Source organism: Symsagittifera roscoffensis, chromosome 5 (genome assembly GCF_963678635.1).
Source record: "Symsagittifera roscoffensis chromosome 5, txSymRosc1.1, whole genome shotgun sequence".
In the NCBI taxonomy this organism is placed as follows: Eukaryota; Metazoa; Xenacoelomorpha; order Acoela; family Convolutidae; genus Symsagittifera; species Symsagittifera roscoffensis.
In genome coordinates, this window is record NC_087066.1 from 15,457,687 (window position 1) to 15,529,775 (window position 72,089).

At 34.6% G+C, this 72,089-nt stretch overlaps 2 protein-coding genes across 2 annotated transcripts; one reads left to right on the plus strand and one right to left on the minus strand.

Annotated features, from left to right (window-relative positions):
- Positions 1-3,972: 3,972 nt before the first annotated feature.
- Positions 3,973-51,459, minus strand: LOC134846372 (laminin subunit beta-1-like). The gene is made up of 27 exons (XM_063863692.1): positions 50,757-51,459; positions 50,069-50,337; positions 49,558-49,726; positions 48,946-49,161; positions 48,624-48,815; positions 48,064-48,302; positions 47,496-47,744; positions 46,806-46,978; positions 42,768-42,882; positions 42,304-42,499; positions 41,853-42,005; positions 41,212-41,446; positions 40,741-40,913; positions 40,323-40,547; positions 39,273-39,487; positions 38,845-38,990; positions 38,316-38,461; positions 37,732-37,912; positions 37,010-37,194; positions 17,528-17,766; positions 16,985-17,200; positions 11,230-11,464; positions 6,958-7,078; positions 5,904-6,045; positions 5,354-5,530; positions 4,690-4,849; positions 3,973-4,285 (listed from the first exon to the last, which is right to left on the minus strand). Exons 1-27 carry the CDS (start codon positions 51,064-51,066, stop codon positions 4,122-4,124), a joined length of 5,241 nt encoding a protein of 1,746 aa, XP_063719762.1. The 5' UTR covers positions 51,067-51,459; the 3' UTR covers positions 3,973-4,121.
- A 5,642-nt stretch (positions 51,460-57,101) lies between these two features.
- On the plus strand, positions 57,102-60,629 carry LOC134846373 (rho GTPase-activating protein 32-like). Its single transcript, XM_063863693.1, has 2 exons — positions 57,102-58,437; positions 59,066-60,629. The coding sequence occupies exons 1-2, from the start codon at positions 57,724-57,726 to the stop codon at positions 60,464-60,466; spliced, it is 2,115 nt and encodes a 704-aa protein (XP_063719763.1). The 5' UTR covers positions 57,102-57,723; the 3' UTR covers positions 60,467-60,629.
- Positions 60,630-72,089: the final 11,460 nt, after the last annotated feature.

Below are 72,089 nucleotides of genomic sequence, written 5' to 3' on the forward strand. Positions count from 1 at the left end.
GTTTTAAAAAAATTTACATAATTTGGCAAAGGAATCTGGGCGATGTACCGCCTTGAAATTGTTTTTTTTTTCAACGGGTGTTTTAGATGGATGCTTGATACATCCACATACAAACACGTCTTTTTTCCTTCTGGGAAGTTCAAAATCTCGCACAAACCTAATATATTGACTCACAATTTCACAAATGATGTTTCGGTAAACTTCTAGAAGGAAGATCGACCTAAAACATTCTGAGCCTGAAAGCTCACGTGATTTTGTTTTACGTCTGAAAACAAGGACTGTCGGTCCGTTCTGTTGATTTTTTCGAATAGTTGGTCACCATTAGACGCGCAATGATAGCGTGCATTGTACCGCGCATTGTAGGAGTTGCCACCCATACAAACGATTCTTGTACTTTTCCCTCTATGAATTCACCAATGGAGCAGTTTCTACCATCATGCGCTTTTCTTAAGCTTCCAGAGTTCACATCCAGCACTGGATTAAATTTTTAACCCTTTTGAATTTAAACCTCGCAGCCATTTTTCTTCAAACAACGCATGGATCGGAATCTTCTTTCATGCCATTATTATGACAACCTGGATTTTTGATCCAAGCTTGATAATCTTTGTCATTGATTTCGTAGAAAGTTGATTGATTTATTTCACAGCTTTTCCCAGAACAAAAATTGGATGTTTATTATCGACATTTCCGAGTACAATCAAGCAATCACGATTGCTGCGAGCATTTTCCCATATGTCCGTACAATAATCAAACAGCGTTTGTTTTAACAGTTACATGGAAGAATTGCTGTAAAATGTGCAGATGGTTGTATTGTTTTTCATCGTCTTTTTGTTCTGGTCATCCTGTGAATTGATTTTAATTTTACCAAGCTTAGAATTGATATAGTTTTGTTAAAATTGAAGAACAGAGTATAAAGAAAAAACAAGACTGCTCGTATCAGGGCGAAGCCCTGAATGTTCCGACTGCCTTTTAAGGTTTATTGAGCAGCAGTAATACGTAGAAAAAAATAAATGAAATAAAATGAAATGAATTTTTTTTTCTAAAATTTGAAATTTTTAAATGAAAATCATCCCCCCACACGCCATATAAAGTACAAAAAGATAGATTTCGTTCCTTGTAACAAATCAATTATGGCAAATAAGTTTCGTTCAACCAATTTGGAACGATTTATGAGACGGATTAAATCTCGGCTCACGCGTTAATAGCGCAAAATATATCGCGCGTTAATTGTCCCAAATTGGCCAAAATGGCAATCTTTAAACCCTCATAACTTTACGAAAAATGATCACAAGTGAAATATTTTTCAAATTTAGGCTCAGGACAACAATACCTTTTGAATGATATAAAAAAATTCCATCAAAAATGGCTAGTTAAAAGTCGAAATTTGTCTGAAGAAAAAAAAACCTACCCCGAGCACAAATATTCCGTTACTTCCGTATCGAAAGTCGGAACAATAAAAAGATATAAAAAACAATTGGGCAAAGTTATGCAAAGAATTAGGTTGTTCACTCCCGTACCCAGTGAATGTTCTAATTCAGATGTGAAATAAGCTGTTTCCTATCTAAATTTTAGATCTGAAATAGGTTTCAAATAATAAAATAACGCTTGGATACCTTAAGAAATTTTGTTTTTCTTGGTTATTACAGATCTGAACAAAAATCTATTTCGGGTTTTTTTTAGATCTGATGCTTTTTTTTGCGTATTTCATACATTAAAAAACCAATGATTCCGACGAAAAGTTTGCTATTCTACTGAATATTTAGCTTGTGCTAGCTGATAGCAGGGGTATTCAGCAAATTCCTCAATCGGAGACTGCTGAAAAATGTTTCCCAACGCATGAAATGAACATCGGCAACGCATAAGTAGCGCATTTGAATAAAAAAATTGATAGATCTTTCAGCAGATTTTTCTAAAACGTCTCAACACGAAAATTGGTTCAGAAAAAAATGGTTTGTGTAATTATTCGGAAGTTTTTCTCTACTGCTAGTTAATTTATTTATAATTATGTAATGTAGAAACAACAAAAAGAATGAAAACTTAATTGTTTGCTCGAAATGCATATTTTGTAACTTAACAATTGGTTTCGAGGATCCAATTTCAGATCTTCGGTTTTGTTTTTCAAGGTCATTTCAGACCTAGAAGTTTTTATTTTGATCCAAATTTGAAAACTGAAATTTAAAATTCTTGTAACTGAAGAAACGAATTTCAGATCTGAGAATCACTTTATGTAAGAAATCAAAAGTTTCAGATCTTGTATAGAAAACCCACTAGGTACGAGCTTCTATTTCTTTTTTAATTATGCAGCAATGTTTGTAGGGCAAAATAAAACAGTTTAATTGGGCTTTGATATTGTTTTCTAAATAGTTTTCTGAAAAACCACTGCTCTTTTTCTTTTAAATGAATATGTAGCCAGTTTCAGTTTGTATCACCAGGGCTTACCTTTCATAAAGAATTTGTGCTGTATAATTATCAAGCTGAAATTCGAATTCATAAATATTTTGCATAGGGCAATTTCGTACCTCGATTGGAAGTTTTTATTTACTTTTTGCACGTTTCAAGAAAATATTTTGGTCGTTTCAGATTTTGGTCGTTTCAAAAATTCAGATTCGACTCTGGTTTCTATTATTTTGGTATATCAACTATTTCTAGGACAATGTTTATTGATTATCAACCTCTTTAGATTGCTTTTTGCAGACTTTTTTTATACCTTGTAAGCCTTTAATTGTTTAAGACAGACACCAACTCTGGATGAAACTAAAATCAAGAAGGCTGAAACTGATCGACCAAAAGGCTGCAAAAACTACAGCAAAATACTAATATGGACGCCCATAGTTAGTGCCGATGAGAAACTTCAAATTTTTATGATATTTTTTGCTTCCAAACCTCCTTGAAATTTTCTATAGATTCGATGTCGTTTTGCACAAACGCACAAAACTTTTGCTCTAAGCTTGAAATTAGTTCTTTTGGCGCTGAAATTTGTAAAGTAAATAGGAGTTACATCAATTTAATTCATTTTTTTCCTTACAAAAGCCAATTGAAAGAAATATTGAAAGTTGTGATATCGTAAGAATGTAATTACGTACTATTTTAGAAAAAAAACCGTGTCTCAATTCAATTTGGAACAATGTCTGAACCGGATTAAACTGTAGCTTACACTCTAATAGCAGGCAATGTATCTCAAATTTATCAAACAGGTAACTTTGAAATCCTCATAACTTTTCAATAATACTGCTCGTATATCAGGGCGAAGCTCTGAATGTTCCTTCGACTGTCCCTTAATTGGTACCAAATAGTTTAAATAATATTTTAAAACCATAAAAATTGGAATGTATCCTGAGTGTAATTATTTGATGCGACTGATTAGCTTGTCTTATTTTTCAGACCCACAGGTTTTACAGAAAGTTATCGGAGGCAAATTACCTGTTTAAATTTGATCTCAAGGAGGTGATCTCTTCATTGGTGTATAGTTTTTTGAATTTTGATTTCGATAGGCGAAAATTGACTGAAAAAAGTAACCTTCCCAGGCAAAATTGTTCTGTTTTTCTTCGATCCCATGAAGAAAAGTATATTTGAAAAATTGAGCTGACAAGAAAAAATTTTTTTTAGATGATAAATAAAAAATGGCTAATTAAAAAATCAAAACTTATTTGGTGAAAGAAAATGGTCCGAAGCCAAATACTTCTAAATTTTTAACTTATATTTTTACGGAAAAAAGGATACATAATATATATGTTTTATGCAAAAACTTACAGAAGGAAGTTTAGTAATGCCTGATATGAAACATCAGACAAAATATTGACTCATTGGAATCAGACAATCAAAAGAAAGAAAATCTTGAAAAAAACATGTTGAAAAAACGAAGTACGAAAAATACTAGTCAACAATGCTTCGAGGGTTGAATTTTACAACGGAATGCTAAAAACTGTGGTTTTTCTTAAAAACTCACCAACGGGAATCAAGAGCAAAAAATTTTAAACGCAAATTGTTCTGAGCCTATAATTCAACTTTTTATAAACTGTTTTTTAAAACTGTTGGGATGAGTAAATTATTGCTCGTTTGAAAGTTTACAGAGCGAAAAAGCTTATACAGCTGATGAGTTTTATATCGTCATAATGTTTATTTTAAACTGACGGGGGGAAGTTTATACTCTCGCATTTGGGGTCGTACTTCAGCTGGTACTGATATCGAATCTTTTCCCACGCATCGTCCAGTCGGGTATTGAGAGCGTCTATCTTAGTCTCGTAGTCCTTAAATTTCCTTATTTGGTCATAGAGTCGTTTGTTCACTGAAATAATTTAGTTTAAATGCGCGCCAATAAAAGGTCAAGCAAGCATGCTCAAAAGTATCAACTTTTAATGTAAAAAAACGTTAATGGATTTGTTACAGAACCGCGGTTTTGATACAGAACAGAAACTTATTAAAAGATCAGTAAAATTGGGGTAAAACAGCTCAACAACTTTCAACTGAAACTATTTACTGAAAAAAAATTTTATCAGGGGGGGGGGGGGGGGGGGTTGGGCTTATGCGTGAAAGAGTCCAAAAAACATCCGACCATGTTGCGAGAATAAAAATTGAAATTAGCCTACTGATGAATTAAATACAAAAACTTTAAGTTTTAAAAAATAACACATCGTCAGAAGGGACACCAAACTTCTTATGATCAACCGGTATCACCGATGGTGGCCTTACAGTTTTGGAACCTGTCGAACACCCTCTGGGCGCCTGTGCTCAACTCGGTGGCCCTGTCCACTGCCTCCGCAGCCTCGTCCGAGATCTCTTTTGTTTCGGCTATTTTCTCGTCCAGGAATTCATCCAGTCCGTCAAACTCCTCTCGAAGATCATCAGCTTCCTTAAATGGTCAATTCATGGTCAAGAACACACAAAAAAAATCGGCACCTTCTTCATGACATGACTTTGATAACCCTTGCGGCTAAATACATACTGGTATTTAAAAAAAGTTCTTTGAAGAAAACCTTTGGATTGGCAAAGTCCGCAGTTCGATCGAAACTCAGAACTACCCTGACTTTTTTAAGAAATGGGAAATAACGACCTTTTTTGGGCTCCTGAAACTGAACTTTCATTTTGCCCATTTAACTTTATTGATACTTTGTGTCTTTCTAGATAGTATCTCAAGAAGTATTTAAAATTCGTTGATATGTTTGATTTTCTTTAAACCCATTTCAAAAATTTTTGAGTATTTCTGTTAGTTTTTTTTTTAATTTTGCACATTTAATTTTTAAAACTTCCATAAGAAATGTTTCTAATTTCAATATGAGTTTTGTCTCTTTTAACTTCAAGAAAAAGTTTTGTGAATTTGATGAGATTTTTAATGGCTTCGATTGAATTGAGCAACCTTCCTGGTGTTGTTGACTGTGGCGTTTGCCTGTATGACCACTGCTTCTGCATCTGTCAGTTCCACAGTCAGACTGGACATGAGGGAGGCCACAGTGTCCCTGCACTGGAGCACCGACTTGAGAGAGTCTGCCGTGTCATTTACCAGTTTGTCCAAACCAGACATGTCTGTGCGAAGCTAAGGAAAAAAAGTTGTCAAGGATTATATTGTCAGTACAAAAAATGCAGTGGCTTGGAGTCAAGTTTGGGCAAAGCTATTGCGAGAAAAAACCGCACGCATGTTTTAGTTTTTAGACAAAAAGCAATCAAATCTTTTTTTGAAAAAGACAGCAACGAACGTAATTTTTCTTTTTCTGATAGCTTGGGTAAGTTGGGGTTTTTGGTGATTTTTGTCTTTCGACTTATTGGAAATTTTCCGCCAGTTCCGAACAGTTTTCAAGACCATTTTCGAGCAACATCATCAGAAATTTCAGGCGGAAATTAATGTCGAAGATGGGAAAGCAGGAAAAAAATGATAAATAAAACAGATCGGAGTGTAAAGAAATGCTGACCCCGGCCTCTTTGTCGCCCATCTGAGCCAGTTTTCGTTTGATGTCCTCTATGGCATCCTCTGTGAGGTTGTTGGACTTCTCCGCGTCATCCAGGAGGTCAACTAGTTTCCTCACATCAGCCAGCACACTCTCCGCAAGCTCCCTTTAAATGTATTATATCGTTTTGCTAATGCATATTTTAGATTTTTTTGAGTTATCAGAAGTTGAAATTTGACATATGTGACAATTTTTTATAATCTGCTGCTTTGTTGCTCCCCGGACTGACTTGAAAAAAAGTGCTTATGATGCAGTTCACGCATGGATTCTATAAAAACTGCTTCTCATACATTTTTCACACAATTGATGAACAATTTTTTTAAAAAAAAATAGCACAAATTTTTGTCTTTTTCACTACCCTGATGCTTCCTGATCAGATTTTAATACCAAAAAAAAAGATTTTATTAATTGAATTAAAAATACTTATCATACAATGTCCGCGCATAAAAAGTTTCACATACATCATTTCCAAACCTAATTAAGACAATTTCAAAAGAAATAAATTTTATTTTGAAATCATTTTCGTTTCGTGGAAAAACAGTTTTCATATTTCTTTTAATTGTATTGTAACTTTATGTTCAAAAATGACAAAAAAATTCCTGGAAAAAATTGCAATATTGAGAAACAATATTTATATTCTCTTTTTAGTTGCAAAAAATTGCAAAAAGATGCATTTTAAGATTGTTTCTATGCCTGAACAAAATGGAAAATTTTTAGTGAAACGAAGTCCAGACGCAAACCTTCTCAGAACATAATCAAAAATCATCATGAGTGTTTTGCGTTAAGTCGCAATTTTTTTATAGAATTAATTTAAATTGGTCAGAGAACCGGGTCACATTTTTCATACACTGATTTTTTCAAATTAGAAGCTTTTTAGCCACAAACAAAAAGTTACAGATTTTGTATTAAAATTGTATAAAACTTTTCACTAAATTTGTTATTTTTTTTTTATAAGAAAAATTATTAGGTGACTGTGTTTGCGTGAAAACAAAGGATTGTGGAGGGTAAATAAGCACACCTTGCACTGAGTGCGTCCTGGAGCAGCTGTCTGACTAGAGACGCATTGGCCTGCATCTGTTCAGTGGCCCTCTCCATCTGCCCCACCTGCGCCTCCACACTCCGCATCTCACGTTCAAGATCTACAAAAAAAAACACATTTTTTTTTTCATTTTTTCCAATAAAACAGAAAAAGCAACTTTTATAGCATTTAGTAAATTATTGCTTGGCTTTTTTTGACCATGTTTGACCTATTAATTCGTCTGAGGGTTTCATTCGACTGGGTGGGCCGGCACATCGTTGGATCATTTGAGTCGGATTATAATTCTAGCTCGTTAACCCAGGCAGTGAACACTTACATGAAAGAACGTTTACAACATAAACAATAAGAAATAAATTCTTTCTTTCTTTTCTTACAGAATACGAGCCCAGAAATTAAACCAATAATCAAAAGAAATATGCTGTCTTTGAATGAGACGTTATTGACAAAGCTGCAAGTTGAATGGTGTTGAGATAATTTTTTTTTCCAATACTTTCAAAAAAGGATGTCCATTGAAAAAGAAAACAAAATGCGTAAATGGCAAGAGGACGAGAGGTTTTCATAAGTACAACATAGATAGCCGGTTGCTGTGCAATTAGTACAGAATGTTCCGACCATATTCTTAAAAAACTATGAAAAAAAAAAACAGAATATTTATTAATTCATTCATTTTTTCATTTTTTGCAGAAAATTTTTTTAATTTTTGAAATTACTTATACCCAAGATGGCGCTAAAAAAATTTTGAAAACTAATTTTCACTAGAATTTTCAGGGCCTGAAAAAAAATTGTGGCTTATTTACTACTAGACTGCGAATTACTTGATCAAAATTAGACAATAAAACAAATTTTCAAACCGGTTTTTCCCAATACCAGGAAAAGTTTTTTGAAAAAATTTGAAACCCCGATGGAATCACGACAGAATTTTGTCATCTTGGGGAATTTGACTGTTTAGACCCAATATATCCCTTCTATATTGTCCGCTAAGTCCCTTCCCTAAATACCAGAACCAGCAAGGGGTGAGCTGTGATTCGGTATTTGGTGACAATCCCTTCGGTTGAAAGGTTGAATTTGATGGTCGATCAATGTACTACACTGGGTTGCGCCCCCTTTGCTCAAAAAACTGGATAGTAATTGAATTCAGAAATAAATATATAAATTGTCGAGTATAAGGACCGCTAAGTGGCCTGAATACAATTTATTAAGTATCAATGAATTTAATCTGCGATAAGTTCCGGAAAGCTGCCTCTTGCAGTTCACTTTACAAATAATTCTAAAAAAACTCTTCAACTTTGCTTCACAAAGCTTCACTAAAAATCTCGCGTCGAGAACTCACTTTAAAAATTTCACGAGTCACTCTCAGGACCCGTCTGAATTCTATAAGTCTCTACCCTGTTCTCTCTAACTAACGGAGAACTAACTATACTCTCTCTCAGTATCAATTGCTCTCTTCTCTGATTGAGAACCAACTACTCTTAATAGTAGTTAACACTGTTCTGTCCAGTTCGGTGGTTGTGCCTTAATCGCGTATCGTTATCTTTATTTACTTTCGGTTCGGTCAGAGGCGTACCGTTCCCTATCCCCACTAACATTCACTTAACTAGCTGCCACTCAGGACTTATCAGCTGTATCAACCATTAGGTCAGCTTTAATTAAACATCGGGGTGGCACTTAGTTAATCAGGACATACTGAGCAAACATTGGGTTCAACTACAAAATCAGCTCCCAATCGTATTTGACAAATGACCCCTAGCGTGATTTTATTTTAGTTCTTCCTAACTTCTTTTTCCCTTTCCCATGAAATGTTTATTTCTCACCTAACCGGGAATTTAACTTCCATGATACTTGAAAAATTTCCATTTTTGGTCATTTTAAATTTTATTCCCCTAAGTCCAAGGGCTGGGTAATTCCCTTCCCCGTGTCCGTTTTGATCCGAAAAAACACCACAAGAATTTATTTAATATGCTAGGGCTGTTCATAAAATCTTCATCCCGAAAATCCCATTTCCCCCCATAGATGTTCCCAATTTTTGTCCGGGGCTGTATTTTTACTCGTTTGTCGTTCTTATCGAAAGTCCAAGTGGAGTGGGTTAAGCTGACCCCAATGTTTGCTAATTACAGAAAATCACTTCCGCTCGGGTACAAAGGTCAAAACTAAAAATTCTCAATTTAGGGGCCTCCCTTTACCTCCCCAGGTGGGTAGGTACCCCTTACGGGTCCTTACAATGCTAATTTATCGCTTTTCAGGGGGTTCCGGGGGTCTTGGGGTCAAAATGCCAAATGACCTATTAAAGGTCATCCGAGGTCAAATGAGGTCAAACGTGTCCAAACGTCCTATTTTTGATGGGAGATCATTCCCACTAAGTTTCATTCATATCGGACAATCCTTTCCCATATTTTCGAAAAATATTGGTCAATTAACACTTTTCCCTAAAATTGCCATTTTCACCCCATAGGAAGTTCCGGAGAGGATTGGGTCACCAGGAGTCCCCCTACTGGGTTGGGCCCCCCTTCACATTGGAGCATTAATATCAGAAGTCAATTATCACTATCAGGTATTAATAGCCTAATTCAATTTTCAAGTGCTAATAGCTTCCGATGTAGCCGCCGGATTGGGTCCAAACAATAATACATTATAGGTCTTTCCCCAACCTACCATCCCCCCAAGTTTTAGCCTCCTAGCTTTTTCAGGGGTCGAGAAATAGCAAAAAGTGGGTTTTGTTTACATAGGGTGTAAAACCGGGAGTAATAACCGGATGCGTTCAAAATCCCGATGGTGAACTTCCCTCGCCTAGGGCTACAACATATTGCAATATGAAGTCATTGTGACCATTAGTTACCGGTTTACAAAAATTGCTAATTGCATTTTCGGAAACCATTATCACTCGCCTCCCAGGGGTCCCAGGGGTCTGGAAATTGGCATGCCCAGCTAAAATCATCTCTATTAGTCACCCACCAATTTTCATAAGGATCGGACCAGTGGTTCCCAATCCATGGGGGGGGGGTTTCCAGATTTTGCGCGCTTTTTTAATTGTTCGCACTAGAGGTCAAATTCAAGGTGCAAAGTCCGATTGTTTGCTCTCTAACTAAGCTTATCTATCACTTAATTTCATTGCTACAAGGTTATACAGTCAGTTTACGTTAAAATCAAATTGCGCAATTTTCGACCGTTTTCATCATGAATTACCAATCTTACACTGATATCGTCGATTACCTAAGGGCTAAGGCTGAGGGTGGGGAAGTTTTCCCCCCTACGTTTACCTCAAGGCAAAAGAGAGACTTTCGCAGGAAAGTTAGGTCTTAATCACTCAACGGTTCTAAGCTTACTGGCGCCGGCCAAGAGGTGTTACACGAAAATAATATAGAAGATACCCTTCGTCGTATTCATGAGGCAGATTTAAAACATACTGGCGACTGCAAGGTCTTACAGCAAAAGTGTCTCGCGCAATACCGCGCAGAAAACTTACGAGGTTACTGCCAAGATGTCACCGTAACCTGCACCAAATGTAAGGAAGAGCGAATGGTCATCCTAGACATCGTTCCGATGTATCATCTATCGCTAAAAACGCGGGCGAACATATGCCAGACTCTAATGATGCCCGTCGAAAACTCGGGAAATAGAAAAAGAACACGAAAGTCGGTTGTCCCCATATTCACCGCCGGGGATCGCCCGGTCCACACCCAGGACTACGCGAATATCGACCCTGATATTCATGAACCAATTCGGATCGATTGCGTACAGGATAAATCATCGTGTTTCTTAGATTGCGTTCATTTGTTAAAATTGGTGACTTTTGATCTTATTTTATCAAATTGGTTACATTCAAAATAACATGGGGATAAAATTAGCTATCTGAATTGGTAAGTATCACTTTTTTTGAACTATCTTTCAACTCCCCCGCCAATAGTTTTGCGCCAACGCCTAATTTCCGTCGACGCACGAGGTTGGTCCGATTATCACGTGTGAAAATCGCGATCTTACAAATTTTATAAGGGCTTTAATTTGATATACCACTCAACCCAGACCGATAATTATTTGTGGCACCTAAATTTGCGCGGAAAACAAAAAAAAAACATAAAAAAAATTAAAACACACCCGAATACAAAATTCCTTCTGATTTTCAATGGTCGGAACAAAAAGAATCAAAAATTAAAAGCTGGTGGTACATTTTTCATAATTTCTACGGGATGTTTTTTTAAAACTGACAGACTATTAAATAAATAACCATACCAATATTTATAATTCCTCTGCACTTACTTGCAATATCCTCCTTGGTAATATTTGGCATCTTGAAGTTGTTAATGGCCTTCAACAATTGGGACACATCATCTAGGTATCTGTAACTCAGTGCCTTCTGTCCAGCTATAGCGGCCAGTTGATCAGAGAATGTCTTGTTCAGATTAGAGGCAGTCTCTTCCGCCAGTTCCGCTCTTCGTCTGAGCTCCTCGGCTGAGAGGGAAGTGATTTCGACCAATGAGAGGGCTTCGTTTACCTAAAAAGCAACATCTAACTTAAATCAAGATCTGAGAAAACACAATTTTAACTCCAATCGATGCAATTTTGATGATTTATTTTGATAGTTTTGCCTTAAAAAGTAATCAAGATTCAATTCATTCGATACTGTGTAGAAAGTACATTACAGCATAATGATTCACTGCATCAGGATAGCTAGAACAGGCTATTCAGACTAACAAGAAGGTACCTATGTAATTACTATCACAACTAAGTAACGACAAAAAATGATCTAAGAAAATCAGAAAAACATGTCGATCGGCTGAACATTATCTATAATATAAATGTTTTTGAGCAGACGAAAAAATCTTGAAAATTGGTCATTTGAAAACGTTTCAATTTCATCGGGTAATAGTTGGCATCAAGAAATTGAAGCATTTCAAAGAATTTTCTATAAGTTTTGTCTTACAACGATAAAAAGGATTCAAATAAAAAGGATTCAGCAACGAAATGAGCAGCGCTGAATAGTCGCTTTTTCTTGCCGCGTTTAAACAAATTGTTTTGCTTCGAATTTCTCAATTCGTTCTTTACGTGTGAAGTTTCTTTACTACTAATTCCAAACTTATGTATTTAACTGAGAGTTCCTTTAACATGGGATCACGTTTTGAGAAAGATATGTATTCCTCGATGCTGGAAAAGATTTCCGACACCAATGTGAGACAGATTTTCGATAAATTATTGACGGATCTGGGCAAAAAAGATGAGATTATTCTAGATCTTGAGAACAAAGTGGATGATTTGGAGCAAAGAGTATCTGCACAGGAAAGGTATTCTTCTAAGGATTGCCTAATTTTGGAGAACCTGCCAATAGTAAACAATCAGGTACCGTTGTCACATCATTTATGCGATTTTTTGGCCCGATTTCTTCAGTATAAAACTAGCCCGAGTAATTTTAAAGCCTGTCACTTGCTTGGAACGTGGAAAAATATCAATTATCCCCCAGCTGTGATAGTTAAATTTTTATATTTTGGGGAAAAAAGTGAAATCTACAACAGAAAATCTTGGTTGGCTAACATTCGAAACCCGAATAACAACAAACAAATTTTTATCAAGGAAAGGCTTCCAACGGCAGACCGTCTACTCAAACAGTACGCTGATGATTTGGGTCTTGTAAATACCAGTCAGTATTGTCAGGTTAAAATGTTTAAAATGGACGACAGAGGAATTTACAAATCTTTTCCCGTTAGTTCGAAAAAGGCGATTGATGATATGAAACACTTAGCGACTAAGAAATCTGACAAATTTCAGTCGAAAACTGGAAAATCTACGGAAAATTATAGTGTATCTGATTATGAAAGAAATACGACACCAATCAGAGCAAATAATATTCAACGGGCGGAGAATATTAAATCTATTCTCTCCCCAGAGCAAGAAGGGGAACAATTATTGGAGCAATTATGCAAAAACAGAAAAACTCTTTCAGAATATGTTGTAAATCCCTACGAGGAAGGTTCATAGTTGTTCATACATTCTTGCATGCTCTATGGGGTTGGGATTGATGAAGCATACAAGAATGTTTGAGCGTGGCTTGCAATTCAGCGCCTAATTTTTTCTGTTTCTTATTTTTGTTGATAAATGAGTAAATTATATTATCGAGAACTCCTAGAGGGGAGACAAGTGGGCGTATTAAATAGCAGTTTTCTTTTTTCTTGAATATTAGATCTTTGCGATGTCATTATGATGAGTTAAAAATTCTTATTGACGACTTTGAGGTTAAGCCACCAATAATAGCCCTTTGCGAGACATGGCTAACGGACAAGGATCCCTTATCAATTTATTCAGTTGAAGGCTACCAACCTATATTAACTACTAACAGAAAAAGTACTCGCGGAGGTGGTTGTGCATTTTTCGTTAGATCGGATTTAAAGGTGTCAAAATTGCAATTGGAATCAGATCTTGAGTTTCTAGCTATATCTGTTAAAAATGAAAAACAATCGAAAAATTTTATTGTTTTGTATAGAAAACCATCTTCTGCACTAAACGACTTTTATGAAAAGCTAGAATCTTTCCTGGATACGGTGGCTACTTGGAAAAACCAAACAACAATATGTGGTGATTTTAACATAGATTCACTTGATGCTTCAATCACTAGTGAGAATCTTTTGACATTAATGAATTCATATGGGTTTCTCCAACGCAATTTTGAACCCACACGTGTTACATCTTCAAATCAGTCTTGTATTGACTATATTTTTACCAAGTCTTGTTTGAACAAAACAAATACTTTAAAAACTGTAATCAGTGACCATTACTCAATTTTACTTGAAATTGATGACTTTAAAAGTAAAAATGACATTAAAACACAGAGCGTTTTCCGAAACATAAATCCATTGAAAAATGACAAAAACCTGGTGGATTTCCTTTTCTTACTACATGAAAAACTCAATAAAATGCAAAGTTCACTAAACGCTGATGAGCAGATAACTTACATTGTAAACAGCTTAACACGTATTTTAGATAAATTTTGCCCATTATCTCAGGTGAATAATAAAGCAAAACCAACTTGGATTACCCAGGATATTAAAAAGCAAATGCAAAAGAGAAACATGTTCTACAAAAAATGGATAATTGATCCAACTCCGACAAATTTAGAGAAATAAAAAATTGTCCCAAAATTTAACCACATCGCTAATAAGAAATTCGAAACTAAAATTTTACCAACAAAAAATCGAAAAATCGAAAAACAATAAAAGTATTTTTCAGGCATATAACGATCATACAAAGCAAAACATCTGCCAAAATAGAAGTTAAAGCTGATGTCTTCAATCAGTTTTTCGCACAAATTGGTAATAAATTAAGTGGTAAAAAAGTCAATCATAAAATTGCCTTAAGGCATGTTAAATCTGTACCTAATTCAATGGTTTTTCAGGAAATAACAACAAAAGAAGTTTTTGATACAATTATTCTTATTAAAAATAAGGGGTCTTCAGGTCCGGATGGTATAAGTAATCAAATTTTGAAACTCTCGTCGACGGTTATTAGCGAACCTTTGTCAAAGTTATTTAATCAATGTATAAAGCAAGGAACGTACCCGAATGCATTAAAAATTGCAAAGGTGCTTCCGTTTTTTAAAGATGGTAATTGTCAACTACCAGAAAGCTATAGACCAATAAGTTTACTCAATTCGATAAGCAAGGTTTTTGAAAAGATCATTTTTGGCAAAATGTATAAGTTTCTAAGAAAATATCGAATTCTCACACCAGAGCAATACGGATTTCAACCTAAAAAATGTTGCGCTGATGCTTTATTAGAATTTACCGAGTTCATTCGAGAAGTTATTGATAAACGCCGTTACGGTGAAACATTTTTCATCGATTTCCAAAAAGCTTTTGATACAATAAACCATGAGCTACTTATTCTTAAGTTAGATAAGTATGGAATAAGGGGTAAACTGAACAAACTTATCCGGAGTTATTTAACTGATCGCAAACAATATGTTGCTTTTGACCAAAAAGAATCTCGAATAGAACATTTAACATGTGGCGTTCCGCAGGGTTCTCTTTTAGGACCTCTGTTGTTTCTAATCTTTATTAATGATCTTCCGATTGTTTTTAATACAATTAAACCAGTTTTATATGCAGATGATACAACTTTATGTTATTCAAGTACAATAAGGACAAACACATTTGAAAACGAAATGAAAAATATTGAAAAATGGATTGATTGTAATGGCCTGACAATCAACTGTAAAAAGAGCGTTTTTATGAGTTTCGGTAAAAATGTTGAAATGATCAATGTATTTGGAGATAATTTTCAATCGAACTACCAATTGCCTGTTAAATATTTGGGATTAAAAATTGACAATAAACTGAGTTTTAAGCAACATATATGTGGCATTGTTAAAAAGTTATCAACTTTCTGTGGAATAGTTTACAAATGTCGTGACGTTTTTCCGAAAGCAAGTCTTCTGTTGTTCTACAGAGCATATGCTCAATCCGTAATTCAATATGGTATTCTTATTTATGGCAATACATATAAAACTCATCTCGATTCAATTTTAAAACTACAAAAACGCATAACGCGGGCTATATTCTTCAAACGCAAATTTGAACCAATAACCCAATATATGAGTGAAAACAAAATTTCTTCAGTCTTTATTATGTTTCTGAAGTCTCTCTTCAAAGAATTATTTGAATTTTTAAGATGCCCCGATATGAATAGTTTTTTGAGTTTATCGAGCCTAGAAAGACTTCCTCACACCCGCAGCAAGATTAAAAAACAAATTACAAATATAGCTTTTAAATCAAACGCCATGAAATTCTCTCTTAAACGTAGGCTAGCAATAGCATATAATTTTGTTTTTCAGAATAATTTACTTCCAAAAGATTTTTTCGAATTAAATAAATCAGAACTGAACCGTTTTCAGGAATTTTTTTTCCATAATTATATTTTTGATAATGAATTCTTACACAAACTGCTCTTTAATTGATGCCCACTCTGGAGACTTTATGTCTCTGCTCTTTAAGTTTTCGAGGTGTCCCACTCGATGAGATGAAATTCTCTTTGGGTCACCCTCCATGCCTTATAATAGTATTCATTACTGTTGTAATGTAGATGGTAAATTAAAAAAAAAATTAAACAATTTGAGCTTAATCGCGTATTTCTCCGACTGCTAAAACTACCGCCATTGAAATAATTAATTGATGAATATTTTTTTATAATGAACAATGGTTTCTTGAAAAAATTGGGACAAGTACATTTCATGAACTGTTTCGAATCCGAACTCAGACATTTTTTCTCAAATTACATGTTCAAATTTACATTTGAATGAAATCGTATTGAATTATTTAATTATTCATAAAAACATTTTCTGAAGATTTTTGGGTTCTCCATTTCTTAAGTGCAAATTTTTAGTAGCTATTAAAGAAAAGACAGAAGAGAAACATAAAGAAACACGAAGCGTCAGCCCGAATCTTCAGCCAACCGAAAATGAGCAGAGTATTCGAATCAGCAAAAAACTTAATTGTATTTTGTAAATGCTACTTCTTCCAGCAGATTTAGAGAGGGCGGGTTATCCCTCCCCCCTTTGTACTATTTTGAAGTATCCATTTTTGGCTGATTGACCCTAAAATTTTCCTAAAGGCACCTTCTGCGACAAAATATACTATTTTTGAGGGGGAAGCGCGGTCCAAAAAACCGCGATTTTTTTGGCCTGTTTTTTCAAAAATCAGCCTGCGGCGCAAAATATTTGATCAAATTGGGGTTTTTCCAAGTGATTTAGAAGAGCTCAGAAAATCAATTTGGTCGACCTAAAAAAAGGTCGTCAAAATTTTCAAATGTTTTCAATGTCGTCAATGTTTTTAAGAGGTTGCATGCGGCGAAAATATTTATAGCAGAAAAGGCTCTGATATTGTTTACGGAGAGTTTAAAAATTAAAAATTAATTTGACAAAATTTTCAAAACTTCTTAAGACTTCACCCCCTCAAAAGAATCGTAAACCCACTCCAGCGAACATATGTATGAATTTGGAAATCAAAAATTAGCCCCTCCCCAATCTTACCTCTTGCAACACCTCCCTGGCCCTCATGAGTTTCCGGTCCAGCAGAGCAATGATCTCCTGCAGTTTGGAGTCTGCCTTCCGGGCATACGTGGCTGCTCCTTTGCATGTGGCCAGCACTATGCCCTCCTCAGTGGGCATGTTGCCACAGAAGGCACATCTGGGACCCCCACAGGACTCACAGCTGCCCACTTCAGAAAAGTCCCCACCGCCACACATCTGGGGAAAAACATTGAAATGTGTAATTAAACTCAATCAGAATAAAACGTAATGCTAAATGTGCTTTTGTCGCTTTTTTCGAAAAGGTTTTTTGTATCTGACTTCCTTTACTGCAGCTACAAACAAAACAAACTCTATAGTGCCCGAGTTATGATTGTCTTGTTAGTTTTTATAAAATTTACCTTCTTTCTGCTTATTACTCCCGGATTGTTCGCTATTCATATTGACAAACATTAAAATTTCAATTTGGCGCAGATATGCTTAATTTCTAAGCTATACATGGAGTTGTCATATTTATTTTTTTGAACTCCGGCTCCTTAAACTAACCAGTTTGGTCATTTCGGCGATGAATTTCTGCGTGTCATTCACTTGACCCTCCAGCTCTTTGAAAGTACGCGAGAACTTATCCACCGTCTCCTGGTACTGAGCCGGGTTGATCAACTTCAGCTGCTGTTCTATGTAGTCCAGCTGTCTCTCAATTGAGACGAGGGTTTGGTTCTCGGCTTGTGAGTCGGCCAGTGCTTGCTGGGTCATCTCAGTCGCACGCGAGATGCGTTCTTTGATGCCTAGAAAAAATTGCTGCCGTGGCGTTGAGCTAGAAATAGGGGCTTGAATTTACATATTCAATACAGCAGAGTAGCCAAGATTGCTGGGTTTGACGATCGTATTTCATCCCTCAAATGTGTCTGCCGAATTTTTTCGCAAAAGTTTCGTTTTGGAACCTGATCTAAACTATATTTTATGATTGGATAAATTAAATGTTTTACCAATGTAAAGTATTTAATATTAACCAATCATGATCCATCTAACTAACAACCCACTTATTTGTAAGTGCTGAAGTTACTTGTATTTTCAGCACCAGAGAGATTTGAATTTAACTTAGAAATTAGTTGGACTCTCCCGAGCACTTCAGCAGCCGCAATAAACCAGTATACCCTAGATCTATTGAGCCTAGCAGAGACTAGTTAAACAACCTGAGACTAGATAGTATAAGAGTAAGATTAGGATCGGTATTAGACTAAGAAGTTGCACGAATCTATCCGGCCGAAAATAAGATAGCGTGACGAGCAGACGGTGTACCCTATCCGAAATTACTCTATGAGTTACACTTCGGTCCTAACTCATCTGGTGCGACCATAAGTCTCGAACAAGACCTTACTAGATTAGAATTAACCAAAAATAGATTAGAAATTAGACAAAAACATTTACAAAATGTTATACGACAATAATTTAATTGAAATGTCTCTCCGACTCAATAGATCAGAGCCAATATTCCGAACCATAATAGAACTACCCGGAATTGGAAGAAGACCTCGAACCAAAGACGACATACGACAAAGTAGAAACTTGCCGTATAGTTATATGATAGTTCGGCAAAAGCCAGAACAAACTTTTATATTTCGAATACTACTTGCAATGAATTTAGATTTCCATTTGCAAACATAAAACCTTGAAGTTACTCTTCAAAATCATTTAAGGCGCTAAACAAAATTAATATTATACAATAACGATTGATAAAAAGATCTAAGATCGTTTTCCTAAAACTCTGCAGTATTATACAAAACATGTTTGAAAAATATTTATTGGAAAATAAAAATAAAAATTAGTAGCATGACAATAAATGGTTAGTAATCATAAATCATCTTGTTGTTCCAGCTTCATCATCTAAAACATAACAGCAATCATAAACCCACTAATATCATCAAAACACTAAATCTTTCCTTTACACACATTTAAAACTTTATTAAAACTTAAATTCACTTAATTTTAAAACCAGATCATCAAGGCTTATCCTTGGATCTTAAATCATTTTCTACTTAATTAAATTTCAAATTTGATCATCAAGGCTTATCCTTGGATCAAACAGAACAACTTTGTTCTCCCCCACCCACCTAATTAGTGTCTAACGACCTCAAACGTCGATTCACTACCCAACCCTTTCTAAAAACCCAGGACTAATAGAAATTTTTAAACAAAACTAATCATTCAAATTAGGATAAACAGTGAAGAACTTCGGTTATTCATCCTTCACTTGACCCCCCTCTTACCAGACCCAGGATAAATCTTAGACTTAGTAAGTTTAAAATAGTATCTAACGAACTACTCGCGTTCTAATTATACCTGAACCTTGTGGATCGATTTACTATTCTCCAACCCTTGAACACAATCACTACCCCTAAGTAAGATTAAGTAAGTTAACACCTTAGCTTATACTAGTCACGAGAAAGTAAAAATCATTCTTCGGAATCGATATACTTTTCTCTCCAACCCTGAACAAATAGACCCAGGTTAAGCTAACCAAAAAATCGTAAGAACTAACAGTTTAAGAAAATAGAAATCATTTAACAACTTTTTGCATCCGTCATTCTAAACCTTATGTCATTTAAAAACCTAGGAAATAAACAAACAATCATTTTACACAATTGTGAAATAGATAACAAAAAATACGACCTTGTAATCACACCTCATACACAAACAGTTGGATACATTCGCACAAAACGACAAACACTAAAGAGGAAAATAATAACTAAACAAAGACAAATAACACGAAAAAGATTTTCAAAAAACCGAAACGCATTTTCAGAATCAGAAACCAACAGTTTAGACGAACTTTACAAACTAAAAGAATCAATAGATAAAAATTACCCACTTCACGATCAATTATATTTTTCTGACTCAGAAACAACTTCAAATTCATCACAAAGAGGAAAAAGAAGAATAAAAAAGCAGTACAAACACAAACCAGTACATCTATACAATTGGAATCAACCAATTCGACACATTAATAATTACATATTAACAGTCATCGAACGAAAAAATGAGCTCAACGCACACTCCAGGTGACGAAACTCCAGATGATGATGAAATCTTTCCTTTTATAGTAGACGCAGATACTGATAGAGGACAACACATATTTTGTCAAAATTTACTCGTAAATTTATTTGAACCCGGAATCAGTCCATGTAAAACAGAGTTCCCCGATGTAAAAATCAAAAGACAAATCATAGATCACTATCTAAAAGATATATGCAACATAACACAACAGTATGGAATCTACTCCATAGAATTCACTTCCCCAAACCATAATAATAGAACATATACTATACAAACAGACGATCTTGATTTAGAATTTTCAAAAGTTTTTTCAGAATATATAAAAAGCATCCAATATCATAACTCACAAAGAGCAAACTCCATATTCACCAATGAAGTTTTCGCAATAATATATAGTTATATTTCGATATTAGAAAACGAAATCCCACTAACAAATGTCTCACCGACAGAAACATCTAAACATTTGAAAGTACGACATGAAATTACACTACTCTCTAGTTATTTAAACATCATTAAAGAAAATTTCACGAAAGACGACGTTTCACAACATACCAAACACGATCTACAAAAAATTTTGGCATGGTTCATAATAGATTATTTCACACACAATATTGATTTAATTGCACAAGCAAGAAAAAATTTTAGACCCCAAAATTCGAACGATGATACCGCTATCACAGAACAATCAGATTATGTTTGGGACCCCGAATGGTCTCATCCCGCATTTATAAGCTTTCCACAATCAATCTCAAGTCAAGCAATAGGTACAATATCTTACATAAGAGATTACGTAAGAGTAATACCATTAACAATTGATGCAACACCATTAAACTATAATACATTTTTACCCGATACACAAAATAATAGTTTAAACTCTACAGTTATACACAATGAAAACCTTAATGGAACTAGGAATCTTACTCAACAAGATATCCAGACACCATCACACTTCATAAATGAAGAAATTGTACACACAACAACTACACAACAAAGTATTTCACCAATACGCCCAAATTTAACAACACCAAGAAATACAAACCCTTCACAAACACAGGTAACCTTACAATCAACCGTTAAACCTTCGGTTGCCCCTAAATACTCACATATGGATTACCAAACATACAGACCCATGACAATACCATCAAAAACACGCAAAACATTCACTAGAAACAACTTTGCAGACCATAATTACAATTATACACATCCGTCAAAAACAAATTATCAACCACAAAGGAATTTTAATCAATATACAAAATCTCGAAATTGGGATAACCCAATGACCCAACCTAATTCAATAAATTTCCAAACAAATCCTCCACAGGATCGCAGTGAAAATTACCCATTTTTTCAACAAAATAAAAATAAAAAACAAACATCTTATCAAATGGATTATTTATCCTCAGATGACGATTTCTTACAACCAGATATATTTGCACCAAATACTCAAGAATATCGTAGACAAGGAATACAGAGAACACGTACAAATCATAGAAATTTTTCTCCACAACCAATAGATGCACAACATCAACAACCAATTCAACAACAAAATCTAATTAATACACAATCTTTTCAACCAATTCAACAACAAAATCCAATGACTGCACACTCGTATCAAGCATCACAAATGCAAAATGAAATACCACTCCCATATTATCTCCAACAACATGAAATAACAAGAAACCAACTTTCAAATTTTTCTCAAATGCCAAATGCAGCAGAATCATTACAAATGACAATGAATCCATACCTTATGGGTGGATCATCTATAACATCAAATAAACCTTTAATGGTCTTCACAGGAACAGACCCTGAATACTCTGTAGAAGATTATTTAAATGCAGTAACAGCAAATTTGATTTTAAATATAGGACCTGAACCAATTAATACGCCACTACATCAAAACTGGATACATCGACGCACAGCGTTGATACAAACAACCTTAGATGGCGCAGCCCAAAAATGGTTTTCAGTACTACCTCTAGAAATAAAATCAAACTGGAAAAGATTTACACAAGAATTTTCAAAAATGTTTGACTCCGAAAGAAACAAACAACAACAAAGAGTTTTATGTAATGAAATTCGCAGATTACCAAACGAAACCATCAAGCAAATAGCAGTACGAATCGAAACACTAGTTCGAAAAGCATACTCACTAAATACACATGACTATAAAAACACAAAGATGACAGAAATCTTAATGATGACCTTAACACCACAATTAAGGAAAATAGCAATAAAAAAGAGAGCATCCCATCCTTCTTCAATTCGAGAACCCGATTTAGATTTTCGAAAACTAGTAGACAAATTAGAACAAGCAGAAATCACGATGAAACTAGAAGAAACGGAAAATCTGAAATTACAATACGTTAACAAAATTGAAACGACTCCCACTAATATTAATAATATACAGGAATCAGAAACAGACCTCGTTGAAAAAATCACTGAAATACTCAATATTTACGAAAAGAACCCGAACTTTAAAGGCAAACCATCTTTCAAAAAATGGTGTAATTATTGCCGCCGATACGGACATAGTATTTCCGAATGTAGACAAAAACAGCAAGATAGTCAAAATAAACCTCAAAAATACAAAGAACCAAATAAATCATTCTATCAATATATGAAAAAAGATCAAAATCTACCAAACAAAAATGTATACAGCAACAACAGTTCAGGAAAACCACTTCCGAACAATACAAGTTATACAAGAAATCAATCCCCATATAACTCAAGTTATAGAGGAAGATCACCAGAACGAAGAAATACACAAAACTCATCACAAAATCACTACAATAGACCAAATAGTAGAAATAACTACTCCAGATCAAATTCAAATACACAACGATTTGTTTCTAGATCTAATTCCCAATCAAGAAATAACTACTATCCAAACAACCAATCACGAAATTCATCATACAATAGGAATAGAAACTACTCCTATAATAGAAATAGAAGTTATTCAAACAACCGAAACCAGAATTACCCGAACAATCGATCAAGGAATAACTCATATAATAGATCGAACTATAACAGACCAAACAATAATTACCAAAATAGATCGCGAAATAATTCACAAAATCGACACCCAAGTTATAATAATCGTTATAGAAATTATTCCCAATCACCACACCGGAATAATAATCACTATAATAACTCTAATAATCGTCATAGAAGCAGTACACCTAAACATCAAAGACAAATCAATCAAGTACAAGCTAACCCAGAAACAACATCAGACCCCCCAGGTATTGATGACACAGTAACTAATACGTTACAACTCAATCAAGTAAACTGTACATCATCAGATTCAGAAAGTGATACTGAAAACACTCTTGCTATCAATATGATAAAAGTCGAAAATGACTATGAATCTGTCATATATGAACAACCCTTTCCATCACATATATATGAAAATCAATCAGAATTTCTTCAAAATTATTACACTACACCCATAAATTCCACACCAACGACACAAGAAACAAATGAGATTAACACTACAAATCAAACCAATAAAAATACCAAAACAAAATGCTTGAATACAAACCACATTTATCAAAATATACAAAAAGAACAACCCAAAGAAAAAATTTGGACAATACCATTTCTCTTAGAAAGCCCAAGAAATAAAGAATTTCAACCACCAGACCTTGAAATAGATTTTTTAATTGATTCAGGAGCAGAATCAAACATAATAAACATCCCCACATGGAATGAAATAAAATCCTTACACCCAAAGCTAACACCTCTTGAAACCTCCAGCAAACTAGCAACAGCACAAGGATCAACATTGATAAACTACGGAAAAATCCAATTATTTCTCCTCCCTACCAGAACAATAGAGCAAAGTAAAATTCTAAACAAGCCATTTAAACAAATATTCCATATCACTGATATTAAATATAATATCATTGGAATACCATTTATTTCGAAGTATATACCAACAATTAACATCCTAAATAGTAAAATATTAATCAAAGATAAATATACAAAAACAAAAGAAACATCCCTAACATTTTTTCAAAGATTAAACAAACAACCACCATTCTTTTCAAAATTTTATCCAATATATAACCAACAAAGAAAACACCTGAAACCACTATCAGGAAACATATATAATTTTTCAATCAAACAAGTTCACCAATATGATAAAGAACAAAACAAACAAAAATTTTATATGTCAGATTTTGAATTCAAACCTATTCACAAATTTTTCAAAATCACAATCTCATCAATAAAATATTTGAAAAATTCGAATTCAGATATTATTTCCTTACATGTTTATAACAACACACCTTACCAAGTAACATTACCTTTAGGACTTTTAGGATATTGTGAAACCAACGCTACAATATCACCAATACACGAAAAAGCCTATCGCGTAAATAATATACTCCAATTACTAGATATTTGCCAATCTACAATTCTTAATGAAGAATTATCTATAAATAATATAATAAGTAACGAAAACAGAAATACGGATTATTTCACAAAAACTCCATATTTCAAACCTACATTCAACATCAGTAACTACACAGAGGACCAACAAAAATTTTTAACAATGTTTAATTTCCAACATTCACAAATAACACAAGACGAATTCGAAAAGTTAGCCAAACAGCTAATTAAATATTCATCAGTCTATGCAACATCAAAATTCGATGTTGGCAAAATCAGTTCATCACTACATCTCCCATTAAAACCAGACGCAGTTTTCAAAAAACAGAGAGCAAGTAAAGTACCAATTCACTTACATGATAAAGTAAACAGATTACTCGATATTTTAGAACAGTACAATATTATATCACCAGTTAATAAAGAAGAACAACCAAAAGGCAACACATTCATCAACCCCGTTATCATTCTAGCTAAAGGAGAATCATTAAAAATCGTTCTCGATGCTAGATACCTCAATTCACTCATAGATGAATCAAAATGTAATTGGCCCATTGAACCAATACAAGTTATTTTAACAAAAATAAACGGCAAATACTTTACAACCGCCGATATGAATAGTTCATACAATCAAATGCCACTAGATGAACAATCACGACGTTTAACACAATTTGTTATCGGAAACCAACAATATGAATTTAACCGCTTATTCTATGGAATATCAATAGGACCAGCAGCATTTTCAGCTTTTATGAGCAAAATTTTTAGACCACTAATACTCAAGAAAAACGCAATCACCTATCTAGACGATGTTTTTATGCAATCACAAACAAAAGACGAAATGTTCAATGTTTTAGAAAAATATCACCAAATACTTCAGAACGAAAATCTGAAGGCCGCCCCCGATAAATCACACTTCTTTCTGACAAGAGTTAAATTCTTAGGACATAACATAGAAAGAAAAACAATCACTCCACTGAAATCACGCATTGACGCTATTCAAAAACTCCAACCACCAACAAATAAAAAGAAAATCCAAGAATTCCTTGGAATGTTAAACTTTTTAAGTAAATATGTTTATAAAATGCAATTATATCTACGACCATTTTACAACATCCTTAGACAACAAAATAATTTTGAATGGAATACAGAACATCAAGCACGATTCGAAGAAATAAAGAAACTTTTAACTGAACAAATTTCAAACACAATTCCAGATCCTGATCAACCATTTTGTGCAATGTGCGATGCTTCGAACTTTGGCATCGGCGCAGCACTATTACAATCACATAATGGTACAAATAAAATGAACCTGATATCAGCAAATTCCCGATTATTCACTCAAGCAGAGCTACGACTCTCAACTCTAATGAGAGAATGTACAGCCATAATATATACACTGACAGAATATGAATTTCTGATACTTGGATCAAAACATCCAACAGTTTTATTCACAGACCACAAACCAATCATTTTTCTTTTCACACAGAAATCTAACCCAAACCACCGAGTTTACAGATTTCAACTAATTCTAATGAAGTTTCCAAACTTACATATAGTTTGGACTGCAGGAAAAAATCTTGCATTACCAGACACCTTAAGTCGAAATACACCACCTGAATTACTTACACGAAAAACAACAGTTGAAATACCCAAAAATATAAAATTCTACCTTGCAGAAAACGAAACATCACCTCGATTAGAATGCAAATATGCAGTTAAAACTGATATTGAACAATCACAAATAAATAATTTACAACATTTTCCACTTTACTTAGATTGTCAAAATAATCATTATGAAGTTGATTTACTTGGAACATCAACCTTCAAACCAATCCCATATTCCCAATGGATAAAAAGTAACACCCAACAAAAACGAACAAAACAACACCCGCCTAAAAAAGACCATTTTCCACTAATTGAAAAAGAAGATTTAACTGATAAAATAAATTTATCAGGACCACAAACAAATGATTCAAAATACACAATAAATCAAGTTTTTGACCTTCACGACCCACTTGATACAATACCCTTATCTAAATTAGAAATCGAAAACATTTTTCTCCCCCCAACAGATACGATTACAATTTCAACACTGAAACAATATCAAAATCTTGACCCGATAATTAGACAACTGAAATCATGGCACAAATATAAAACTAAACCTATCAAAGCAGATTCAACCATTCTAGGAAACAAAACACTCCTCCGATACTTTCGCAAATTTAACAACACAACAATTAACGAAAACACAGACCTTTTAGAGTATAACATGAATGAATCTACAGTTCCATGTCTCCCTATAAGTATGATTCTTATAGCTTTTAATATTTCACATACACAAAATATTAAAGGACACTCTGGATCAGAAAAAACATATTCAAATTTTATACAAAATTTTTACTTCCCAAATGCACCAATTTGGATAAAAGTACTATGCAATGATTGTATAGTATGTCAACTAAATAAACCTTACCCGAATCAAAAACAAATAGCACAAAAACAAGATTTTAAAGGACAAAGTTTGTACTTTAATCACCGTATCTCATTTGATACTAAGGGACCAATTTCACCCTCATCAGAAGGAAACTCCTACATTATGGTAATTGTTGACGCATTTACACATTATGTAGCACTTAACCCAGTACCACATTGTAACGCTTATTACGCTTACACAACACTCTATGAACACTGGATAGCAAAATTCGGACTACCAGAAATTTTAGTTACAGACAACGGTACAGAATTCATAAATAATGAAATTATAACACTATGTCATTTATACAACATTAAACACAAACCACGTACATCTCATGCACCTTGGACAAACGGCTTAGTCGAAGGTATGAACCGTTCACTACAAGAATATCTTAGATGTATCATCAACGGAAATGATACAAAATATACCGAATGGTCAGCAGATGTAAAATTATTTCCCTTAGCATATAATTCACAAATTACGACAACTTTAGGAATGTCACCATACGAAATGGTTTTTAACCAAAAGCCACGCAAACCAATAATGTTTACAGCAAATTCTCATAAAAACGCACAAGGTTATTGTCAACCAAATAAAGACTCAATTTGTTATAACCTACCTTTACATACACACGATGAAGATCATTTTCATCACCCACAAATTCTTAAATTAGCCTCCGGTACACACACCGAATGGATTTTAAATAGAGATAAGAAACACAATGAAATTTATCAAAAAATAACGAAAAAGTTATTACAAAGACAAACCATAAATGAACAAATCAATTCACGTTTTACACCAGCCTCCGATTTAAAAATTGGAACATTTGTTTTAATACCTAATTTTAATACTCAAAAAGGAATTTCTAAAAAATTACAACCCCTTCGAAAAGGACCATACCAAATAATTGCAAAACCCACTGATGTCACATATAAAATTACCGACTCAAACAAAAAAGAAATCGTTCAACATCGAAACAACCTATTACCTTATTACCCAAAAGAATACGCACTCCGCGAATTAACTCAATTATATTCTTTCACAGGATTAAAAATCATTCAAAATGAACCACATCTGAAAAACACAGAACAAAATGATAACCCCACCGAAAATCAAAACACAAAACCAATCGCCACCAAAAACATTGCACAAAACCATAAAGAATCCCCAAAACAAAGAAAAAATAGAAAAATGACCGAACAAATAATACCCCAAGAACAAATCGACAAATCAGAAAATAGAAAAACAACAAGACTCCGAAATCAACCACGTAAAAACTATAAAATATTCATCCCCCAATCTAAAATTTTAAAGAAAGTAGAATTTCAAAAGTAATTTTAACATTTGCTTCACAATCTTGAAACCTCCGAAACATTTTTCATTTACATTTTTCAAAATAACATGCTGACAAGTACGTAATAATTCTAGTTCAAAATAGACCAATAGGATTCATCCAATCCGCCACTTTCTCTAACTCAAACTAAGATCAATTAGACGAATAATCTAGAACTCCAGGCACATCTCTAACTATAACTTTACAACCTCCAGGTCAAAAATAAGCAAACCACTCCAACTTGACAACTAAAATAAATATCACCATAATACCGTACCCCTCCCTTATCTAATAACCCAAAGATCAACAATATTTCCCCAACTCAGACCACGAATACCCCCAAAACAAATTTGATAACTTAGCCTAAAGTAACAAAATGAAGATTTTAATTAGCCTAAATTATAAAAATCTCACCATACCCCGGATCATTTGACAAACAAAAATAAAGAAAAAGACGACCTCCCAGTCACCATAAAAATTGCCCCCAACAATTTTTTACAAAACTCAACCCACTTGTCAAAAAACTAATAAATAATTCGACCACACTAGAAAATCGCCTCAAACAGCAAAAAATATTCGACCAAGAGATCATTTCTTAAATGCTCTTCTCTCAAACAGTTGCTCAAATACTTATAAATTTTAAACATTTTTTTTCAATACTTGAAGCCTTTATAATATTTCTTTTTGATATACTTGAATATTTTCTAATAATCCTAATCATTTTTTGTAACATTTTTTTAATTTTCTACACAATACTCGAACTATTCCTCCAACTTTCCAAAACCCTTGAATATATCCACAGGTACGATTTTAACAACTTGTCTAAATGATACGAACAATTTTCAGTAGAACTGATATTTTTTTATTGTTTGTAATTTTCATAACATTTTTATCATCCCTCATTTTGACAATATGTAAATGTATAAAGAAAGCAATCATCACATTTGCCCTAGCAACAATTTTTCTAATTATTTTTTTGGAAGAATATTATAATAAACATAAACCTTCCCACTAAAGTAACAATTCAAAAATCCATCAAAAATTGCTACCCAACAGTCACGAAATCAGTCTTCACCGACATCATCCCAAGATAATCCAACACCACCTTCAACTACTCAAAATCCCCAAACATCTACACGAATTTCTTTTCAAGACAATCCATACACTTTTGAAGAACGGCACGCTCGTTTATCAGAACCACTAGAACCAGTTCAACGACAAGCACCTCTAAGCGAACCAACATATAACCTTTACCCAACACTACCACAAGAACTAAGTAGAATACGAAACCTTAGTCAAAACCAAAACACAACAGAAATAAATAGACAAATTATACATCCTCGACGAAATAGAAATTTTCAAACTCCCCGAGTTCATTTTGATATACCTCAATCCCCATCACAAACCACTCCAGAAAACACCACTGGTATCACACCAGAAACTCCTACACTTTTTTCACAACGTAGCACCTCAAGCTTACCATCAGATTACTTAGGTTCAACACCAACATCTGAACAAATACGTGAAAATCCCTTTAACCCCACAAACCAAACATCACGACTGCCATATTGGACTACACATTCATTCACACAAGGTGAACCAAATTTAGTCAATGACCCCATAGATATTTCTACGGATACAACAACATCCTCATCACTACCAGAAACATTATCACTACCATCAACACCATCAATAAGCCAATTTTCACCACTACCCTTTAACTTAAATTTTCCAAATAATCTCGACGCCAGATATCGAGAACAATCATCAATAAATATTCCTTTAAGATTAGATTGGAATACATTTACAGCACCTCCACCATTATTTGGACAACATCAAGAAAGTAACCACCTTCATAACTGGGCACTTAATAGATTACAATATCGCCAAGATATTCACAACGATATCCGTGATCACAATATTCAAATACTCCAACAAAACAGTTTACAATTAAAGTTTGAAATCACAGTTAAATTAAACAATATTACACAACATCCCTACCCATTAAATCCACCTAACATAACAGCTCAATCACTACCACCACCGTTTATAACTACTGAAGTAATATATAAATACGACAGATACACCAAAAACACAATTGGTTACATTACATTTTATAACCCATACTCAGGATTATCATACACATGTATATTCTAAAATTATTAATTTTTCTCCAACTCCTTTTTCTAGTAACCTCAAATCAAAACATAAACCCTTCCCCTCGTACAGGACCACAAGATTTATTAGTAACACATTACGATTGCGAAGAAAATGAACAAAAAACACTACACAAATATGCAATAAATCAAGTATCACAATGTGAAACAGAACCACAAGCTATAGAAACCACAAATGTAATAGCAACACTCTATTCAAAAGCCCGAGCAACAACAGTTACAGGTTATAAATTCACAGCGACATTTTCCGAAAAGAAAGTACATTGTTCACAAGTCTCCAACGGCAACAAAAACCGACTTGACCATGAATCATTCTATCAAAGTAATATAGAACGTCTTTTACATCTCAATCCCGACGATTGTAAAAATGAATTACTTAGACTAAACATCACACAAAATAAAAATTCCCAAAGAAAATTAGTTAATTTTCAAGTTTTTTCAGACTCTGTACACCAATCTCAACTTGAAAGACACCAAGGACATATAAAACTAGACGAAAAGTACCCGTATAACGGCGCACACGGACGATTAACCTATGACCTACATGATAAACATTGGATACCACACATTGGTATAAATAACCCATCAAACTGCAAAGCAGACACGAAAAATAAAGGATACCAAGAAATAATGTTTTTCGATTGGAAAATACAACTCGAAAAAATACAACTCACACGAGATTTATCTGATAATACAATGATCTATCAAGGAATCCGACTACCTTGTAAAAATGATCAAGGATATTGCGACCCTACAACAAGAACACAAGCAACAATTGTTTGGTTCCCCGAAGATACATGTACAACATTTCAAGTAGCAAAAATACACGCTCGTATGATAAAATTTCACGAAAAATATTTTATACAATCAATTCCATATGAACAAGTCCATCCATCACGCAAACTAAGTTCCGATTTTAGAAACATAGACAATATAGAAAATAAATTGACACGTTTTCAAATATATCAAGAAACAGAACTTGCATGTAAATACAGGAATCCACTTCACAGAACACAATACTCTGAAATATTAGTTGAATACGAAAAAGGATTCGACATGACCACTGGAAAAGTAAAAATCGACCCATATGCCACAGGTCATCCTCTAAACGAAGGAACATCCTATATACCAGTTAATTTTGAAAAAAGCAACGGACAACCTGGTGGACATCTAAAACCTTATGACACCAGAAGCACACGCTTACAAGAATTATCACTAATGAATACTACATATTTCGGTAATATCCACTATGATATTCATTTAGATATGAAACTAGATTATACAATTAGCCGAATTTTTCAAGAAATGTCACTCTCCGAATTAGAAACACTACACCAATTATGCGAATTAGAACGAACACAAATATTACAATCACTTGCACTAGCAGTATTAAAAATACCCTACGCAGGATACTTATTATCAGGAAATAGATCAAATTTTTTAGACTATGAAGGAAACATCTTATGGTTTTATACTTGTACCAAAAAAGTATCACCACTATACGTTTTTGAAGATAAACGATGTTATAAAAGAATCCCTATCTTTTATAAGAATAAAGTACATTTCGTGGATACACTTTCACGAAGAACCTATTTCTGGGATACCGCAGTCCCATGTGGATCAGAAAATAGCCACAATGTAGTACAACTAAACCCTGATGAAAATAAATATTATCTTCTCACTCCATATCCCACATTAATGCAATCACTCAAAAAATTTTCACCAGAAAGCATTCGCGCTATTGCTCGAAACCCAAATATAGATTTACAATCAATAGGAATCTATTCAAAATCAGATATTCAACATCACATTAGAACACAACAATTCCAAGAATTATTAACACAAATGGACACTATACAAAGACAATCAATAGACCAAAACTTACGCAAACTTGCAGAAACCGCAGGATTTGCCGATATCTACACGCAAGACTATAGCGGATATTTTAAAGACATTAAAGATTATATATATCTAAACGGCGAAAAATACCGTCCCCAAGATATATCACCAATTAACATTTTTAGCTTTGTTACACTCAAAAATGAGATCCTAGATTTTCTAGGATGGCCCTACTACATCTTAGAAAAATTGACTATTTTATACGCAATGTTTAACTTTATTGGATTTCTTTTCTCACTCTTAAAAGGAATCTACAACACATGTGCTATACACACACAAGTAAACAGACAAGCAAGCGTAGCACGCATACTCTTTGCAGGATTTTTTGGAATCTTTTCTACATCTATAAACAAAATTCTTTTAGACGCACAAATAAAAGAATATAACACAAAAATAACAACACGACAAAATACATACGACGAAGAACATAACAATGTCGACACACAGCCAACGGCACCACAATTACCACCCCTACCAAATAACCATCCACTATCCCTAGTCCCACGAAATTTTCGAAATTTAGCAATCACACATAATCCAAATTTTCGACTCAATACATCACAAAGTCCCGTCCAACATATAATGACACACCAGTCACAAGATGATAATACTTATGAACAAATTATTGAACAACCCCATACCACCGCTTTTCAGTCTCAAAATAATCATTTTTTTAGCCCACGATGAGCCGCCAACTTGGATCACTACACCGATCAAATTCCCATCCAACCAACCTTACCTCTCCAATCCCAATCATACCACTTTTTGCTTTTCCGCCACCCGATTTTCCATCTAGCAATGTAACATCAGGCATGAATTCCGACACTAACTCACATATTTCAGTTTTATACTCCATCTCACAGCTAAATAACCCGAATATTGAAACCCCCGATGAATTTGCCGACTCAGAACCATCCCCATCCAATAATTTTCATAACCCTTCTAATTTTTCTCAACCTCCTTTTCAACCCATATTGTCCAATAACCCTGACCCAATCACTCCGACACCCTCTTATGCTTCCCAAGTTACCCCAACCTACTCCTCATACCATTCTGACCAATCATCTCATTCTCCAGACACCCCCCGAATCTCCCCAGAGCTAGATAATTTTATTACCCTCCAACAGCAACCCTACCACCTTAACATCCCGACCATAAACCAAATCTCCTCCACTACAAATTCATCCAATCCCCCTACACCCTCTTCAAATTATACTGAATCATTAACACCATCATCCACATCCACTATATCTTCACTAAACACTAATAGAGCTTACCGCACTTTTAAAAGAAAATTCCCCAACCATCCTTTCCCAGCAAAACCAGGAACAGCCCGTGAATACATCAACCACCCCCAGCATACTAACACTAAAGAATTTTTAGCTATCACCTTACCCTCGTTTCCACAATACACTTTAAACACCCCTCACGACGCTAACGAAACACGCAACTTTGTAGATGAATACGTTTTAATGCCCACTCTCTCTTGGACCTCATACTATCATTTCACTAACCCTCTTTGCTTACCTTTATCCAGCACTTCCATCGATATAGAACGAAACAAGGACATGCTATATCAACTCACTACACCACTAACCGCTAGACAATTTACTTACGTTGGATATAAAAAATCACTAAAAATACACACTGCACCTAGAGCTAATGAATATACACTAGAATATTACGATCACAACATCATTAGAGCTAACCAAGATCAATTCTTAGACGACGATCGCTTCGCTAATCCACAAATCACCGAGAAATTTTTCATCAAGACACCATATGTATTTACACTAAATATCTTCGACCGAAAGTTTGATCACATTATTTCAGAAGCACTAACAAACACACAAGCATACGAAAGTTTTAAAGAACGCTTCCAAATCTTTTCACTAACCTTTCACTTCCTTGCACCACACGAAAGAGATTTACACTGCTCACACGATATTATGTTGCGCACTAAACAAACACATACATACAGTTACTATCGTTTCATCCAAAATCACTTTGACCTCCACACACCCTCTAGACAATCACACCATCGTTTCCAATTCATCAATTCAAAATACACTTCACCGTATTTCCTAAATTTCACATATTGTATTAAAGACACTAACCTCCATGGTATTCTTCGTAATTATGACCCCATAACCCAAATGTACATTTTCTGCCCCATCACCAAGACCTTCAACGCCGAAGAATCCCGACCCTTCCTTATCCCGCACGAGTTCCTACAACCTATAGAAATTCCAATTTTAGAATTCATCCACAACACTAAATTTAACCACAAATTATATAACTTAATCCAAAACACACCTTATGAGTTTGCAGTAGGCACTGAAGAACTAACCACTATTAAGGCACTTCAATTGCTTTGGCCACTGCTTCAGACTAAAAATATCATCCGCATTCTAGCTAAACTACTCACAACTTCAGAACTAATTCACGACATCTTCCCCCACGGTTTTTTCCCCGACGACTAACAGGTAAGTATGAATTAAATGAATATTACTAACTAATTAAAATATTAAAAAACTCACCATTCTTTATTCATGTTTTCTTTAGATTTTTAGCCTTCATCCTCGATCATCTGAAAAATTCACAAAAGAAAAATAAAAAATAGCAAACTTCTTCAAAACTGTTTAAGACCCTATTAAACTTTTGCACCAACAATTAAATAAATATAATACCAATGCAGTAAATTAATTTATAAAATTTTCCCCAAAGCAGTAAATCTAATTATGATGAAAATTTGTATCTTAAAATTCCCCCATAACTAGCAGTAAATTTCCAAATTCTATGCAGTAAATTAATAAAATGCAATTGCAGTACTAACCTTTTGATATTTTCATTCATTCGCACAGAAATTCTATCCACACTCGCACAGCTCGCCCACGAAGAATTGTTTAAAATAATGAATTTCAGTTTCAAGTTTTCACACTCAACAACTCTAACATATAATAACATGTTTCAAACTTTCCTTTAACCCGGTTGGAAAGGAATCATATACTAAACAAAACTAACCAACGCAGCTCACTAAATACCACAAATCATAGAATAACAGCATGACTTAGAAAAGGAAACCAACGGTACCCAAACCGGATTAACCCAGTTTAAAACTGGATAATTTATTCTTTTGAAGACTATTACAAAGTCTTAGAAAGAAATAATAAAACACAAAAAAGTCGAAAGACAAACCCATACCACAAACAATTTGATTTTTGGAAAAAGGACATAACCAACAAGACATAAGAAAAACCACAACAAACCCAACATAAAACGTTGTCACATAACAGGACCCCTCACAAAAACCGCATGAAATCATACTCCCACTCCTGGCCTAACCCACCAGGAAGGACGTCCTGAGCATGCTCTATAGCCGGCCTAACCCACCGCGCTACATCCACGCTTTGTGACCACACCACTATTTTTAATAAGAGCTACTCAAGTGTGAGTAACTCTTCAAAATAACCGAACTAAAACAAAAAGCTTTTGTGAAAACAACTAACTAAAATCATTATTAAAAAATATTAAACTAATAAAAGTTTTATAAAATGTAAAATCACATGATGCAATATATAGATCAGAATACAACACCAAGGACGAACATCAAAAGACAAGACGACCCCACTACACTCGAGAGAGAATGACCAACTACAATCGATATGCCGCTCACAATCACAACTCAAAGGATTTAGAGTACGACTTGACTTCGCAGAAAAGGACTTCATTGAACTAGACCAATGACCACCTCGATGTTCAAGTATACGTACAGATCCGAGTAACCAGGCATCCCCTCCACGCACAATCTCCACGCCATTCCCAAGCTAGATCAGACACAAAAGAAGTTCTCCCCGAAGAACAGAAAAACCTGACATAGCCAACCATTCTGAAATCAGAATTGATTTGTCGTTGTCACAAGAAGAAGCGGAAGAAAATTATGATGTTCGCCAAATACCAACGTCCATCATCCATCCTTGAATTACAGAAGAACTGTTCTAAAAAACTCTGTAAAACCCGGATGGGTGGAACCTGATCTAAACTATATTTTATGATTGGATAAATTAAATGTTTTACCAATGTAAAGTATTTAATATTAACCAATCATGATCCATCTAACTAACAACCCACTTATTTGTAAGTGCTGAAGTTACTTGTAATTTCAGCACCAGAGAGATTTGAATTTAACTTAGAAATTAGTTGGACTCTCCCGAGCACTTCAGCAGCCGCAATAAACCAGTATACCCTAGATCTATTGAGCCTAGCAGAGACTAGTTAAACAACCTGAGACTAGATAGTATAAGAGTAAGATTAGGATCGGTATTAGACTAAGAAGTTGCACGAATCTATCCGGCCGAAAATAAGATAGCGTGACGAGCAGACGGTGTACCCTATCCGAAATTACTCTATGAGTTACACTTCGGTCCTAACTCAGTTTGATACTATTTTCTATTTTATGGCAAACAGCTCTACTTGAGCAATCGTAAGTCTATTCTAAAGGCACTTTTTTCGCCAATAAAAACATGTTTTAGTGAGAGTGCAAATTTGTCAACCTTTCCTGCGAAAAAAATGGGTTTGGTTAAAATAAGTGTTTCTAATTTAAAAAACTCTCTCATAAAACTTGCCCCATAAACTAGCAGTGAAACGAGACTTTGTCTACTGAAAAGATCTGCCAACAAAAAAAGAAGCCCTACCAAGCAGTGAGTCAGCAGCCAGTCCGTCCTTCTTGGCCCTCAAAATGTCTATCCTCCTCTGTGACTCATTCATGGCCTTTCTTGTCCTCTCTAGTTGGGCCTTGAGAGCAGTCAACTCGTCCGACTGACTCTCAATTGAATCTTCGAACTTAAGCAGCTCCGATTCCAACTGTGCAGCTCGCTTCCTGGAAGAAAAATCATTACGATAAACCAGAAAGATCAATTACTGACTAATAAAGGAGCAGTGTTGATATTTCACACAGTTTTTCATAGCACAAACGTTGCTTTTAGAAAAGGTAGAACTCAAGTTTTTTTTTGGAAATTGAGACGTGAAAAAAAATTAAAACAGAAAAGCAGTAGTTTTAGCTTACAGTTCAAACTTCTCGGGCGACGAAGGGGGATTTAAAATTTAAATCCACCTTTTTTTTGTCAGATTTAAGACCATTTATCCACGGGGGAAAGGACCAACACAAGAGCTGTACAGCTCATCACGGCGAACCCTTGGTTGGCAGAGAAGTTGAAATTAGAATTGGCGAACTCAATTCTTCAAATACTTTTTTGAACTTCGAGCTCCTTCAACTTTCAATTTTTAAAGCAAATATAATTCGCCGAAAGAAGAAAATTCAGAGAGAAAATTCAGAAGAAGAAGAAGAAAACTTCTGACTCATTTTGAAATGGTTTATGAACTGAAATTTTTGAAGTGACTCCTCCTTTGAACTGACTTTGAAGTGGCGACAGTGTCGCTGAGTGTCTTGAGTCTGTCGGCCGCCTCCTTGTTGCTCTCCAACAGCCTCTCTATGTCCCTAATGTATCTGTCCAGCTTCTCGAACTCCCCCCTGTACTCCCCCACACTCCCACTCTTCTCAATCCTCGCCGCCTTCTCCCCCAGCTCCAGAGATCTTCCTGATAATCATGATAAAGAATATAAATTGTTTTCAAGCTTCTGAAACCGTAATGATATTTACAAATACAATCATTGTAAATTGGGCTGAGATATCGCAATGATAACTTCTGGTCCATTTCGAGACATCTGTCGGCTTTAATCAACAAAAAAATTGTTTTCGAACTCACGAGTCTTCGAAACAATTATTGAATTTCCATATAGTGGGCATGCTGGAAAGATTCCCATTTTTTGTTTATTACCGAGCGCGAGGGGCAGGGTCTAATAGTGGAAATCACTAAGGAGTACGACATCTTAAACTTTTACAATTTTTGACAATTTTCTACAATAGTAATACTTTGTTATATAAAAGTTCATTTTAACAAGAGAAAAAAAATGGTTTTCTGGAGTTTTTGAACATCTAACTTTTCAAGTTGTCTAAATCGATCTTCCACTGGTCATAGCATGGGCCACAGGAGACGCAGTTAGGGAACTCCCCCTGGAACCCCTCCTGGCATTGGTCACACTTCTGACCCCGGAAGCCCTCTTTGCACTCACATTCACCTGTGAACCTGCTCAGAAAAGTAGATAACTAGTCGAACCGGTGTTCAAGGATAATAATCGATTGTATTGTCATTTTATAGTCGCAGACTCTATTAAATTCTAAAATAAGTGATTATAATATAATAAAGAATAAATGCAATTATTAGCCGTGAGTGCATAAACCAAACTATGGTTGAAAATTTGTTTAATGAGAAAAAAACTTTATTTTGATTTGATATGAATGATATGTCAAATTGAGCAGCATTGAAAAAAGAAGTGAGGCTGGATTGATTATAATATATCAAAATTTTTAATAGTTTCAAGTCCATCGCCAAATTTATCATCTTGATTCTTAAACGAAGCAGCAAAGGCGATAAAATATCAAATTTTTAGATACTTTAAATACTTAAACCTATTGCACTGCAGATGATCCTTGGATCCTAGAGGGTGACAGTCGCAGTTGTGGCAGGAGGCCAGAGGATTTCCCCACTGATGATCCGGACACTGGTCACACTTCCTGCCCCCGTAGTAGGGAAGACACGAGCACGAGCCAGTCACCTGGAACGAGAAACTTTTTCCGATTAGGTTTCGTATTTAAAAAAAACACAACGCAATTAGTTTAACAAAAAAGGGATAATTTTTTGAAACCCAGCCAAAAATTAAAAAAAAAAACGTTTACTATGCCCAAATTTGATTTTTTTTAAAAATCATTTCACTAACAAAGAAACTTTTTAGATCTTTTCATTGAAAAGATTACTTTTTGATCATAATGGAAACTGGTTCTAAATTCCATCTTCGCATGATTCGTTTATTACTTTTTTAAATTGAACTCAAACTCACCGGATCACACATATTTTCACGAGACCCATAACTCGCACACTCGCACGGCTGGCACCCCTCGGGGTGTGAAATGTTAAAGTGGTTGGGGGCACAAATAGAACAGTCGGCTCCCATCACATTCGGCTTGCAGTAGCAGCTGCCAGTGCGACTGTCACATCTGCACCCATTTGGACCACATGTTTTATCCAGGGTTCCAGCTCTGTTGCACTTGCAGGCTGAAAGTTACCAGTTTTTAGAGAAAAACAAAGAAATTTTTCGGAAAAATACGGAGAAATTTTTAGAGAAACACGGAGAAATTTTTACAGAAAATGTTCGGAGAAAACTGAAAGGTTCTTCAAGGTTTAATTTCAACATATCAATACTGCAATTTTAAAAAAAAGTCACTTTTTTTCGGTACTTTTGATAACTACCTCAATTACTCTTAAATTTGGCTTTGTAATCTGATCTTTAGGTGCTGATTCTTTTTTAAAGAGAGGATAGAAGGTCAATTCTAACAAATTTTTTTATTTGCTACGATTGGAATGGCAACGATTTGTCCAATAAAATGGTTCGTTTGCCATAGTGAGTTTAACAGTAAATTATGATACATGAAGTGTGGACTTGAATGTTTCAGGTGCTGATACTTTCCTCTCCATTGTACATTGCGAGGTGGTATGTACCAAGATGGATAATCAGACTGCATCGAATCAACGGAATCTGCAGATCACCAAACGTGATAAATAGGCGATATATGTGCAACATATGCTAATATGCATTACATTACGAAACTGTCAAATTTAAAAAAAGCACCATTTTTTCGACAGCTTTACTAAAGGAGAAACATAATGCTTCAATTGATTCAAATTTTGAAAAGTATCTATGCAAGGGTGTTTGACGTTCTCGAGGGGGAGGGGGGTTTGGGGACATTTTTGGACTCTTTTTCAAAGTTGAATCGAGTTTTGTTGTCGCGCTTCTTCCATCCTCCTTACTTATAATATAAACTTCACCTGAAGTGTTGTTTGGTAAGTTAATCGGAAATTAAATTGACTAAAAATTAGTTCAGGTCCCCACCTGAACAACCCTCCTCTGGTTCTGTTGGGTCTCCGTGGAACCCATCCGCACACTTCTCACAGTGACTGCCGTCTGCATTGTTCCTACACCCCAGACACACTCCTGTCCTACTGTCGCACTTGGCCGAAGTGTCCAGTTCATTCCCATTGCAGTCACATTCGGAACAGGGAACTCCGGCTGCTGGGTTTCCGAAATAGCCAGGTGCACATTCCGTGCATAAATCGCCTGAAGTACGCACAATCATTCGGAAAAAATTTCGGAGAAGTACTAAAAAAACGTCACCTATTCTGGCGTTTTAGTGGAATATTAAATTTTGAGCCGCTCAAGTGTTGTCATGCTGGTTTATATGTTTATATCACTTAGTTAACATAGAGAACACCGATTTTTGCTTATGAACTACCTTTCTCAAAATCCGTACCTTTGTATCCTTTGAGACAGGAGCACGTGACCGAATCTGAGTTGTCAGCGGAGCAGCCGGAGGCGAAGAAGGCGATGCTCTTGTTCATGCTGTTCCTGAAGGTGCCTGGACATGAGCACGCCCTGCACACCGAGGGGGAGGTGCTTCTATCCAAGTAGAATCCATCCTCACAACTGGAAAAAAATGATAATGAATGCAAATCAGATATTTCTACTGCCTTTTCAATGAAAGTTCAAACCAGAGAAATTTGCAATAAAATCGGGTGGGATCTGTTCTTTGATGATCAATGTTAGCCATTCCAAAACGACCACTACTACAGCTACTTTTTACTGAAGAAAATATGAATGTATCTTTCAGGCCAAATTTTCAGATTTTCTGAATTCTTGTAATGTCTTCTGCTGCATGTTTTTTTGGGTATATACATTTATGGTTGTCCCAAAACACGGTCAAAATGAAGTTAAGGAAAATTACAGTTCACAGTTGTCTCCGGCACTGTTCTGTGTACATCCGATGCACTTTCCGCTCTCCGAATCACAAGTGGTCGCCCTCCCATTACACTGGCACTCCTCGCAACGCGGGAACCCGAATCTTCCTGCCAGGCACTGGTCGCAGTTCTTGCCAGAGAAGCCAGGTTGACACTGACAGCTTCCGGTTTTGACATCGCAGTATGTTCCTGGTTTGGTACCAAGTACGTTGCAGCTGCAATCTAATCAACCAAGGAAAGTTAAAAAAAATACAGAGTAATGAAACCGATAACCGCTCCTTTTAACCGCCAAAAAGCGCCCCCTTCCCCCGTATTTAAGTCTGAAAAGCGTAAACAATCAGACCTTTTTTTCTCTAAAGTTATTCGTTTCTAACATGCGTAAATCACCAGTCTAACGCTCAACGAATATCCTTACATTTTCAAATCATTTTGTGGCTAGTAATTTTTTTTATTGTATAGCTTGACTTAAGGTGATTTTGATGTCAGTTACAAAAATACCGGTGTTCTTCGAAAAATGTTCAAAAAAACACAAAAGAGGGGATCTTTTGGTTTCGGTAAGCTCAAACTCCTAAGAGGGGCCGCCCCTTCCCCCTCCTCCCCCTTCTCCCCCTAAACGGCCCATGCTCACCTTGGCATCCGTTTTCATTTGAGATATTGTAGGTGCCGGACACACATTGGTCACATGCTCGACCAATCACATTCGTCTTGCAGTCACATTGACCCCCCAATGACTCACACTGTCTGCTGGCACCTATCGTTCCATATTTGTCACAGCCACAGCCTAAGCAAATAATGAGATGTTTTAGCATAATGTATGTAAATTTAAACAGGAAAGACCTCAAAAAGTAACGTTTTTTTAAAGTTTTTATCGACCTTCAATTGTGTTGATTGGTTTCGTTTAAACCAGTTGAAATACAAACAATCCGAAATAACCAAGTATATCTAAACTAAACGTCCAATTTTTTTTTCTTCAATTTTTCCTGCCCTTAAGCGTAAAATGAAAACTACATCATCTTTTTGGAGTTTATTTTTGGAAAAAAAAATATAAACGCCACAAAAAAAACCTAAGAAAGACAAACTTTTAGCCCCATTGTACAAGTCAGCCTGCACTGCCCTTGTGTACATCAAGCACTTGTCAGACACATCTGAGTGACCCTTCTGACCCCCTGAGAGGAGAGACAGTTGCTGCTCAATGCAGTAGCTGGACAGAAGCTCCTCGTCTGTCAGTCCAAACTGCGACATGGAAGTGGCTTTGGGGTGGGGCACTAGCACAAGCTGAAATTTGAATAACAGTTTATTGTAGGTTAGAAATTGTAATCATAAAAAAAGTTTCATCAGCTTCTTCGCCAAAAAATACGTTGAAAAAATTTTGACGGGTGCTCGTATTTAAGTTTAATGACTGACCACCAATATAATTATTTATAGGAAAAAAGTTTCGCCACATGCAAATTATAGCACTCTCCAGACACATTTACGACTTCAGAAATCAGAGCAGAAGAAGAGTTAATAATGAAAAACAAAGAAAAAACAAAAGAAGGCTTACTGAGTCTATCTGCAGTGTAGTATGGTAGTCTACTGACTGGTCTATCGTCAACACTAGTTCCACAGGGATGTCCTCATGCATGCACAGCAGAGTGTCATCTCCCAACTTCACCCAGCTGTAGCATAGAAATGTGATTAATATAGGCTCAGTTTTTAGTCAGCCATTTAGGGTTTCTGAGCCGTTGGACTTTCGCTAGGGTGCGGGCGAATTTTGGCGAGTGGTGGGTTATTCGGGTGTGTTTTAGTTTTTTTTTCGCGCAAAATCAGGTACCACAAAAAATCAGCGGATGGGTCGGACACCTTCAGTCATGAATCAAACGACATTAAAAATTTCAAAAAGTTGTCTCTTTATTGACGAAACATGATAGAACGACCTCGCTTAACTTTTTAATAATAATGATACAATTTTAACTTTGTTTTAGTACCAAAATTTTCAGCTGTTAACTTCTAAGCGATGCTAATCGTCTATTTTGCAGTTTTCACCTTGTTTATTTGTCCTATTTAAAAAATTCTGTATTTGGAAAAAAAATTTGTGTGGTTTCTCTACATAATTTTTCGCTTAACTCCGAATTTCCTTTCTTTAATCAATATAAACTTGTTGTGCTTCGGCCCAACAAACGGCTATCCATGTTGTTCCGACCACTAAAAATGGTGAAGAATGTTGTATTGGAAGTTAGAATGGGCTGAATGATATGAAGTTAAAGCCTTGTAAGACGTAATTCCGCTGGTCTTGAAATTTTTTCAAAAGCTTGCATCTGTGTTGAGAAAAGCCAGCGCAAATTTTTGAATTTTTGTGTTATTTCGAGCAAGTAAAGCAATCGAGTAGCCCTCTCTCTACAAAAACGCTGGTTTTTGCTTATTTCTCCTAAAAGAAAATTATTTTAAGCGGTTCCTTTAGCGCTAAGGCAGAAAAAAGCTGCAGAAAAATTTTTTCGTTTTTTTCATTGTTGTTTTTTTGGTTATTCAAAAATTGCAAACACTTGTTGTCAGTAAAACCTAAGTCATTAATTTTCTACGCATTTTTTTCTAGATATCTCTATCAGCTATTCCTATTTTTTTATTTGGTTTGAGAAAAGAGTATTTTTTTAACATGATATGCATAATTCATAATAACATTTTAAGATGCATATTTCAAGAAAAAGCTATAATAATTGCCGAGAGAGATATATCACAAGCAATACTGCTCAACTGAAAAAGATATACTGGAGAAAAAAAGGTAGCCATCATGTTTTCGGTTTGAAAAAAAACATATTTAGAAAATTGGGCTGAAGAGTAACTGCAACCCTTTAATAAAAATTAAACATTTTTGAACAATTTCGAAGTATCAAAAAAATTAAAATTTTGAATGTTTTGGAATTATTTATTTCCAAAATTAGTATTTGATTGATCTGCGGCGAAAAAATTGTTCTGGAAACCTTTTTTGTAAACTCAATTTCTCAATTACGATTGGAACCTATTGCTAATTAAAAAGTTTGACAAATTTTTGGGTTCATGTTGGCTTTTTAATTACAAAAATGGCTTTTCCCCTCCTCGGATAATAACAAACTAGAAACCTAGTAGATGAATTACTTTGCCTGCCGCTTTGATTTTTATTTATTCGTTCTTTTTAAAAACCTATTCAACGAACTGAGATAAAAAAAAAACAAAAAAAAAGAAACAGAGGTTTTATATGGTTTACAGTTTAAATTTATTCTATAGACATTCAGTGGCATAAATAAATGAGGAATATTCTCTTCTTGGTAAGGAGAGCTTTCTAGACTTTTTATTTAGCCTTTATTTGATTGTTTTTAGCTTTTTTGACGTGCAAAAATTAAAACGCTGTTATGCCGATGGCCATATGTTCGTCGACTTGTATGAGTATATTGATTTGTTTTATACCAGTCCTTCTTATATCCAATAGTACAATATGGAGCTCTGATCTGCTGCATAGCTAGAAAAGATATTCTCAAAAAACATAATAGATGCAAAATAAAATCAGACCACCCTCCCCCTCAATTCTGGTTGCCTTTGGTATAATTGTGCGAGATCCATTTTTGGCTGCACAACATCAAAAATTTCTAAAGGCGCCTTTGGAGCCAATAGAACTAAGTTTGAGGAGACGCGCGCGCCAAAAATATTTTTTGGTCAGTTAAACTTTAAAAGTGCGGAAAACGTCCATTTAAGCCTGTTTTTTTAATTAAAAAATGTGCTTGCGGCGCTGAAACTTTTTGTCAAAATAAATTCCTTGTAGCATTTTCAAAGAGCTTGGAAAATCAAATTGGTCGATCTAAAAAAAGAGTTCGACAAAAACTTTCTTTTTTTTCTGAAAATGCTGATTTATTTCTGTTTTTTTTCCTTCTATTTTTTAACAATGACAACCTCACTCGATAGGGCGAAAGATTTTTTTCTGGGGTTTTCTTTTCAGTGAACTTATTAGGGTAAGATAATATCTACTGAAACACTCAAGAACACAAATATTTAAAAGCTAACATTTGTTGTTCTTACCATTGAAAATGGGAAAGAAACTTGCATTCGGGTGTGTTTCAGTTTTTTGTTATCCACGAGAAATCAGGTACAACAAAAAATAATCGTAATGGGCCCTTTCATTTTGAAAATCTATCAATCGTAATTTGAACGACCCTAAATTTTTCAAAAAATTTTGCCCAGTCAAGAAAAGTTTTCAGTTTGAAAATTTTCAGCTTGAAAGTTTGAAAGTTTTCAGCTTTAGTCTAAATTCGAGCCTGAAAGTTTGAAAGTTTTCAGCTTTAGTCTAATTTCGAGCTAGTAAAGCATGCGAGCAGGCTCTTAAAAGAATAAGCCCAGAAAATTTAAATTGAAATTATTTTAGCGCTACCTTTAGAATGAAAATCTTCAAATTTTCAAACAATTTCTGCAGAAAAAAATCGAAAAATTGTTATTTTTTTTATTTGTCATTTTTTGACTGAAACTGTTGCCCGATTTTACATTTTTAATATGACTGTCTAATATGTCCTATGTCTAAGTTCTAGGACTAGACATATTCGATGGAATTAGACAAATTTGAAAAAAAATGAAACGTGTTTTTTGTATTTTTAAAGAGTATGGTCAAAACATGCTGCTATACTTGCACAGCCACCGGCTATCATTGTTGTTCCGACCATTGAAAATGGGGAAGAATGTTGTATTCGGGTGTGTTTTATCTTTTTTTGACGCAAAATTAGGTACCACAAATAATCATCGGAATGGGTTGATTGATATATCATATTACAGCCCTTACAGTCGTTATTCGAACCACATTAAAATTTTCAAAAAATCTCGTCTTATTTCGAGAAAATAAAGTTTTACAGTCTTATTTGAACTGCTTAAAAGCTTACAATAGCTTAAAGTAAAACGTAAAAAACCTAGTTTACTCGATTTAATGATAGGGTACTTTGAGTATTTTGGCGCTTTTTTGAATTAAAGTTTTTAAAACTGCAAAATTAAAAAAAAAATTGATTTTTTTAATTTTTCAAGTAGCTTTTCTAAAAAAATTGTTTTTCAATTTGCTTATTGTACTATGACTGTCGATTATACCTAGTCTCCCGTTTTTTGTTCAGCTCGTTTCATCACACCACGCCGACAAAAACGACAATTGTCTGAAAAAACTTTGTTGAATTTTTTAAGACTATAATTGGAGCCTTCTGTGCCACTTGCACAGTAACTGGCTATCCTTGTTCATGTTTTTTTTGCGATAATCGATTGAATTTGTATCTGCAAATGTATTTTTTCTCTGCTCATACCTTTAAAAGAAAAGTCCATTAGAAATCAAATCCAAATTTTATAAGGCTAGTCTTCTCTCACTTCTAATGTAAAAAGAACAAAAAGGCAAACGAGGGAGGGGGGAAGGCGGGGCTGTTTTATTCAAACAGTCAGTGAACTATGATTACGGTTGAGGCAATATCTCTCAGCGAGGAAAAAACAAGTGCAAATCATAGGCGCATCAGTGGGACTCCAAGTTAAACATCTCGTGTGTTAGTTATTACCCCCTCTCAAAGACAAAAAAGTCTTTAAAAAACTATAGCCCAGCAATACAATAACTGACCCCCAAATGGAGTTTGCCTGTGTCATGTCCACTTTGAAGGCCATAGCTGGACTCTTGTTCAGTCCATACTCCATCCGGCAGCCACTCTCCCACTTGGGTCCCATGCTGCCCCTCTCACTCTCCTTCCCACTCAGCACAAACCGCACAGACAGTTGGAAAGAGGGACCCTCGATCTATCAGAAACGAATATTGTAAACAATATTTGGATAGTTAAAATTTCATTACTCTGTTCCTATTCTTCTAAAGATAATTTAAAAAATGTTTTTTTTTCATCACTGGTGTTACAGTTTAAAAAAACACGGAGTTCACTTTCAAGCGTTTGGTATTTCAAACTATATGCCATTAGAATGATTCAAAATAACATGAACAACGATGGTAAAAAATTCTTTTTATCAAATTGAAGAAAAAATGAAGATGGTATTTGCTAGTGAGTTGAACAAATCAAAAAAGAAAACTATAGTGCAGTCAGATACTAATACGTTGCGCATAATGTTCTGATTGCAATAATCATTTTTACAAAAGAAAAAACAGAACAAAAATTAATCTGATTGTCCACGCGACACCGTCTGGCGTTTTTTGTCATAGCCGATTTGCCAAGAAAAACTCCCGAAAAACACGTTGATCGCCACAATAAATAAACTTATCATATAAAATATAATTTTTAAGACTTTTTTTGAGTTTGATACTAACCGGCTTGATTCGCAGAAAAGGTATGAACAATAGCGGAACAGACGTCTTCGGCAACTCCCCCTGACCGATCTCAAAACTCAAACTCTCGCTCGGCCTCATTTCAACAAAGCCATCCCCAGTCCAAGTCTTGTACCCGTGGTCTCGAAGCACAATTTTCCTCGAAACTGATTGGCTGTCCTCTGCTTCGAGATGAAAGAAATCGAACCCAGGTAGAAATGCACCGGGTGCCACTTGATCACATTTCTGACCCTGTAAAAAAAAACAAAGCGTGGAGCCTTTTGCCGGTAACATTTTATAGAGGAAACAATGTTGGTAAGTTTAATTTCTATAATTCAATTGATGACCAAAGTTTCGCAGCCCATGATGGCGTATTTACTACATGTGAACCGCTATGAGCAATCATGATAAACAACTGGCTCCTCCCAGTTTCGGCATAACAACATTTTTTCTGTCGTGACGTCAATTTTTCCACTTTATTACGAGCATTCATGTTGAACAAGCCCGTGTATGCAGTAAAATAAAGGTTGCGAAAACGTTTTTGAAACTTTTGTAATAAAAAATGACTAACAATGAACCCATATCGGCAGTCACATTTTCCCGTCTTCCCCGAATCACAAGAGGGCGACTTAGATCCCCCAGGAGCACAGCCACATGGCAGACACCCGTCTGAACTCTCAAATCCCAGACCATAGTAGCCCTGCAGACAGGTGTCGCATCTGACCCCTGTGACCTTTGGTTTACAGAATACCTGGCCTGTTTTGGGGTCACAGATGTCGGAAGTGACGCCGCGAGGGTCGTAATTGCACACTGAAAAATTGAAGTCTTATACCCTCACGTCACTGACGCAATGAATTTTATTTTTATCTTTAACTTTAAAAAAGGATTTTTTTTCTTTCTTCGATTGAAATCAGTGAAAACATTTTCTAAAAGTTCGAGTATATCTAGAGTTTTTACGCTGTGGCTTAACAGTGTTTGGCATATAAAACCAAGCCCGAAAAAAAAACAATTGGAATGTTTTGATTAGCTAATTTACCAAGATTCACAGTTTAGGCGACCAAACCAATGTTTGTAAAATCTCACAGATGCAGAAACAAAAGGAAAGAAAAAAGAGCCCTCCACTCTACTCACTTCTGCAGGGGAATCGGTCCGATATTTGTCTTCCCAGCTGCAGATGATAACCCACTCTACATCTGTCACAGTGGGACCCCTCCGTCTCATCATCACAGTTCACGCACTGACCCCCATCGCTCGCCCTGGGGTCAAGGTCAAACTGGGTCTGGTTGAAGCGACACAGGCTCGCGTGATTGTTGCATTTGCACTCTAAAACGAAGCATTGCAGTCTAAATTGACTCCAAAACCTTTCTCTGAAATTACAAATGGAACTAGAGCTGCAGGTGGCTGTGCAAAAAGCACAGAAAGTTCCGACCACAGTGGGATTTGAACTGGTAACCTCTGCATTCGAATTGGTTGTTTTGACTCCATGGCTGCCACATGAGTGCATTGTACATGGGCATGCACCTCTCACAGTTGGTTCCCTCTGTGAAATGGTCGCACTGACAGACCCCGTACACTTTTCCGGTTTCGTAGCCTTCGTACGGGTTCTTGGGGATGCACTTGGAAGCGTGCCCGTTGCAGAAACAATTTCCACGAACTTCTAATTGAGAAACTGAAAGCAGAACACCAATTGCTTTTTAGACTGGTTTACAAATTACCCAAAAAAAGAGTTTTTCTATCAATTCATTATTGATTTTTGTATATATGTTTTTAAATTCCAGGTAAAATTCTTTCAAAAAAAAAGTCTCAAATTATTTCACAAAGTTTTTAACAAAAAAAAACTATTTTACGTATCTTCTTAAAATGTGCCATCATTTGTAATGAGGTGAAGAGGGAGGGTGAGAGGGGAGGTATAATGGATCAACTTAACATTACCTTCAACCCCCTTCCCCCTCCCAAAACCCCTCCCCTCCCCAAATAGACCAAGTTATGATCCTACGCCCCAGCGGTCAAACTGTAACATATTGTAATGTAATATATTAAAACAAAACATCTGAATTAGACTGACTGGAATAGAAATATCTGGCTCGTTCATCAGCTGGGTCAGCTTGTGGGTTTGAAGGAAGAGCATGAAATTTCACCAGTCGGATCCGGATATTGGTCACCAGTCTGAGCTCTTTGGCTAATTCTGATTGGCTGCTCAATCCACCAATGAGATCCTCCATTTTGAACACTACCTTAAGCAAAAAAAGTCAGTTTTTGTTTAAAAATAGTCATTTTTGGCATCAACACAAAAACAGTAAACAAAATTCGTTTAAGGTAAAATGAAATTTTAGCTGATTAACCACAATATTATGAGTCAGCAGGGTTTTTATGGGGATGTTAGAGAGCTCTAAGCACAGAATGAAAAAAAGGGCGAAAGCACCAGATTTTTTCATTTCGGATTGTGAGTGAGATTTCACTCAAAGCTTAAAAGGTTTGAGCGGGTTCCGACATCGAATTCATAAATTTAAAATGGTTTTCAGCTCAAAACTTGAATGGCTTGAACGGATTTTTTGAACTCCGTCTGATGAACTGACTGGTTCTTTGACGTCAGTCATGTCCTGGTAACTCTGCTCGCAATAAGCCTCCCCCTCCTTCCTCGATATCAAATTGGGCACAGTGGGGAACACTCTGAAGCAGTCGTGGGAGTAGTACTGCAGAGGCACCCACAAGTCCCCCTCTCCGTCGTCCGAGGAGGACTTCTCAATCACCATCGAGTGGGGTCGGAGGAACTTGAAGGTCACAGAGACAGACTCAAGGTCAAATGTCGATTCCAAGTCTAACTCGATGTCCACTTTTTCCACGTCTGAAAAAATTAATTATCATTCCATCGTGCGATTGAAAGTTTTAATAGGTACCATCATTTTCGACGAGGATCCCCAAAATTTAGTTCCAAATTTTTTTAAGTATAGAGCTCGGGTTTTGCTATTGGAGCGTTTTTTGGCGTATTTTCATAAAATATTAGGAAGAGAACTGTTACCAATTGATGATAAAGGTTTATCTTATTGGATCTTGTAAGATGATCTGTACCTCGCAGAAGTCTTATAAGATCATGGCTAGATATACGTACTGTTTTCCAAGACTACGGCAAGCTTCTTCCGAGATAACAATTGGCCATCAAATAGGATTGCAATACACCAAATTATATAATTTACTTCTGCTTTTTTTTCGTTTTTTTTAAGGATCTCAAGCTTTAAAATAACGAAGTGTTTTTCAAAAACTAACCTGTTTGTGATTGCCACCAGTAAGGCTTCCTCAAAAAATTCTGATCTGAGCTGACCACATTTTCTATCAAATGAGTCTGTTCTGCGTCATCGTCCCCATACGGGAGTCGAGAGTCACATGTGAAACAATCGACCCTAGCCGCAAATGCTGCTGTCGGATCTTGCACACAGTAGGTTGAAGGCCCGTCTAAACCACACGTTGAAGATGCTCTTAGTTGTCGCTCTCTTCCAACCAGCAGATCGCCAGGGTCTAAAGGCGTGATAACCGAAAATTGCAAAAAATAACAGGCTAACACAAGAGCTTTTAGCATAGTTATTGTTAATGAATCAAAGTCAAACGTCTTCAAATTTTGTCAAAATAAAAAGGAAAAATTGAATAAAATAAATTAATTTAGAGAAAAAAATGAATAAAAAAGCTAAAATGTTTGAGGTCAATATAAGTATATTTGTCTTAGAATAGAACTAAATTAAAGAGATTTTTCTCCACAAGTTTTTGAAACGTTTCAGTTTCTGAAGCGTTTCTTCTAACTACAAAACATTACGAATGCAAACACGTGGATTGAAACGTTGGTGTCCTAAATTGTGTGCAATAGTGGGAAACATTTCACGTGTAATTTGCCTGGGAGTTTCAGCTAAAACAAAGTAAGCTTGTATTATTCCGCACCCTTGGTTATTAGTTGGTGAAACAGGCTTCTCTTGCAGGTACTAGAAATACACGCTTCTTTAGATTCAACTGGCAAAGAAATATGAAGGTAAAGAATTCATGCCAATGACACGGGTTCCAAAAACTACATGTGATATGCAACAGACTATGTATGAGAGCAATGATTACTTAGTATGCACGAATTGCCAGTCAGAAACATAAGAGCTGTGGAAACTTAAAACCGTAGCTAATAGAATTTTCAGACAAGGGTTCAAAAAAGTCCAGAGTTTTCAACATTGGACTCCCGGACTAAAGATCAATTCTATGAAGTTGATTCAACACAGTTTTTAAATCCAGATTTTCGAGTTGGACGTCGATTTCCCAATGAAGGCTCAGATTTTTGTTACCATTACAGAACGAGGAACTTTGGATCTGGGTGTTTATTATCCGCCCAATATCATGTACCACAAAGAAGCGCCAGTTTTAGCCGAGCCATATCATTATATTACAGCCGTTTTTTGGAGCAAGAATAAAAAAGGTAGAAACATTTAACTATTCTCGAGATAAAACGGCTGAAAAGTTTTGTTACTTGGACTAAATTTGAGTGAGTAATCGTTTAAAATTTAGAAGTAGAAACGTAAGTCTCGTGGTTCACGTGGTACAGACGTGGATTTTTTTTTCACTCAACTGAGCAAATGAGCAAACAAGTCTCCGTTTGTGACGTTTTCATACAACGAATTAAGATACATGGCTGAATTTTTGACAGATCAAAGATTGCTTGAAGTTGATTGTGAAAAGTTTTAATATTAATAATAGTAGATTATTTATATATATCCTATGTTTATGGTATATTTATGTATACTTATGTATATTCGTAGTATAATAGAATATTATACATATTATTAATTCATTATTAAACACACTTGTAAATAGCAAAACTGAAATAAAACACGGATAAACGGTTGCAATTCAAGCAGCACAGAATTTTTGAACTACTTCAATATGGAAAAACTCTTTTTTCAGAGTGAAGTCGTTTTTTTGCGAACTATGCTAGAAGTCTGTAGCAGAATTTTATGAATAAAAATCAATTATGCTGGAGTTATGTTGTCAAATTCTATAAATTCAAATTTAATACTTTTTAATCGATTAAAATTGAATAGAATTAAAAAAAAAACATTTAAATTGGTTATAATCAAATAAAATTGGTTATAATTAGTTTTTCGTGATTTGTTCTAAAAATCTCAAACACAGTGTAGTATATTCAAAACTCTAATGTTGCTTTTGACTTGATATACGTTATTCATAAAATGAGATTTGATTTGCTCTAAAATACGCTGATCTTTCTTTCAAATTTTCGGCTAACAATTTTTCTCATAAAACTTTCTCGTTTTTTTTTTGCTGAACGAGCGTTATAAAATTGAGTAGGTTTAGGATTCAATTAGACTGTGAAAAAACCAAGAATTGATGAAAGTTTTGTAAGTAGAGATTATAATTCATTGTAATCAAACATAATGGGTTTTAATGGTATGTGTTTTTACGAAAGTAATTGGTTATGATGACAATAAAATTTTTTCATGGTCTTAACTCGCAACAATAATGGATTGCAATGATAATTTTTTAGACAACGTTTTATTAATATAATTGATTCTGAAACTCGGTAACGGTACGATGCGGTAAAATTAGCAAACAGAATTTCGAATAAGGTTACAATTGACACAGCAAGTGAAAAAACCGAAGAAAAAAACTTAAAAAAAAACATTTATTTAGTTTTTTCATTATCAACAATAAGGCCGAACTTTTAAACGAAAAAATCCATCAATGAGCCGACTGAAGAAAAAAGTCGACAGGCGATTAGCTGAAACTCAGCCAAAAATGCTCGTCAAGAAAGTCATATTGAAAAAAGTTGCATGTAACACTCAAATAGAGTCCATGTTAGCTATAAAAATAGCGGGTGCAAAGTGGATTTCCCAAATTGAAAACTAAACCGACATAGCTTAAGTCGACATCCATGAAGTTGAATACTTATTAGCAGAAAATTAGTGTCGAAGCTGTATCATTATAGACACAATGGTTTGAGTTCTAGTTATAGCATAAACCAGTAGTAACTGGTACCCACCCTGTAGCTAAATTTGAATAATTCTGAAATGGAGCACATTCCGATTAGATCGCAAGCGTATTCCGAACTAATCGCAAGTGTAAGTCTCAACTCGAGCCAGTAGGTCTTGTAAGACATCCACTCGCCAATGAAAACGCTTCATTGGAGAAATATTTTTGGGCGATTGACCAAAAGCATTTCGTAACAAAATTTCTTAAAAGTCAACCCAGCCAATTTTGTAAGATTGTTTTCATCCGTGTCTAAAATAATTCCAGAGAAATTGACACAAGAATTATATGTTTTTTTTTGCACCGTTTAACACAAAAATTGCCACTCTCTTTCTCATAATTTAAGAACAAACTGTTGACGAGTTAATTATACAAGCAAGAAAACAACCCCCTTCCTGGGAACAAAAGTCACAAACAATAACACAGAAACCAATCAAAATTTAAAAGCAAAAATCCGAAAGACTTTGCAAAATTGTTAGTATTTGCCAACAAAACTTATAGGTCTACCCGCACTGAAGTTTCATGGATAATAATCGATTATATTGGATTTTTGTTGACAGTCTCAATAAAATTACAAAAAAAATCGATTATAATTGATTAAAAATGGATTATAATGATACTATTTTTCTAAGCAATAAAATCCGAATATAATCGATTATAATCAATTATAATCGATTATTTTTGAAAGAAAATGAAACTCGTTTTTGAAGCAAAATAATCCATTTTTAATCAATTATAATCGATTATAATTGCGAACTTCTTCTTTTAAATTTTCAGAAAAACTGTTACCAAGGTCAGTTGCCTAATTTGGATTAAATTCTCTTCAATATATTTTTCATAAGTTTTTTTGACAATTTTTTTTTAATTTTAGAAATTTTTTTTGAAATTAATCGACCTCAAATTGACTTTTAAACGCAAATAGCCCCAAACATGACAAAATGTGAGTAGTAATCCTTCGTAATTTTATATTATTTTACCCTGCCCTGGAACGTATATATTATACCCAGCGCTGGAACGTTTACATTATACCCTGGAACGTTAATATAGAAACTATTACTTGACTTTTTTGGTCGAGGCTGGCAGCTAGTATGGTAAATGCTTTCGCAAACTAAGAAGACTTGTTAAAATCATAAAATTTGAATTCTACTTTACTGGGGGGCTTGAATTATGCATCCTATAAATTTTTGAAAAAATCTTTTTTGTTTGTTAAAACCATTTACCATTTTTTTTCTGCCCATCTCGACCCAGATGTTTTCAGCTGCATACCTAATTGTAGAGCGAAATTTTCTGAATCTAATGGGATATGAAAAAACTTTTGAAACAAAAAATTCCGCTAGATTCCGGAGACTCAAAATATTTTTTTTAAAATTTTTTCAGGATGAATATGCAAAGAAATAAATAATTAAATGGGGGAATATTTAAATTGGGGGAATATTTAAATATTATAATGGATTTAAATTTTTCCAAAATAATCGATTATAATCAATTGAAAATCGATTACGTGGTCTAAATTTGACATGATAATCGATTATATAGACAACATTTTAGTCAACAAAAATCCATTATAATCGATTATTACCCATGAAGTTTCGATGCAGGTAAATCTCTTAGAAAATTTAACACATTGGAATTTTCTAGAAAAATTTATTTCAAAACTTTTATTCTAGTTTCTACAAACTTTCAACCTTTTTGAACATTTTGTCTGGGTCAATTTTTACTCACTTTCAGGCTCATGCGAAACCAAAATTTCGCATTTTAATTAATGATTTTAAACAACTTGTTTTTTTATTTCTGGTAGCTTGATTTTAATTATATTAGGAAATCGAAAAATTTTTGAAATTTTACATTGCAGCAATCCCTAATAAGTTTAACTACTATAGAATGATGTCTACTTTGCATTTAATTGGACAGAACCATAAAACATGAACCATAACTACAATTGAATGATAACTACTTTGCATTTAATTGGACTGAACCATAAAACATTGGTTTGGTTGGACGTTCTGCAACCAGCCATTTGAGCCAGTTGTTCAGGATTACGCAAATGTAAGCGGTTTCCGCAAAACGTAGAAGGATTCCGCAGATTCTAAGTTCGTGCATGAAGACGAACAAATAATAGCTAATACTAGATTTGATTTCCAATCTGGGACCCAATATGGGAAAAAAAGCGATTTGAAGGACCCAATCCGATTTGAAGGACCCAATATGGGAAAAAAAGCGAAGAAGCAACATCAATATTAACGTTCGCGTTAAAAATTGTACAATGGGTCAACGTTGAGCTGCAGGTTAAAACCTCTGATACAATATCAGAATCAATGCTTCCCATATCTTGAAACTCTCTTTTGATAAAACACCACTTCATCCGACATCCTGAAACTCAATATAGATATCCAGCAGCTAAATCATGGGTTTCATCTGAAATCCTGAAATTTATACCTTAGTTCGATGGTGTGCACCTCATCCTGAAATTGTGATTTTATCTAGTATGAACTAATATAGAGACGTAACTAATTACACTAGTAATGTTGACGTTTCCGCGAAAAATAAGATTTTCGGCTGCGGAATCCGCTTACAATTCACAAAATGCTCCGTTTTTTTTCCACGTAAAATCAGGTACTACGTTATTCATCAGAATGGATCGAGTAGCATGTTTAAATTTTTTTCTGTTGTGATGCGAACGACAGTTCAAAATTTTTTTTTGTAAATTGCTTTTTTTATGTTTTCCTTATTTCTATATTTTTAGTTCAGATTTTCATCGCATAAAATGACACTAGTTTGAATGACACTCGCACAGTAACCGGCTATTCTTGTTTGCTTTTGCACCCGTATATTTTTTCTATTAAAATTTCTTTTAAAAATAGAAAAATTGCGAATAAAAAGGCTCAATCAACATAGCACAATCGATTTTTCCTCCACTTCTGAGAAACTTGGATAATAACAGTTAATTGCAACTTGTAAAAATAACTTAAGGCGAGGAATTGTTAAAAAAAAACATAACATTTTTCTGAAAAAAAAATCATCTGCTCAACCTATGTGTGCGACAAGGCAGTTAGTTATTAGAACATTTTCGAGCAGGGCTAAGCATAACAGATATGAGACTGCTAAAATTATGATAAATGCAAACTGTACTAAAAGGCAATGGAATCGTTGAGTAAACATTGTAGTATTTGTCAAAGGCCTGAAGACACTTATTTATATTGCTAAACTTATTATAATAGCTGCAAGAAGTTTGCTTGCTGTGTTTTTTTACAGGGACTAGATTGAAATTTGACATTTGCATTTTTTCTAGCACTCCCTCAAATTTTAATTACTTTTTTATTTGAAGTCTAATGTTTGAGCATCAGAAGATTTGAAGGTTCCAACAAAATTTATTTGGTTGGACGTATCAGCTGCCACAATTGGATATTTCGCAGGCTATCGAAACGAGAAATTCAGCGACCATAAACGGTACTGCACTAACTTGCGAACAGTTAGTAATATATTAAAATAAAAATGTTACTTTTTTAAAGAAACTGATTCATCGATTATTTGCCAAAAACTATCAAACTACAGTCGTAATATGTTTAAACACAACAGAAAGTACATGCAAAAAGTTAACGTAAGCAGTATATTTTGCTTTGGACTGATTATTTGCTTAAGCTTTTGAATTGGTTATGGTAAGACGGCCAACATTGCAAAACGTACCATTGCAAGACAATATGTTCGAGGCTCTTTAGACGTTTGAGCTTAGCAAATTACCGAGTCAGAGAAATAACATCATTGTTCAATCTTGTCTTTACTTCAGAACTAAAGTTACTCTTTCAAACAGCGTTCTTTCAAGAAAACAGCTAGCCTCTTTTGTTAGTTTTGCCTCCTAATTCGAAACCCACGTAGAGAATTCTTTTGAACCCAAGCTCTGGGCTCAAATTATACAAGAAATTATTACTAAGTAAACGGTACTGATTTATTACTTCTAATGAGGCACCATTGTGGCAGAATTGTTGCACTCAAATTTTCTCGATTCTAATTCCCAAAATTATTGTTACCTATTAATTAACGTAGTTTATTAGTCTTATAATAAATTAATAATTCATCCCTAATTGAAATTAAGTTTACATAAATTAAATATCTGTTCATTCGAATAATTTGTTGCCGCAGTAATAAAACTTTGGTAATCACAGACTCAAAGCTTTTAGAAAATCAGTTTTTTCCGTACATTTTCAGTATTTTCCGGAATTTCACCATGTCAGCATTGACTAAAAAAGCGTCTCACAAGGGTAGCCACAAATCCAAATCAAACCTGGGCGAAATTTTTCTGGTTCAAGGACACCACATTTATGACAAGGTAGATTTAACGCCAATATCAATCGAGCTAGACAAATCCCATCAACCTGTTACAAAAATTATATACGATAGGAAAATATTTAACTTCCGAATCAGAGTTTTCCCTCTTCTTGCGAATCCCGGCGAACAAGCGCCGTGTTTTACACTTCTAAGGAACTACGAAGATTTTGCTGAACTTGACAACCATGTACATACATGTACTGACAACATTCCGAAGGTCAGAGGATTGCTTCAGCGTCGAGATTTCACCCAACTTGAAAATATACAGAATCTTCCGAATCCCAACTTCGAAGAATCCGTTTCTTACGTCGGCTTACGAGACGCGTTTGCGAATTACATATCACGGTTGAACACTCTAATCAAAGAGAGCCCGGAGAGTACTTTAATGTGTAACGAGGTTCTGAACTGGTTTTGTCTGGATAATATGGGGCGCCAGATTACAGTGATCCAGAAGGACATCAACCAGCCGGGACTGTACACTGGTCAGTGCGTGAAGGAGTACATGTCGCAGTGTCAGAATGAGTTGTCGATGAAGCCTGGAGATCCGATCACTGTGCTCAAGATATGCAAGCCCTCGGAGTCTGGATGGTGGTATGGAAAGAACAAATTCGATGTTAGTAATTTAATGATAATTTTTACCACCAGCCAAACTAAGGGTCGCACGTGAACACTTTACATTTCGTCAGGGGCTCGCCAATATAAACTATTTTTTAAGAGGAAGATTTTAGTGGCCAAAAAACGCCTAAAAACGTCGTTATCGGCCTCTGATTTTTTTTTAAAATTTTGACCACAGCGTTGAAATTTTTGATTCACTTGTGGGAATATCTAGTGTATTAGGGGACCTCAGAAAATTAGTTTAAAAAAATAAGTTGAAAAAAATCGCGCTTTCGCATACAGCCTAGACCCGACCCTATTTAAGACAATTTATCGGCTACGACGGAGAGTAATAACATAAGATCTGTTCAAATTAGGTTTTCACTCGTTCCTGCATAGAAGATATTTTTTGCTAGGCTATTTAGATATCAAATAATTGTCTTTTAACACTTGAATTTTTGACCACAAAAACCAAAAACTTTTGCTTTATGGATAACTCAGTTGCATTTCCCGAAGAAAAGTTAAAAACTGTGGAAAGTATTGCTCTAATACATACAGCACTTAACCTGTTAAAATGAAGTTAATCGCGATCAATTCACAATAAAACATGAATTCGAAATATTGATTATAAAGATGGTTTTGTTCAGGTCGGATACTTCCCCTTCGACTGCATTAAACTCCTCGCCACCGATGGAGACACTCAAGAACTGCTCGATTCATTCGCACCTCGAGTGAGCGAGGTAGCAAAAAGGCACGGGAAAAAAATAGTTACCCTTAAGGAACTCCTCGAAAAACGACCGAATCAGGAGGAACTGCGACGTAAGAAGATCCTCAAAGACCTTCCGGCTCTCCAACCTCTAAGCCACTATATCGAAGAGCAAGAACGGACTCCTTGGATAGTCGAGGTATGTGTCAACTTTATCAACAAGTACGGAATTGTCAGCGGAGTTTACAGAAAACCGGGAAGCATCATAAACGTCGAGTTGCTTCAAAAGTTATTCTCGAGAGGTAAGCTACGAGTGTCTGCGGACGAGTTGATTGCTTATTCTGAGATCAAAAATGATCGCTATTGCGTCGCGTCTTACCTCAAGCAGTTCTTTCGCGCTCTTAAAGATCCTCTGATTCTTGCCGACGTTTTCCAAAAATGCGAAAAAAGTCGACTTGCAAATAGAGACCTGGACAGTCGGAAAGAAGCTTATATCGAGGCACTTCAAGGTCTTCCGCAAGACCATTGGAATACTCTGAAGCTTCTAATGACTCATTTGCATGAGCTTTCAAAAGAAGATCATATCACAAACATGAATGGAGAAAACCTGGCTAGAATCTGGACAAGTAATTTGGTCAGACACAAAACACCGGAAACACTGATGCCATCATCAGACCTAGATGCTATTGCATTGATGAAGGCTAACGTTTGCCAAGACGGCGACATTATTGCCGATTTGATCAAGCTAGTCCCTCAAATCTTCGGATACAAAAAAGCGGTACAGAATATTGACAAGTTCTTAAAGGCGAAACGAACTGTTAAAATGAAATTAATCGGGCAGGATGGGAATATGTTCCGAAGTAACACGGAGTGCGACTTGACGACAGTCGAAGGCAAAAAGAAGTCGTTTTCACCAGATATGTCTCGAAGAATGACAACGGATTCGGTTTCTGGAAAACTTTCTTCTACTCAGCGCAGGAGATCAAATAGCTTGCATCTTGCTGAAAATTCAAATGAGATCCCTGAAGCCGACGAAGACGACGGAACAGACTCTGGTCAGATGCTTGGGGACGACAAAGAGAACATAATTGGTGCCAAAAACAAGCAGCGTGGTGACGTATCAGGAACCGAAGGCGAAGCATGCCCCATATCAGTTATTCCTGTAAATAAAACTCGTCATCAGGTGACAGCTGTTACCCCTGAAGCTGGAATGGAATATAGTGGTCCCGAACCACCAGTACTTCGACCGAACTCCTCGGCTAGGAACTCGTCGAATAGCGAAGACAGCGGAACTGCTTCGGTTTCTGTCATAGGACGAGGATTGTCAGTTCATCAGTTTTGACAAGTAAACAAAAACTACAAAAACAGCTCATATAATTGAAATGCTTATTTTATATCGCACTAAAATTCGATGATTATGAATCATCAGATGTTTATTTAACATAAAAATTATACGCTTATACTTCATTACTTTATCCGAATAACATTCTGAGCCTTAAATTCTGCCCACATTTTTCATGGAATAAGAGAGAACCAATTTATACTACCGTTAGTCCCCAAAGTATTACGGCAAAGATACACCCAATCGAGGCCAAACCCTGTTGAAAAAATTTTTTAATAAAAATTCTACACAATCTAAGTAAAACACCAAGTACACAATTCACATTTCCATAAAGATTCGAAAGTACAGCCAGTTGCGACCAAATTTATTTTTAAAATTGCCTTTTCAAGTTTTTTAAAACTAAATAGCCGATTTTCTTATCTCAATTATTACTCGCTCGTTTACTCCGTCAAATAAAGACTAGAATGCAAGAAATTTCAAGTCGTGTTTTCTAGACACAAAAATAAAGTTTAGATTTTCTGGAAGGGATTAAAAATGACATAATAAACAACCATTCTGATAATTAATAGTGCTACCAGAGTGCGTGGAAAAAGTCGAAACAAAAAGTGGAAAAATTCTAACAAACAACTTAAAACAAAATGCCTCGCCAGTTTAAGCTTTCGGAGAAACAAGAATTCACGTATGTTGAGAAAATAACACAAAAAGCGTCGACCACATTTAGTTTTAAGCAAAAATTTCCAACTTTTTTTTGGAAAACAGATTTTAAAAAACAGAAATTTCTGAATAGTTTTTATAAATATTTTTCAAATTTGTGACAGCTTCTAAAACTAGTTTCTGGCGGCTATGAAAAATTTATTTTTTCTTAGTATCAAATGCTAGTGATAAGCAAAAAATTGATACCGATTTTTCTCAACACTAAAAGACGTTTCGGAAATTTTTTTAATGTCAATTACCTTAGAACTTAAACTTAAAGATCTTTAGTATGATATATTGAACCTCTGAAATGATTATTGGTGGTCTTTATTTGCTTGGAAAAAACCTTACGATGCCAAAAAGTGCACTTGATAGTGCAAAAATTTGTGTTTGTATGTTTCTGGATTCCCGAGGCAAAAATTTACAAATGTTCCAAAAATAAATGGTTTCTAGTTGCAAAGTTTCCGTGGATTCCGCGTACAAAACTTGTAACGTGAATTTTTTTGGCATACTTGTTTTTTTTGCAATTCTGCAACAAGCGAAAAGAGCTAGTTGTTCTGAATTTCGCAGCTATAAATGGATTCCGCAAAAAAAGCGGTTTCAGCAAACTGTCAGTGGATTCCGCAGCTTTGCTTATTACTGAACTTGCAAATGAATTTTTACAAGAAGCTAAAAAAAGTTGGAACTGAAATTGTTATCTATAGCAGCACGGAATTTAAAACATGGACGTAACAATTGTCATTGGAATCTGAAACAATTCTTAAAACATTGGTTTGTTAAAAAAAGGTTAACTTAAAACATTGATTAACTTTTTTAAACGTGGTTAAAAAAGAAGCTTAAAACGCATTTTTTGCCCGTTTTTTTTACAATTTTGCCTGAGGTCAAATTGAGGTCTTTATAGTGATTTGTGAGAAATCGTAAAAATCAATTCCTAGATACGGCCTTGCTACTGTGCTGATTGAGTATGATAGTACACAATAGAGTAAAAAAGACTGCGAGTAAAAAAAGACAGCTAGAGATTGTGAGTTTTTTCCTTCTGGGATATATTTTTTTTTGTTCTGAAATTAGCAAACAACAAATTGCGGATGATGCGGCACTAGTTTCAAAACACACGCGTTGATTCAAAATGGTTTAGCTCAAATTCAGGTCCGGAAAGTTTAGCGCAGCTTCATTGAAAATTCAGACCTGGTCATTGAGGTGAATTGTACTCATCAACCTTCATACGCATCGCTTTTGGATTCTTATGACTTCGGATATTGTTTTTTTTTACCAACAAGATTGGGAAAAGGGACGAAAAATTCTAATTACACGTTTTACTAAAAAATTAGTTAACATCGAAGAATCATTTTTCAAAGCTTTCGGAAACGCCCGAAAAGAAAACATCTATTTGGCTGAAAAAGAGAGAGAAAGCCATCATTGTATTTAAAGAGGAAAAACAAAAAAGGAAAGCAGAAGACAATGCTAATTATATTGTGTAACAAATCTGATTTTACTTAGCCCGAGGAAACGAAGGCCAAAAAGTCTTCGGACACAAAAACCTAGACATCGATTTTGCAGAATTCTGGGAGTGAATAAAACCTTTTTCACAGTAACTACAAACTTAACCTACAAAAGATATAGATTTTTGGTTGCAGATAGAAAGACCACGAATAACTTATGAAAATTCGAAAAATCTTTAGAAAAAACGGTAAATTGGGAGATCTAGAGACAGTACTCGTTAGGGATATTTTCAATACTAATATGAGAAAAAACGAAAACAGAAAAGGTTGTGCATTGAATATCTAACCCAGAGAACAAACAGCCTATGCCCAATTCATGAAAAAACCACAAAGATACACCAACACTTTGAAAACATCATCTAAATAGCTCTGTACAAAAACCATATTACATGCAATGTGAACCAACATTGAATATGGAAGAAAATGCAAATTATATAAACTGAGGACAACAATTCAAAAAACTACACTTAACATCGTGCCGAGCCAGGGATAGAAATTGTTACATTTGTGGCAGCACGAACTCAAGATAAGAAATGGATTTTTAAAAATTGAAGCGGTGGACAAGTTTACCAAAAAGGCTTACCAAGGATTCGAGAGTATCATCAGTACAACCGGAAAAATCCTGGTAAGTTATCAATTGTAAATTCAATTAAACTCAGTTGAAGTCAACCGAAAATTGTAAATAATAGAAAATAGAAAAAAGTTGCTTGGCATCGATATTCTGGCAAACCTGGGATTAAAACATCACAACAGCAGTCCCCACACACAAACTCGTTATCACGGAAAACTTCAAAGAAAAATCCCGTCGGATGACAGATAAATCCTATCAGATTTTATTCGAAATATGTACAAATTTGACACAACTCAACAAGACGTGTTCAAATTGAACTGCTCTGACAATCTTGATGTCTAGAAATTGTAGATCAATTTTTTTTGAAACCAGATATTTCAAAGTACCACTGAAACCAATCCAATTGAAGGGAAAACGTATACTTATACACCAACTTATAAAAAACAAAAAAAAATGTATCGACCAATTCCTTAATGATGGCCACATAGAAAAGCGGTGAAGTTGCGATGAAGATATCGTTACGAATTGTTATAAGGCAAAAAGATGGGTTGATCAATTTGCCTCTGAGATCAAAAATGTTATACAAACAATTATTTCTTAACAGGTACCAAATGGCTGATTTGTTTGAATGGGTTACAAATGTTAGCGATATTATCGGCCTAAAGACTAGCAGCCATGACGAAATCAAAATCTGGTGTTCGTTAGTAGATATAAAATGTGCTAACAGCCCCTTACCACTTTGAAAAGAAGCAAGCAATCAACAAAATAGTGATTTAGTAGGAGGTGACGCAACGGGCTTTTACCGATTCAAAACAAGGTTTTGTGGCGTAGGAGACAAGCCGAACCGGTTCCATTGAATAATGAATCGATTAATTGTTTAGCTACCCATCATCCAGTGTTATCCAGATCAAGTCAGTAGCCCTAGAGATCATTGTGAAAAAGTAACAGATTCTCAAAAACTTTAGACGAAGATTGTTTAGCCATGAAAAGGTAAAAAGGCCATTTTTTAGCTCACGCTAAAAAAAATCAGCCGTCTAGTTCACGAATTCAAAGCTATTCGTATTTTTAAAGAATCAGGAGACATAAGATCACTAATGGGATCAAATAACTAAAGCAATAAGTTTATACCCCATTCGATAAGTTTCTACATTTTTTTGAGAAATAATTCATAAAAACGAACAGTTAATTTGGTAAAAAAACATCAATTTGCGTTTAAGAAATTCAAAAAATAAAAGAAAAACTGTAAGTAATCATCATATTAATATATAACTGAAGAGTAAGAAGCGGCGCGTCTCATTTGTCGTGGGCGTTTTCCACGAACAAGACTATTAGGGAAAACTGTAGCGTGTGCTAGTAGATTTTTAAGACTCAGCAGATTATGAACTCGAATTTCTGGAATTAATTTGGGCGTTAGTCCATTTCAAGAATTACTTACTGGGCTATCAACTTTCGTTTGTCAACGATCACAAGGCGTTAATTGAAGCCACAAAAGACAACAAAAAAAATTGGCCCAGTCTCGATTAACCCATTGGGCAGAAAAACTTCTTTCTTAAAATTTCACCGTCGAACACCTTTTTGTGTAAAGAAATGGATTCGGATTTGTAGAGTTTCAGTTTAGACAACGAACGAGCAAACCCGTACCGTACCCGTCTCGTATGATGACAAAAAGCTCGTTATTGCCTCGGTAAAGCATACTAGTTTACTTGGTTTTGAAAAAATGACGATGACTTGATTACTGGCTCAGAAAAAAGAGGTGAGTTATACCAGCAAATTGAGTCAGATGATTCAAAATAATGCAGTTTGATTTGTCATGCCAGCAGCAAATTAGCACACTATCAAAGCATGAAACCTAACTTGAGACTCGAATTGAGAAAGCGGCAGAAATCTTACATACTTTGTAGGCTCGTTCCAAGTTTTCAGGGTGTCAAAATTCTCATTGGCGTTCAGAAGAGAGATTTCGATCCTGTCAAACCGTTGATATTTCATCAATTGTTCATATTCTAAAAAAAAATTTCTATCAAAATGGGTTCAATTGAACAAATTTCAAAAAATTCAAATTGTACCCCCGTAAAAAATGTCCCTACTGTAAAATTTAGTTAAAAAAATTAATTGACACGTCCGAAGATCAAATTAGTGAACAACCGCAAACTCCGGAAAATACAAAACACATATTGCTTTCCTTTTGTTGACCTGAACGTTTTGACTACAAATTTTTGACCCTTCTCAGCAAACATATCTGGGAAATAAGAAAAAACCATTGAAGCAATCGATGAAGATAAAAAAACAAGTCATCGTGTAATTACAAAGCGTTCACAAACCTTATATGAAGGAACTTCGCGTCAATGGGGAAAGCCTGTACTTTGATGGGATGTTAGTCAATCCGGCTTGTCCAACGATACAATGCTCCGCCGTCTCCCCGAAGCTCACCCAGGACAGTCTGCCATGAAGGGTCTGGCAATCTGGCTATGCTTTACATTTGGTGGCCAAAATTCTACCAGATCGAAGCAGGTGAAAATCTAATTTTCCTTTCCCAACAACGGTCGTAGAACCAAGCCAAAAAGTGAAATAAGATCACATTACCATTAAAGTTTCTCGAAAAACATACTTTCTCGTTTACGTAAAAAGATTTTTAAAATTTCGCTTAGCACAATTTATTTATCTTTTTTTGCTTGGACTTTAAACAAGTAAGAAGAATTTTCATGTTTTCGGCTGATTCAGGTTTTTCTACAACTATCAGGTTTTTTCCAGGCAAAATCAAAATTCAAATGAAATGTGTAAAGAGTCGAGTCATTTTCATATTCAAAACTTCTCAGTCGAGATTTGAACGACGTTTCAAGTTTCCGTAAGGTTTTCTCCTTGTAGGATAAAATTGTTTAGAAACATTGTTCAATTTCGAGCTGATGAAGCAAAACGAGCAAACCTATAAAATGCTAAAGCTCTACGTAGGACCAATAAAGTTAAAATTTTCGCAAAAATTCCGCGCGCAATACCTAATGGGTAAGTATTATTGGCGTATTACGTGAGAATATTTTTTCCAGTGTATTAGATAGGTAACAGGGTTTCAGATGGTATGATGGTAAGTTCCAGAGCACTTTTGGCGCCCGATCTCACCATGTTCTAAGATAGTGTATAGATTTCCCTATGTATAAGGATACGAAAAACATAGAGGGAATTAAGAACTCATTAAGATAGGAAATAGGTTTCCCAATGTATTAAGATAAGTAAGGGAAGGGTAAGAAAAACTTTTTTTTTTTTTGAATTTTGTGTGGAAATGTCTTTTTTTGTCAAAAATCTTGTCACGCGTTATGTAATTGTTGCGTTTTAGGTGTAGATTGTGTAATGAAGGTATCATGTTTTTTTGGTTGACGGTAAGTCGATGGTAAGGTGTGCTAAAACAAAACTTGGAATTTTTATCAAAAAAGATGAAATTTTTTTCAATAAACTTCAAATCACGATAAGATTTGATAAAAACTGACTTAAAAAAGTTTTCTATTAAAGGATCATTCTTTTTAAAACAGTACTCAACCTAGCTGAAACTTTGATGAAACCTACGGAAAGTTCAAAAACAAATCAGACTTTATGATATGAATTATAAAAAGTTCAAGTTTTTGGAAAAATTTGCATAAAAATCAAGTTTTTGGAAAAGTCTGCAGAAATCTCAAGGTTTTGACTAGTTTTGCGTTGCTTCTGATCCAATTGAAAAAAATATAAGTTTGCATAGAGTTCAAAACTAAACTCAAATTGTATTCACTTTTGCATCATAATGAGGCAGTGATACAAAAATTTTAATAAAAATAGGGACTTTTCCACAATTTTTTCTCAAAACTATGAAATACGATAAAGCTTACCCTAATTTGAGCTAAAAAGCGGTTTATAAAATGGTCTGAGCATATGAAGCTCATATTAGCTGCATCAATATTGAAACTTCCGATTTCTCGGGAAAAAAGTGTAATTAATCGTTATTTTCGAGAAAGTAAAATTTAATCAAGTCTACTCAAATTTTTCCATTTTTAACTTTTCATTTGTGTAATTAACTGGTTTTTCGTCCAATTCAAGGATAATTTACCTAGAAATCCTAATTCAAATGAACAACAGGAGCAATATTCATTGAATCTTCTAGATCAAACTCCATGCTCTAACTCCTCCTCTGTTTTTTCTCAAAGATTAACCCAAACTTGTTTAAAAAGTTCTGAGACATTTTTCAGGACAATAATCATATTAAATTTCAGATAAAAATTGAACATTTAACTGCTAAAAATGAATTATAGTGGCGTAAATTTTCTTAAAGCTACATTAGATTGTATGATATTCAACAAAATCTTCTTCAAAACTGATGATTATCTCTCTGTTGTTTCTACAATATTATTCTTATTATGTTTCCAAGTGAATTCTCTATATCTATGTTTCGAGCTTATCCTGCATATTACATATTTTCGCTATTGAACTCACTTTGCAATAAAATTTAGTCAAAAACGGGGAATTTGGGTGAAAATAGTATCAATTGAACGAACAATTTGCTGGCAGAGATAAAATTAGAACTGAAAACGTCTATTTATTACCATGTACTTTGTACAAGTTCTCCTTTAGGTTCCCTTGTTCAGTTGCTACAGTAAACTAATTCAGTAAAAACACAGTTTTTGGGATCATTAACTGTCACTTTTTTTGCAAATTAGTTCTTAAATCGCTTGTTATTCTTAATTCTTGTCGAAAGATTTTTCAAAAATGTCTCAGTGAGAAAGAATTGGTGCTATTTAAAGCATTTAAAAACACATGTATAAACTGGGAATTTAAAGCTGTAATTTTACGTTGATTTCTTGTAATAATTTAAAAGCAGCTCTAATATTTATAATCTGAAAATCTTACTTAGTTCCATATTTCTGCAACATATAAAAAATTCTAAAAGATCGCTTTTCAAAAAACACGATTTATGAAAGGATATCAAAGTGCAAATGGTAACAAGTGAATTTATGGAGCAGAATTTCGCGAATTTTATTCAGCAGCAAACTCTAAAGTTCTACCTATTTTTCTAATTGAAAAAAAAAGAAAAACAATCTTGAACATTATTTTTCTTGAAAATTGAATTTTAGATGAAATTGGATTTGAGTAAACATTCAGTAATATGAAGCAGAATTAATACCATAAATTTTTATCTAAAAAACCGCAAAAGATTTTTTTAATCTGATAATTGTATGATGCTGTTTCAACTCTGAATTTCTATATTGAAGTAAATTTTTAGTTGAGAATGTTGTATAGTATTAAGTTGAAGTTTTCAAAAATTAGCAAAAACATAATTTTTTTTCTTTTCTAGTTCAGTTATCATTTAATTTCCTGAAATCGTCAAAAAACAGTAGAAAATCATTCTTCTGAACAAATCAACCTCTATTATTTGCTTGAAATTGCCCTATGCTATGAACATTTTTACAAGCACTAAACAAAGAAAATGGTAATCAGGCAAAACATTTCAATTAGTCGATGTTTGACAAATATCCATTTTTTAAAAATTCCAACCAATACCTAAGCACTCATTAGCGTATTTTATTCCTTTTTACTACAAATTTATTGCAAAAAAAATCTCCGCAAGCTTGCCACCAATGGAGGTTTTACTGTAGATTATGATTTTCGGAACGTTTTTCATTGAAAATTTCACAACAATTTGAACTCAGTTTTTGCTGGTTTTATCATCAATCAGATTTTTTTAATAAAAAAATAAAGGACAGATCGAGAATAGGATAAAAAACTGTATAATTTTTACCAACAATTTTCAATTTTATCACAATTGTGCAGATTTTTCAGATTCAGTGAAAATTTATTTTCTAAATTTTTTCGCCTATGTTTTCATTAAAAATATATTAAATTTACCTTTTCTTGGAGTACGTTTTGAGACTGCTGAGCACATAATTTAAAAGTGTGTTGACAAAAATTTTGCTTCTTCTTGATATGATTAGTGAGTTCTTCGCTGCTATATGTATAAAAGTTACCTTTGGAACACTTTAAAACGTCACAGTGCTTACGATGTCTTGATGCGTGTAAGCGAGTATATTCTAAGCCACATTGAAGACATGCAACTCTTTCGTTTTTATTCAGTGACGAACTCTCAATAAGGAAAAAATGAAGAAATGGTGGATTTAGAATGTCTCAAGTTTTTAGAAATGAACAGTTGAATAGCCTCAAAAGTGAATTGAAGTAGATTAAAACAGTTATCTGAATTACTTAACCAATTGATTTTAAAGTGAAAAAAAAATCAGAATGAAGCTGCTATTTAGACTAGCTGAGACAAAAATCATCTAACCTAACCACGGAGTTTTCAAAAACTTTCCTATCAACTAATCAGAATCGACCATTACTTATAAGGAAATTTTTATCTTTTTTGATATCAACCAAGCAGAAGAATCGAGCTTCAACGGTCATAGAGTTTTCAACAAATTTATAGTCAACCAATTGAGCTCTCCTTCCCCTGGATTTTTCAAAAACTGTGATATCGTTCGTAGATATCGATCATTCCTTCACAGGTAATAATTGTGGTAATAACCAATCAGAATGATGAAATCACAGACTTTAAACTATTTTTTAGATCAGAACCAAACTATGTTTATGAAACTTCCCAATCATTCATTTTATTGATTGTTTGTAACATAACTAAAATATACATTTGACACCAAAGTGAGAATTCTTGTCTGGTTTATATTATTTTTGTAAATACTCAATTCAAATTTTGAAATTTCGATCTGGATTTATTCGATGTTTTCTATTTATAACCAGTGAAAAAAGAAAATAGCAAAATATACATTTTATCAGTTTCTTTTTGGTATATTGTTTTATAAACAATTGGAAGTCTTTTAAAATTGAATAGTCTATTAACAGATATTCTGACAAATCTAGATTTTGTCTTTGTATGAAAATTAAAAACAGTGATCAAAATGATGAATCCTTTTGTTTTTTTTTTGTTTCATAGGCTCATCCTTTTTTTGGATTTTACTGATCGACCACTCAATTTGAGTTAACTCTTCTATATAAAAACATTGATGATAAATCTTGCAGTGCTCTTCTTTTCTGAAATCTCCTCTCCATCTTTTTAACAAAATTATTGTTTTTTCTGTGTTTCTATACATGTTAAAACTAATACAATCTCCATCAACGCCCACCGCTCAATTAGTCGTTCAATTTTAAAATCTGATAAAGGTCCATTTCAGACATTGAAAACGCTTTTGGTAGAAGCATATTTTTTACTGAAATAAAAACAAAGAAACTTGAAAAAACTCGAAATGATGTATCTTTTCTAATTGATTTTGTAACAACAATCACCAGAAAAAATTTTTCACTTCTTTGGAGTCTAATTAGTTATTAAAATATTCTTATAGCTAATCAAAATCTCAAATTATGGCAAAAAAAATTGAAAAAACCAATGAAATTCAGAAATTTGAAAAAATTGATAATGTTTCAAGTAAATATACATTCTTGTTTGCGATTTTGTTCGAATAAGACAAAATTTAGTAAAACTTTGAAAAAAGTAGTAACTAAATAAGTTTTTCTGTAATTTCTTAAACAAATACCGGAAAGTCATTTGATAATGGGTTAGTAATTTATGTCAATTTTGATTAAGTTGTATGTTTTTTCTCACTTTTCCTCAAATAATCTAGCTCTAAATATGCACTTCAGTGAGAAAATTAGTTTTGATTCAATAATTTTTCAATTAACACACATACAAAACACAACGAAGCATTACTGAAGTTTACAATTATCAACAAATATAAAGTCTACCAAAATTTGGGACAGCTCTTTGAATTCGTTCAAAGTATAGTTGACATAGGCAACTTGTTTCATCGCTTCATTCTCTTTTGCAATGAAGAGTCGAATCTGAATGTAGGGTGGCTTCTTCACACTGTACTTGTCGATTGTGACACACACCCTCCTCATGTTGTATGCTGCTATTTTTTTACCTCTATCGCAGATGTCGAGTTACTGGTCCATAGTTGATTTTTTGCCAGAATTGGCTTCAAATATAGGTACGAGTCCAAGGTTTTCAGTATCGTGAATAACGGTATTCCGGATTGTCGATATCGCTTTTCCTTCTTTTTCATTAGAATAGACTTGTTGGGACTCTTCAAATTGTCCCAAATCATTAGTTTTTACAAGTTGAGAGCACGGTTCAAAAAAAAATTTTCCTTGTAGGATTTTTGGATCCAAACAATTCTCCCAATTCTTGTTTGATTTTTTGAGAATTCAAAATAATCGGGTGTAGTGTTTTTTCTTGAGTAAATTTTTGAAGAGATAAATGATCGGATGAGGAGAAATGAGAGAAATGATTATGAGTTTAATTGAAAATGGATCTAAACAACATGAGTGATCGCAATTGCCATATATGGAATTAGTACTAAATTTGGAAAATTTTATATGAATTTTCCCTAAATTAAAGTAAAAAATTGTATTTTTTTTTGTTTCCATCGAGTTTTACAACAAATACATAGTAACTCAAAAATATAAATATGTGTCTACCCACAAATCTTTATGTTTCTTTGGAGATTTGTTAGTTCCATTTGGTTTTAATTTGATTATCTTTTAGCCAAATTTTTTCAAAGATTAGCTAAATATATTTACATATATCAAGAAATTGCCTGTTTTTACACTTTGTGCAAACACATATTCCATGCAAGTAGTGTTACATTCAATCAGCTAAGTCCAACATAACTTACGATAGGGAAGGAGCTAGAAAGATTCCTAGTATTGCAAAGAAACGACTATATCGGAAAAAATTCAAGTGACATTATCTAGGTTCTAATCAAAGCTTGCTTCCACACAAACTCAAAGTTCAGCGTTTCTGGACAGATTTCGAAAAGTTCAAAATTCAAAATATGAATCTAAT

Coding starts and splice junctions, on each gene's coding strand:
- LOC134846372 (XM_063863692.1), bottom strand. CDS start 51,066: ATGCTAAAAGCTCTTGTGTTAGCCTGTTATTTTTTGCAATTTTCGGTT. Junction 42,500..42,767: donor CTACACTGCAGATAGACTCA/GTAAGCCTTCTT, acceptor TTCAAATTTCAG/CTTGTGCTAGTGCCCCACCC. Junction 4,286..4,689: donor GTTCGACAGGTTCCAAAACT/GTAAGGCCACCA, acceptor AAATTATTTCAG/TGAACAAACGACTCTATGAC.
- LOC134846373 (XM_063863693.1), top strand. CDS start 57,724: ATGTCAGCATTGACTAAAAAAGCGTCTCACAAGGGTAGCCACAAATCC. Junction 58,438..59,065: donor ATGGAAAGAACAAATTCGAT/GTTAGTAATTTA, acceptor GGTTTTGTTCAG/GTCGGATACTTCCCCTTCGA.